The sequence below is a fragment of the Aethalodelphis obliquidens genome, unplaced genomic scaffold, assembly GCF_003676395.1.
Source record: "Aethalodelphis obliquidens isolate GAN/ISIS:26980383/991018 unplaced genomic scaffold, ASM367639v1 scaffold18, whole genome shotgun sequence".
NCBI classification, from domain to species: Eukaryota; Metazoa; Chordata; class Mammalia; order Artiodactyla; family Delphinidae; genus Aethalodelphis; species Aethalodelphis obliquidens.
Genome location: NW_020837962.1, coordinates 23,917,207 through 23,989,295, shown reverse-complemented (window position 1 = coordinate 23,989,295; position 72,089 = coordinate 23,917,207). Strand labels below are relative to the sequence as shown.

Sequence of the window (72,089 nt, the reverse complement as noted above, 5' to 3'; positions counted from 1 at the left end):
TGTGAGTTTTACCTCCTGGAGCTCTACCAGGTTCTCATAGTGAAGGTAGGAGAAAAATCCCTTCATGCTTCCAGCAGGGGGAGGGAAAAAGTAGCTATTTTGAAATATGCCAGAGCATTCTATTCTTAACAAAGCCTGCCCTCAGGGTAAACTATTTAACCACAGCCTAAACTATCGTGGTTTTACCAGAGTCTAACTGACCTGGAGAAAGGGAAATACCCAGCTCCAGTTCCCTCTAGCCATCCTGCCCCATCTAAGTGTGTGTGTGGGGGGGAACAAAGAGGCCCTTGTAAAGTCCATAGTCCAGAGGCACAGGCTCATTAAAAGACCAAGACCTATCACAGGACCATGGGACATTTCCTCTCCCCTACCCCTCACCACCACATTACAAAAGCCTGTTTACTACAGTTCCTTTTACCTAGTATATCATGTCCTGCTTTCAACAAAAATGACAAGGCATACTAAAGGCAAAAAAAAAGAGCAAGTATCAGAACCAGGGTCAGATATGGGAGGAATGTTGTAATAACCAGATTAGCAATTAAAAATAACTATGATTAACATACTAAGAGCTTTAATGGGAAAAGTGGACAACATGCAAGAACAGATGGGTAATATATGCAGGGAGATGGATATTCTAAGAAAGAATCAAAAAGAAATGCTAGAGACTAAAACACTGTAACAGAAATGAAGAATGTCTTTGATGGGCTAGTTAGTAGAATGGACATGGCTAAGGAAAGAATCTTTGAGCTTGAGGATATGTGAATAGAAACCAAAAAGTTGAGAGAAAAAAGACTGAAAATAAAAAAAACAGAACAGAATATCCAAGAAATGTGAGACAATTACAAAAGGTATAACATACCCACGATGGATACACCAGAAAGAGAAGAGAGAAAGGAACGGGATAAATATTTGAACAAATAAGGACTGAGAATTTCCCCAAATTTCAGACATCAGACCACAGAATTAGGAAGCTCAGAGAACAACAAACAGGAAAAGTGTGAACAAAACAAAACAAAAACCTACAGCTGGACACAGCATATTCAAACTGCAAACAATCAAAGAAAAGAAAAACATTTGAAAGAAGCCAGAGGAAAACACCTTATCTACAGAGGAGATAAGAATTACATGACTTCTCAGAAACCATTCAAGCAAGAAGAGAGTGCAGTGAAATATTTAAAGTGTTGAGAGGAAAACCCTACCAAGCTAGAATTCCTTACCCTGCAAAATTATCCTTTGAAAGTGAAGGAGAAATTTAAAATTTCTCAAACAAAAATTGAGGAAATTTGTTGCCTGTAGGACTGCCTTGCAAGAAATGTTAAAAGAAGTTCTTTAGAGAGAAGGAAAATGATATAGGTCAGAAACTCAGATCTACATAAAGAAAGGAAGAGCATTAGGGAAGGAATAAGTAAAGGTTAAAAAGGATAACAGATTAAAAGAGAAAAAAATATTAAAATAATCTCAATAGAGTTAGGAAGGATGTTTCATGAAATTAAGCTTACATTTATTATGTGTTTAAGAAAGACTTCTGAACAAATTAGGAATGGAAAGAAATTGTGTTAATTTGATAAACTGTATCTTAAGAGGAAAGAAGGAAGGACTGTGACAAGCATCTAATTTTATGTGAAAATTCTAATGTGTTTAAGAACAGGAAAAAGTAAAGACAAGAAAAAAGCCTGCTGTCACCACTTCTATTCGGTATTATCCAGTGAAATAAGGCAAGAACTATAAAACATAAGGATTGGAAGGAAAGAAATAAAGCTGTCATAATTCAGAGTTAATATGACTGTCTAGTAAAAAAAATTCCTCCAAAAAAGCTACAGGCATATTATTATAATGAATAAGAGAGTTTAGCAAGTTTGCTGGAACAAAATCAATATGGAGAATTTAAATTTACTTCTGTAAATCATCAACAGTAGAGAAATAATGATTAGCCAAAAACCGACTTAAAATAAAATTGAGTACTAGCTTGTGACTTTCCATAAAACCACTAGCTGAAATATTGATTGAATTTACTTTGAATCTATGCATCTATTTTGGTCAGAATCGACATCTTAACAATATTGAGTCCTCTGATCCTTAAAAATGGTATAGCTCTCCTTTCATTTGTCTTCTCTTTTTCCCTCAGCAATTTTGGAGATTTCATTGTACAGGTCTATCACATATTATTTTGTTCAGTTATCATTCATGCTATTGTAAGTGGTAGATTTTTTCCAAATGGTTGATCACTAAATTCACTTATTTCTAGTAGTTTTTACCCTATGGTTATCACAAAGATAACATTATAGTACATCAGCAAAGAGAGATCAATATTTTAACAACTGGTTATCCTTATGGAAAAAGAATGAAATTGGATCCTTTACTACACACACACACACACACACACACTCACAATTTCCACTGGATTAAAAACTTTAGTTTGAAAGGCCAAACTATAATATTCTCAGGAAATGGTCTGGACAATCATATTTATGATATTGGGATAAGGAAGAATTTCTTCAAGAAGATACAGAAAATTCAGTTGAGAAGAACAAGGTTAATGAATTTGCATATAGTAAAATTAGAATTTTCGGATTTTCAGTGCACAGAGAAGCAGCACTGAATAGGAGCTGGGATCTCACACTTGAGAGATTAATGCCCTGGGTTTGAATCCTGGCTCTGCCACTTACTACCATTGTGAACTTCGGCACATTACTTACATCCCCTGCCTCTCTTTTCTCAAAAGTAAGGTAAGGTTGATAATAGTTCCTACATCATAGAGTTGATTTGAGGATTAAGTGAGTTATAATAGGATAGTAAGTGTTATGTCATTATGTAAATGTCTGTAAGATAAAGTTTTAAGTAAGACATCAATGAGAGTTAAAAGTCAAGCTAAAAACTGGGAGAAGATATTTGCAGCACTTAATAACTGACCCAAAGTGTTAGGATATTTATCTGTTTATCTCCATCCATCCACCCATCCGTCCATCCATTCTCTTCCTACAACTCAAAATTAAAAGACATTGAGCAAGAGACATAACAGGCACTTCACACAGAAGGAAACAAAGACTTTGAGGAAAATTTGTCATTGTTTAGGAAAGCTAAAGATGCTCTGATCTTATGACCCAGCAACTTCACTCTTTAGAATATACCCTGAAGAAACCATTATTCTTGCATGTCAGGTGATTTATACAAGAATGCTTATGGCACTGCCAATACAACACTAAAACAAACAAACAAAAACAATGCAAATTCCCATCAACAGTAGATTGGGTAAATAAGTTGTGTAATTCAATTTTTAGAAAATGAACAGTTAAATCTATCAACCTGGATGAATCTCAAAAACACAATATTAAGCCCCAAAAAGCAAGTCACAGAAAAATTAATGCAGTTTGAGTCCATTGATATAAAGTTAAAAACAAGCAATATGAAAACAACATGTTGTTTAGGTTATAAACATAAGTGGTAAAACAAAAAAGAAAACCAGAAGAATGATACAACACAACATTCAAGCTAGTTACCTCTGAGGGAAATGGTAGGTATGGGAATAGCATAGGAAATGGGGCACTTCAATTCTAATAGAAACGTTCTGTTCCATCTATCAAATTGCATTACTGGTACTAGGGTGTTCATTGCATGATTATTCTTTATCTGCTCATATGCTTTATACCATATTTATTGTATCTACTCAATTTTTGATAAAACAATAGCAATCCATGCTAAAGTTATCACTAGTTGTGGAGAATTATGATGTAACTTTCAAGTGACCACAGAAGGAAAAAAGGAACAAACAGATTTTGATCATGTAGCAAAGGGCAGGAGAAAGAAAATAAAGAAATCCCCCAAAACCTGGGAGTTCTAAAGTCAAAACAGAAGGTGGCACAAATAAAATTGGCCAAAACAGTTATAACAACTAATGTTCATTAAACTTGCTTATCATAAGGCAATGGTTCTCAGATTGTTTCAAAAAACAAAATTCAGCTATATAAAGAAGTGTATTCCAGGAAAATACAAATGAACAGAACAAAACAAAGAATAGCAATATAAGCACTAGCCAAAATAAAGCTTTTGAGACAGAAAGTTTTAATTTGGGCAAAGGGGTTCATTTAATTTTCCAAAATTATAAAAACTTCATTGAAAAGAGTATAGTTATGAATCAGCCAATTAATAATCTCACAATATACAGCCGTTCCTTATTATTCACAGAGCCCATATTTGCGAATTTGCCTACTTGCAAAACTTTATTTATAACCCCCAAATCAATACTTGTGGCACTTTTGCAGTCATTCACAGACGTGTGCAGAGTGGCATAAAAACTGGGTCTCCCAATGTGCAGTTAACCGCTGAGGTCAAACAGGGTTTCACCTGTTTCAGCTCTCAGGCTGTAAACCAGTGTCCTTTCCATGGTCTATTTAGTGCCATGTTTTTCACATTTTTTTAATGCTTTTGTTGGTGATCTCCCCATTTAAAATTACTCTATAAACAAAGAGCCGAAGTGTGAGTAACATCCCTAAGTGCAAGAAGGCTGAATGTGCCTTATGGAGGAAACAGGGGTTAGACACGCTTCATTCAGATGTAAGTTATGGTACTGTGGGCCATGGGCTCAATGCTAATGAATCAAAAATGCATATTCAATAAGGTGTCTTTAAACAGAAACACACATAAAACAAGCTTATATATTGATTGATGGACAAAAATGTTGTGATCAGAGGCTTGCAGGAACCTAACTTAACATTCCCCTCGGAGCAATGACTTAGTATTTGCTAATTCAGTCTCCCGGGTACTTTTAGAACGTAACTACTGCAAATAATGAGAATCAACCATATAAAGCAAAAAATCATAATCCCAGCAGGAGGATTTAACAGGAATCTGAGACGTCAACAAATCAATTAGATTAAATTTATTTAAAATATAGAGAATCTAACAATAAAGTACAATAAACTGATTTTGGCCTCTAGCTTTCTTCTCTGCCCAAAGTCATACAATAACGTCCATAGAGATGAACTTTCCAACGCTCCAGACCCCTGGATCCTTACCCCTTCAACAACTATGTCCAACTCAGTCACCCCCTCCCCTGGTTACATTTTAGATAGTCATCACCAAAAACTGCACTGTCTCTAAAATCTTGAGTTTAAACACCCCACTCTCTGTCTGCCACCCTTGTTCTACCTACATCACTAAATCACAAACCCCCATGGCCCCCAATTCTTCAGCTCTTTGGAGGCTGCCAAAATACTGGCCCTGTAACTTTCTGATTGCTTATTTCTTCCTCCCTTCCCTGTCTAGCCCAAAGTCCATGACCTCTCATTGTAATCATTCCCTTGCAAGTACCGCCAGCTCCCTGGTTCTCTTCCAGTCTCTCTCCAGGGAAAGATCTCCCTCCAAGGCTTTATTTGGCCAGTAGCTTATGATCCTCTAGGACTTTGCTTGAGTGTAAGTTCTTCTGGTGGCCTTTCCTGACCACCCCATGCAGAGTGCAGTCTGCTATCTCTAGCTCAATTCCTTTTCCTTGCTTCTTTCATAGCACTCATAGCAACTTATATTTTATTTGAGGTGTACTCTTTTCTCCCTGTCTCTTGCACTAAAACATAAGTTCTATCAGGACAGGGACCCTGACTATCTTGTTCTCCCTACATTCCCAGTACCTACCGTGATTCCTTGCACATATTAGAAACTCAATAAGGAATGGTTGTACAAAGGAATGATTAGCAAATTTTCTAAGCCTATTAACAATGTACATTATTTCCAAGTGTCTGTCTGTGGAATGATTACAAAATTTGATAACATATAAGGACATAAATATACCTTAATTCAGTAATAGTATAAATTATACCATCCAATTCTTTCACCACAATGTAATAAAATCAAATATATAATAATTGACTCTAACCCACTGGAAATCTAAAAAACTCTATTTTCAGTAACTCTTGGGGAAGAAAAAGATAAAATGAAAGATTACAACTAAATGACAAACATTTTAGAAATTAAAGAACACTATATATCAAAATCAACTGCATGGATCCAAAACTATCTTCAGAAAAATGTATAGTCTTAAATGCTCTTGTTATTAAGCAAGAAAAATAATAAATTAACTATGTGTTCATGGGAAAAAAGCTGAGAAAAAAAAGCATTGAAATGAACAAAGATAAATGAGAGTTAAATTAATCAAGGTAAAAACAATATATTGGAGACAAAAGGGGAAAAAAGAAAATTATTTGAACATATTAATAAAATAGACAAACTTTTGTCAAGTGCACTCAAGGTAAAGGAGATAAAGCATAAACAAGGAGAGATAAAATTGGGCACAAATGCACAGGGAGAAAATTAATTTAAGAGTCTTCTTTTAGCTAAACCTTCTTTTTTTTGCTTTCTCTAGTTCTTTGCCTAGGAGCCAAGCTCGACTGGAGAGAGCTGTGCAACAGTCCACACAATGGTTTTTCATAAAGGCAAAGGTTCAGCTTCAAAAGGATCTCCCCAGTGCCCCCCCAAATGGAGTAAGTTTCTCTGTCCAGCCCTCGATGACAAGGTTTTTACACTTTCCGTTTGGGCCTCCCCAACTCCCTGCCAGCTTCCTTACAGCAATAGCCTGACCTTTACCTTCTCAGAAAAATTACAGCCACATTACCCTTTAACATGAAATAAAACCAAAAAGTATAATAAGGAAAAAGTAAGCAAAATTGACTCTAACTCCACAAGCTCTCTGTCTGTGTCATTCACTCAGGCATCTCAAGCACCTAAGACGGTGCTTGGCTCAAAGTTATTGCTCAAAATTCATTAGAGGAGCAAGTGGATACCAGGTATGCACGTCCCCACCCATTCAAACTCATTCTCTCACCACCCTCTTCTGATTCAGTGAAAGCAGTGGCCCTCTTCGCAACCAAGACCAAGTCTTCTCCCCATGCTTGAACTCCTGCCCCTCCCAGCTTCTCAGGGGTCTTACATTATCAGTTATCCTGTTTCTCTTATTCATAGTCTAAACCACACTCTTTCCAACAGCTTTTAAACATGCTTGAGAGTCTGTTCCACTGAAAACATAACTCTCCTTCAACCAACATCTCCCCTCCAGCTTGCATCCCTCTCCCTCCTGTGCGCTTCCTAGAATTCTTAAAGAACAGTTTCCATTTGCCACCATACGCTCTGGACTGTCTCCTTCTATCTGTTGTTCACATCAAAGCCTAATTGGGTTTTATAAGAGTGAAAAATAAGCACTACGTTTTTTCTTAATAATGTTTATTTTTGTATTATACAAATAATATGTATTAATTGTAGAAAAATTTAGAATACACATAAGGATGTATTTTTTTGAATAATATAAAACCATATACAAATGCAATAACTAGAGACAGCCACTCCTCCTTAATATCTTGCTGCAAGCTCTTCCTGGCTCTTTCTTTGTTTACGGTCCTTGATCTGCATGGCGTTGACATGCAAAACTTCCAGCTACCGTGGTTTAATTATAACCAACAACATGGTTCAAATTTCAGTTTTCTTGTTGTATTAACTGTAATTGCATAAAGGGCAAACTTTGCTTCTCGCTCTTGGGCCCAGCAACCACTTCACAAATAATAGATATGCATCATGATCAGTGGCCAAAGATATTATTTCCTTCAAAGTCTGTCAGTGGTGGGTCTCTGTGCATTTGTTATTCCATTCACACAGACAGCAAACTTTGTACCTGTGTTGCCTCCCTATCTCCCAGGGATAAAACCTTTGTTACTTTTTTCAAAAATGAATAACTGAAAGAGGAAATTGGCCCAAAACGTGAAACTTCAGCCAAAAAAAAAAAAACTTTTTAAGGGATGATGTTGGAAGTGAAATAAGGATAGAATGAATGTAACTGGATTATGAAAGAAATAGCGGACCACTGGAATGTTGACACTGCTGCCATTGAAGAGGAACTAAGTGAAGGTACATTTATAGACACAAATGTGGAATGTAGTTCTAATGAAAGGATGAAGATGTCCCAAAGGACGTGATGCCACCAAGTCTCTCCATTAAGGAAACTCTCAGACACATGTCATGACTTTGACGGTGCAAAGAATAAAATGCTGGAAGGTGACCCAGACTTTAAAAGGAGGATAACAATTCACCAAGACATAGAAAAGATGCTTGTTCCATATCATACGTTCTATGACAAGAAGGCAAGTGATATTCAAACTACTACTGATAATTTTTTAAAGAAATGAAACACTTTAATTCCCAGTGCTTCTAATGTTTTAAATTACAGTATACTAAATAGAGATTAATTTTACTATATTTTCATTTCTTTATACAATTAAAACAGGTTGTAGGGAACAGCTTGCATAATCCATTTTACAGGCTGCACTACCATGCAAAGCAAGGGCTGCCTGTTCTCTCATCCATTCTCTCTCTTCTCTTCTCTCTCTGTTTCTCTCTCATATCAGTACATGCACTGTAATAAAAATGGTACCATAATAGAAATGTTGTGAATCCTACTTTTTTGCTTCACATATATTATTTCCATGTCAACACCATTTGGCATTCAGTGAATGCAAAACATACCACTGGCTCTGGCATCATTCATACAGTGATTTATTAAGACAACATTTGAATTATTGCTTTTGCTTTATGATTATGAAAAGTGCTACAATACGCTGCCTAAAAGTAGAATTGCTAAATCAAAGGGTAGGTGTGTGTATTTTTTAATTAGATAACACAATACTGAACTGAGTTTCTGAGAGTTACACCAGTTTACACTTCCTCCTGGAGTGAAAGAGAACCACATCAAAAGTTGGTATTTGTAATCTTTCTAATATTTGCTAACCCAATCAGCGAAATATTTCTTTTCATTTTTTCAAATTGTTGGACTAAATTAAATTTGTGTTGGAGCAAAACACGACACCATGGCAAATTTCTATTTCACATTAGAAAGTATAAATGTTTAGGTCAGATAGTTTAGAGATACATATACTCGAAGAGGCCTTTTTGTAGTTCTCCAAAGACCTTAACTGTTGTATAGCAATCAGTGATACCTCTGTCTTCATGGACTAGAAAATAGAGGTTACACGGGAACAGAATACCAGTTTTGGATTCTGTTTATTGTTCTTTTCACTGGCCTGTTGGCTACAGATGTTTAGAAGTTCACAGTGGTCCATATGGGTATCTATGTATACTAAAGATGCTTCTAACATTGGAATCCCCAGAAAAGAGAGTAGGGATAAGTAGATATTGGTTAAGGGACTGGTTTTACATTTAAGACTCTAAACATAACACTGAGAATGCAAAGGGGTGAGAACAAAAGTAGGTGTAAGTTAAAACTAAGCAATAAATCAAATTTATTTCAATATCAAAAGGTTAATTATAAACTTTAAAATATAATAATAACTTCAAAGGTAAGCAATAACTTCATAGTTTATTCTGTTGTGAAATAATGTCCTTGCAATTTATGATATTTGGCTAGCAGAGTCGTTTTTTAATAATTGAAAAAAATTTAATATTAGAAGTGTTTAAATTTCCAATTATTCTTGAATCCTCAGAAGGTCTGATAACATGAGACCTCTCATTCCCACATGGCAACTGTAGACAGGGGCTGGAAATGTAGGTGCTTCCCTTACAAAGGGACAAGGTCCATAGTTTTTAGCTCACTTTCTTTATTCATTTATATTCCCTGCCTACCTTTTGCTCAAGAGAGTAAACCAATCTTGAATTTCCTTATGATTTATAATACTAGGGGAAAGAAATGAAAACTTATAATGAACTCTGATTAGTGTAGCCATTATACTTGAAAGGGGCAGCAAGTAAGTTTATCACTCTCTTTAGACATTTTATTTCAGGGAAATGATTTTTTTTCTTTAATATTTTTCCATTGAGTTCTTTCTGACTAGCTGCCCAATCAGATGACCTAACGCTTAAACACTGTGAGTTAACACAGTATCTAGGGGTTACATAGATTTCTACCAAATCTTCCATGGCCCTGATGCAAGCACTTATCAGACTTGATGCCAGTGTGATCTGCACTGTGGCTGAGAAACCTAGTCCTTTCATGTAGTATCCCCACTAATACTAGTCCACTTTTCCCTAAGAAAAGTGTATAATCTGCTTGAAGTCACTCTCAATACTTTGTGGGAAAGTTTCAACGTCCTCTGTGAAGGGTTAGGCTCTTCTACTCTAACTGTAAATGATTTGCTTCCGAATTGACTGGGCTATGACAAAATTCTCAAAATACATGTTTCAGATAAGTAAGTCAATTTACTTAGTTACTTACTGTATGTTCTTCAAAACAACCATCACCAAGCAAGACGGGCACTGTGCTGGCTCTGCCATTTCTATAAAAAGATTCTAGAAGAACTCTACATTCGAGTCTTATTCATTTTTCACACGTTAGAAAGAGAGAAAGGCATTTAGCTGGTTTTCCATGTGAGGAATAGAATCCATTAGGACAATTAATAAGAGATACGAACAATGCAAGCTTAGAATGAGACTTCCCAGCCCCCTAAAATAAAAACTAATTAATCAAGGTCATTCACCCCTTTCTGGATGATCTCATGGCACAAGGACTGTTCCTCAATAAAAGCTCTTTTTCTATTCTGTGACTTACTACAGCCACTCGTGTACTAATTGTCAGAGGCCTGTATCTTCAGCATCTTTAGATGCACCGCAGTAACTAGCTCCTTGGTCTGCCCAAAGCAAGCCTTCAGTAAATGCCAGCAATCCACTGACTGACTCACACAGTGCCTAACTGAATACTCTTTATGCTCCTGCTCTGGGCAGGTACATCTCTTTCCTCCATCAAGTTGATTCCTGTGTCCCATTAGCTCTAGTGACTTTCTGTCCGATATACCCTTCTCTCTTCATCCCTCCCTCCTTGGCCCAGGATCAGGGATGGGCTACCTCTCACTTGGACTCTTGCAATCTCATTCCTATTGTCCTCCCTGACACTGTCGTCCTTCTAATACTAAATTCTGAACATGACACTCCCTTTCCAACTCTTCAGTGCCCTCCCCTCCCTGCAAAATGAAAATTCTCGGGATAATATAAAAGGTCTGCCCACCTGTCCATCTGTCTAACTTACATTTCCCGTTAAACCAAGGATCCTACTGTAAATTCCGGTATAACCAAACAATGTTCCAACATGCCACCTCTCTGAGATCCTTTCTTTAGGTAGGCTGTTTCCTTGGCCTGGAATGTGCACCCCTACCTGTGGGCCTGGGCAACTGCCACTCATTCCTCTCTGCTCCAAACAGCCTCCTCTGAAACCTTCCCCTTACTTCCCTAACAAGACACAGTTGATCTCACTTCACCTGGAGCACACCTCCAATAGAGTACGCCTCACATTGTAATTGAATTTGTTTGGAAGTGTTTCTCACTCATAGACTGTGAATTCCTCCAGGGAAGCAGCTGTCTCTCTTCTTATTTGAATCCTTGGTACTTGTTACTAACAGGTTGAGAGAGCTCTAACCAGAGAAGGCACTCAATTCCAATTCATCTTGATTGAATGCAAGAAAGGACAAGGGTTGACTAGTCATTTCCTTGAAAACTTCATTCATCTATTCATTCATCTATTCATATTCTGTATTCATCCATTTATTGACTGCTTCCTAAAAATGGGTAGATTATTGTAATGGACACTCCTGAGAGGCTTAGTAAAAACGAGGCCACTTCACTTGTCAGGCCAGAGGCACTGAAAGCCAAGCTAACACACTTCAGAGTTTTGCTCAGGGACAATGTAGGCCAATTATTAGGGACAACACGTAAATATAAAGAGAATAATGCACATCACCACCATCATCATCATAATGGTATCTCACATGTGTACATCACTTCACAGTTTATAAAGAACTTAGATGTTTGCAACCCAGTTATCACAATTTAAATCACTAGAAATACTTGGGAGGGGGGTTCTGGGTTACGATCATCTCTAATTTACTAACATAAATGACACTTAGAAAGATTACATGGCTTGTCTAAGTTTACTTCGTGTGGTAGCCCAGTTCTTTACCCTTTCCTGTACACATACCTTTAGCTATCAAACTTTGCAGTTCTTCCACTTAGACTCTGGCTCTACCTACATAACTTACTTTGACTAATGGGATGTCAGCAAGCATAATACCAGCAGAGGTTTGAAAAGCTGATGCACACCTGGGCTTCCTTGCTCTTGCCCTCTGCCATCACCACGGGAAGCACCTGCCCGGGCTAGCCTGTTGGTCCCAGAGGAAGGTGGGAAAATACCCAGAGCAGAGACTAGTCACCTCAACCATCCAAACCATGACTATATAGACAGCTAAGAATCTAGACACGTGAGTGAACTGGGTCAAGGCTAGAAGAACTGCTCAGTTTGGCCCAGACTAAGTCATTACCCTCAGATTCATGAACTCACTATATGCTTATTATTTTAAGCCACTTAATTTGAAGGTGGTTATATATAAGGGATTATTATGACAATCTACCCAGTTAATAAAATTAAAACCAGGACTAGAGAAGATTCTTATTGCAGTCATTCTTTACAGAGATTGGCAAATCTGTAGACATTAGGTGCCTGGGTATTGAAGGTTGAACATATCCAATTTCAAGAGTCCAGGTGCCTCTCCATTTCCTGGGGACTATCGACCTTGTGTAGTCCTGTGACTCAGTGAGAGAGTGCAGATATACTTCTTTATATCATGGACAGCTCATAATTTTCTAACTTCCAAAGTATCCCTCCTCTCAGAAAAACAATGTTTTTATAGCGTAATATCCCAGGCTATGCTAAATTGTGATTTGGAGACCAGTTGGAGTTAGATGAAGGCACTCACTCATGGGAGGCAGTTCCTGGGTCAGAAATGGGAGGAAGGAAGAGACGGATGAAGAGGCCAGAAGGAGATGTTTTTTCCAAGCCCCTCTAGCAATCAAGTATAATTAACCCAGGGAGAGAGGAAGGTCATGACACAGGATCTGGAACATGGGATTTGGCCAGCTGGGTCAGGACAAGAGGATGCACGTGGAGGCAGAGATAATGCTTTGGGGCCCAGGTAACAAAGAATCTCTTATAGTGGAACTCAGAATATGACTCTCGTGAAGGGAGAACAGAATGCTCTTCAGTAGCCCTGGACCTTGGCAGCATTTGTTGTGCTGGGCAGAACCGCTCTTGGTGGAGACATGGTACACTTAGGGGCTCGGCATCCGTGGTTCTGAGTGAACCACGCCTCATGCCTCACCACATGTCTCGTGGGTACCAAACACTAGCGAGTGGTCAGGGACAAAATCCAGAAGCAGTGTCCTCCGGGCTAAATGGAAAATCAGAAATAACCAGGTGGCTCTGAAGTGGGTGTTAAGGCCCTGCATTTATGTAGGTGGGAACTAGGGACAACAAAGCCAATTTTAGTGTGAAAATCAGCGTTTAATCTAGAGGCTAGGGATGCCAAGAGGCTCAGCTTCCAACTACTAAAATTAAAATTGAGAGTGCCGAGAGGTAGCATGCAGAGTCAGAAGGCGCTGGCGGCGGGGTCAGCTTCCAGACCGTAGCAAGTATTTACTGAGCACCTGCCTAGTGCTTGGCAGTGAGGTTGATGCTGTGAGAAAGACAGGACGAACTGAACCTGAGCTTAGTCCTCAAGGAGTTGGACTGGCCCAGAGGAGAGAGAAATTCAACGGAAGTAACTCTACACCAGACTTGACCTTGCCAATGGACCTGGTTGGTTTTCGTTATGCAGCCCTGGTGGCATCCGTAAGCATTTTGGGATATAAGCAGAGAGGTGGTGTTCCATCTTTGATTGCTGGTCTTTTTGTTGGATTTTTGGCTGGTTATGGAGCTTACTGTGTCTCCAATGACAAGCAAGGTGTAAAACGATCACTGTTTACAGCTTTCTTCCTGGACACCACAATGGGGGTGAGGTTTAAGAGATCCAAGAAAATCATGCCAGCTGGGCTGGCTGCAGGTTTAAGCCTCATGATGCTTCTGAGACTTGTCTTATTGCTGCTCTTGTCTCACTCTGAGAATTTGGAGGAACTGAAACCTAAATTCGTGTCATTCTGATGTAACGGGCAGAGCCTATTCTTTGTATTGAAAACATAAATTTCAATATGGAAAGTTCAACATGGTCTTATTTTATGTTACAAACTATAAAAGACATACCGTCACCTCTAATATGGACAATAGTTTAAGGGTTTTTTTTAAACAAATGGTTTAACTGTTTTCTAATTATCACATACTGGTTTCATGAAAGATATTTAATAAATCGTGATACACTCTTTGATTTGCTGTCATGTTTTATAGATGTGGTATTTTTTTTGATAGTTCCAAATACTCATGTCTGAAATAAGTTTAAATTAAACTACAACTTATCAGATGATGGAATGCCCCTTAAGTGGGCTTCACAGAATGCTAATGTTATCTATTTGTCATTTGTGTTATATTTGAAATTATTTTTTTTCCATTTTAATTGTATTACTGCCTTTTTTTTTCCTTAAAAAACTTCAGCCTCAGCACACTCTGTACCAACAGAACGTATTCAGTATTCAAATAAAACACATTCTGTTTTAAAAAATTAAGTTAAATTAAAATCGAAATGTAGTATTTCCATGATGTAATACCACACCTAACGGAAGGAATCAGATGAAAAAAGACAGATAATATGAAGTGTTGGCAAGGATAAGAAACATGCACTGTCACACAATGCTGGTGGGAGTGTAAATCTGTACAACCGCTACTGTTGAGCAATGTCTACCAAGGCTGACTTATTCAAATCCTCTGACTCAGCAATCCTCCTTCTAGGTATAAGTCCAACAGAAATATGTCCCTCTGTCCACCAAAGACATGTATAAGAAAGTTCACAGCACCACTGTTTGAACAGGGAAAAACTGGAAAACAGCCACAATGCCCATCGATAATCACACTGGATGACTAAATTTTGAAACAGTCACACATGGGATACTATACAGCAATCAGAATGACCTACAACCACCCCCAATAATCTGAATGGAGCTCACAAACTTAATACGGAGCAAAGGATGACACAAAAGAGACATAGTGTATGATTCCATTTATAGAAAATTTGAAAACAGCCAAAATGAGTCAACGCTGTCAGAAATGAGGATGCTGTTATCCTGGGGAATTGGGTAGTGGTGTCCAAAAGGGGCATGAGGTGGGCTTTTGGATGATGGTCATGTCCTGTTTCTTGGTGAGAGTGCTGGTTACATGGATGCTTTTAGGTTGTGAAAATTAACTGAGTTGCACACTTATGCATAGTTTTCCATGTGCACGTTATACTTCGATAAAAATTTTAAAACCTGGAATTAAACATCAAGTCGAAGTAATATGATGTGATAAAAATTTGGTTGTCTTACAAACAGCTGACACTGTGTAGTGTTGATAGTGTCGGCTATTTGTAAGACAACCAAATTTTCTTTTTTTGGCTTGCAGGGTGCAGGATTGAACCTGCACACTCAGCAGTGAAAGTGTGGAGTCCTCACCACTGGACCACCAGGGAATTCCGACAACCAAATTTTTATTTCAGCAAATAATGCTCTCTGAATTTTAGCTTTCTCATTTTAAAAGTGGGGAAAATGATATCTGTTCTATTCATATGGTTGATTTGAAAATCAAGTGAGTTAATGGATATAAAAAAACTTCATAAGCTGTGAAAATGTATACACATGGAAGATATTCCTGTTGGAAAAAGGTAGGGGAGGTTTTGATTTTAATTTTTAAATGACTTTTCACTGTTAAGGAATAGCTCCCTTTGGCAAATGATAGTAATTGTAAATGTTTTGGATCAAATTTTAAAAAGCAGGTTTGTCAATTATATAATGGTCTTTAATGTACCCAGATTGTTGCTTTTGTTTCAGAAAACAGAAAATTACATGACAGCTTGTAAATGGCACATTCAATTTCACACACTGAGAATGCTTGAAAAGTAAAAGGTCCACGTATAATGCAGGAACTCAAATTTAATGGCATCAAATGATACATAATTTGATTCGTTCAGTCACGTTTCCAGAAATTAATCACTGAGTGCTAGTGTCTTTCTGTCCTTTGTGACTTGGTTTGTCAAGAGAAAACTGCCCTTTTTGCCATATCACTACTCATCAGCATTAGATGGTTCTCTGGATTTAGCATTTCAATCCAGTGCTCAGCATCTGGAAACATTTTAAAAGGTCAGACTGCTACTCCCTTATTCAATTTACTAAAGTTTCACAAACATAATGAGCTTCCCAAGATGCTTAGAAACACCTTTAGAAATCAATGGAAACTTTGTTAGAGCAAAAGTTGGGAGAAAACATTAGGAGAGGAAATCGGAATGAATGATATGTAGCTTCTTCCTTTCCCGCTGATGTTTCTTCTCTAGATCAGAGTGCCTGAACAGTACCACAATTGACCTTTTAGGATGGCTAATTCTTTGTGGGGTGGGAGCTGCTATCCTGTACATTATGTTTAGCAGCAGCCCTGACCTCTAACCACCTGATGCCAATAGTCCCCTCCCCCCACATTGTGACAACCAAAAAGGTCTCCAGCCATTGCCAAATATCTCCAGGAAGGGAGAAGGGGTTAAAATTTCCTCCAGGTGAGAACAACTGCTCTGAATGGAAATCTGCTAATGCCTTTGTCTTCAGATCTTCTCCAAGACGTTGACACCTTTGTACAATTTTCCCAAACTTTCTGGAAACAGTCTGGATGTAAGGTGCCCTGCTAAGGTGTGCAAGTAACCGGGTGGTTTGGCAAACCCATGTTGTTCTCTGGCACAGTAGGTCACTGCCTCCTGTGAACATCTTTAGAGCATACCTCCATTGACAGCATCACATTTTGAGAAGATCAGAGAGGACTAGAAATCAGAGGACAAGAGGCAATCACTGAGGGGAATGAAGATAATACTCAGGTCTGCCTGGGAAGGGACATGATGACGCCTCTCCGTGTCTGTGTTTACCTGGTGCATGTGGAGCTGCCCTGCTCACATCCCTTCACACTTACTGGTGCAAAACGCCTGTCTTCCAGATGCCAGCAACTGAGATTCTTTGCCTTTTTTCTGGCCACTGAACCACTTTCAGCTCATAAGCAAAGGTTGAATGGAAGTGCAGGGAAATCAGTTTCCCTGGGAGCAGAACCTCAGTCTTTGATGGACTGGATGAGAATTGATGGATAACAATCCCAGCTCCCTCCAGCCTCGACTGGGACATCCCTGGTGTGTGTTCCCCACTCGGTCCTCCCAGTCCCCCACAGGACTGAGCTCCAGCTGGTAACCTGGCTGCATCCCACTCATTGTTTCACTTCCCCGCTTCACCCTCAGTGTTTCCTTGGATCACCTCCAAACACACTACTTGCACTTGAATCCTGTTTGGAGGTTTGGTTCTGAGGAAAATCAAAGCTAAATGGTCTGGTGGGATATGACTTTTTGCTGTCACATTCTGGAATATTCCAAACCCACAAAGCTAACCTTGGGAGAATTAGACTCCACAGGGCTTCTCGGGGTCCAACTTATTTGATCAGAAAGAATACCTTCTCCAGCTTTATGGGGAGTTGCACAGTAATAACCCTTTTTAGAAGGGCAAACAGCACGATACAAGTAGGTGGTGTTTTATTCGTCTGATTTTTTGTCATTCACTCATGTAGGCACAGAATGTTGCATGGTAACTCACAGCTCTATGAACTGTAATTTACTCTTATAAGGTTATAATCCAGTAACAAACAATTTACAATGCCTGTTTAAAGGGAAAAAGAGAAAAGGTTTCTATAGGACTCTGAACCTCCACAGATGCCAAGTAAGCAAACCCAGAGAAGGAAATGTACTTGCTTATTTCTTAAAAACATAGCTCAGTCATATAATCAAGTGATAAAACACAAGGCCTCTTACTTTAATGTCTGGGTTTAAGAAAATCTCTCTATATAACTCTTTAGTATGTTTTCCTCAAAATTCAACCGGGAATGGTTTTACATGATGAATTGAGCCATCAATTACGAGGTGAAAAACACACGTGTGAACTACAAACGTTAAATGGATAACAGACAAGTAGGAAGTGTTTATCAACAACTGTATGCATATGAGAACTTGTTACTTAATCTTTTTGAAATCAGGTTTAGAATTCTGATGAAATACATAGCATTTAAAACCTTTTTAGAATTCAAGACTGCATAGTGTTTTAAACATACCTGTTTACTGATTGTTGGGTTAATCAAAGACTGTATTCATTTTTGTTATTTACCCATATAATCAATTTAAAAAAGGTTTTAAAAGTGTAAAAATGACTAAACCTCAAAGAAAAGTTCTACAAGACAGAAGGATACTGATAAAACTTGAGAGAGATCCCATTTACAATAGGGAGAGATAGTCAACACTGCAATTACTGAAGAGATTGAAAAAGAAACCTTGCAGAGTAAGAACAACTGGAAATGTATGGAATCAAATGTGATAGGACTAACCAAATAAGACCTAGGCATGGCAGATTAAATTAAGTAATGCCTGTATCCATTCTGGGCTTGCCAATGTGGCTTACTTTGGCTAAAGAAACAGTGTCAACTTGATGTAATCAGAGGCTTTAAAATGTGCTTGGGTATTTTCACAGTTTCTGGAGGGCCGCCACTGCTCTGAGAACACACCTGGGCTAGCCTACTGGAGACGAACAGACCACGAGGAGCAGTGCTGAGATATTCCAGTTGACCATCCTAGACCAACTAGTTCCAGGCACCCCACCTGGCCTAGAAGCAGAACTGCACAGCAGACCCAGAGATTCGATGGAAGCAATAAAGGTTGTCTTAAAGCCACTAATTCCTAGAGTGGTTTATTACTGAGAGGTATTAGATATACCTGATATGTTAGGTACAGATAATCAACAATGACTGGAGTAGAAAACAAGGTGGGAAATTTTTGTCATGAATGTGAGTTAGCTCTTATACTGGCAGTAGGATGTTGAGTGCAAGAGTTAAACATATTAAATAAATGTAGGCATCATAGAAAAGTTTTGTGATCCCATTGTCAGAGGTGTTTCTCTATTAGGAGATTTTCTAAACAATCATAAAGTAAAAATTCCACAGAACAAATACAGAAGTGCCAACACACAACAGTTCTCACCAAGCACTGAAGTAAATCTTTACCTGGAATTGTCCATGTTACATCAGAACTCATGGCCTGAATAATCAAAGCTTGGAATTTTATTAGCAATTGTTAATTTTATTAAGAAATACTAGCGATGCACATGTGCCACGTATGCTATATATGCTACACCGCTAGTATGTTTCAGCATGATTTTTAAATGCTATTGGTTTCAAGTAAAGAACAACTGACACTGGTCTCATAATATTTAAGTTTTGATAATGCCTTAAATAAAACTAGTGATTCTCAAACTTAGTTGCATATTAGAATCACCCGAATTTCTTTTTTCATCCCAATGCCCAGGTGATGCCCTAGAGCAAATACACTAGAATCATGGGACCATGACACAGGCATCAACATTTTTTCATCTTTTCTCAGGTGATTCCAATGTGCAGCCACTTTTGAGAACCAACAACCTAGTCCTAGATCTGTGCTGTCTAGCTCGATAGCAACTAGTCACATGTGGCTACTAATTATTTGAAATTGCAGTCTGAATTAGGATGAGCTGTAAGAGGAAAATACAAACCAGATTTTGAAGATGTAGTATGAAAGCAAATGTAAAATATTTCATTAATAATTTTTTATATTTATTACATGATGAAATGATAATATTTTGAATATCTGGATTAATGCATTATTGAAGTTAATTTCACCTGGTTTTACTTTTTAAAATGTTGCTAGAAAATTTTCAATTTCATATCTAGCTCAAATTTGTGGCTAACATTTCTTTCTTAGCACTGACCTAGACTGTCCCATTAAACTAGAATATAAGGGATATAAATAATTTTAATATTCATGTGACTTTACAAAACCTTGCTTAATGTAGTATGTGTTTACATTCTGGAAAACTGGATATAATTTTCTGTAGTGTAGGAGGTTCATTTTTAAAGAAACAACCCTCTATAACCCAGTACTGGGTTTGTCGCACAGTTTTTGTCGTTGCTTATGCAAAATAATTTACATGCATTTAATTTTTATGATTATACTCAATTTAATATTTTAAATGTCATATTGATGGAACATTTACTTAGGATTTAAAACTACAGGTATAATTAAAATGTGCAAAAGTCATCTTATTGAAAAGTTGTGTGTCAATGACATTTTGTCAGCGGCATAAAATATTAAAGGGAGGTAGAACTGGAAAAAATAATAGATATTGTGCCTGCTAGCCATTTTATTTTATATTTTTATTTTTCATGATCAAATATTCTTATAATAAGAAATATTTATATTGCCAATCTCTTTACTGAGTAGGCAACATTCTACTTGTGATACTCAACAGGTTGAATTCTTTTGAATAGTATTAATTTTAAAAAATCATGGAGAAAAAAAAATCATGGAGAGAGGATGCTGTGTATATCTGTAGTGCAGAGCTATGTATTAGTTCTAATTTTAAACCATTTAATGTGAGCACTTTGGTTAATTCTGCAAGGCACCATTCCAGAGTTGGTAATTTTAAAAAAAAATTTGGCCCAGGATTTATTTTAACTTATTTCACATCTCCTATTATCATCATTATTATTCATCAGATGATAATTAACATCCATGGCTGGAGGCTATTCCTTTCAATTTTATTAAAACTCTTCCTTTTCTAGTATAGAGTTTCCTTCAATCCCAGATTAATTTATTTCCCACTCACTGTGGCAAAGCTCCTGAAATGAATATATTCACAAATTCTTATAATAAAATAACATCCTGATTATTTAAAAATTACTAAAATGCTGTGTATTTCCCCGAAATCACTTGCTTTTGTCAGTCCTGCAGTTGGCTTACTCTCATCCACAGTGGAATATTTCATTCTCAGCCAAAAGGAAAACGGGGGTCACATCATGACAGCCCTGGCTACAGAACAAACATGATGGCCATCTCTGTCCACCTGGCTCATGGTTTCCAGCTCAATTATTCCTTGTCCTTATGAACTCCAATCCCCACTGTTTGTTATTGTCATGTTAGATTTTTATGTATTCTCCTCATAAATCTTCATGAGGTCAGGGGAATTTACCTAAGTATTTTTTTTTTAACTCTGAAGTTTAATTCTCCTTTAAACAAAACAACAGCCATGATGGAAAAAGAAAGAGGAAACGAGGAAAAGAGGAGTTTTTATCTCTGAATGGCTTGAAAAGGCCCCTCCTGCCTCGCCCTCTCTTATTATACCCTGTAAACCCTGAACTGAAGCAAGTGAGTCAGGGGAATGAGAATGTTATTTTATTTAACACTTACCAGCTTTGTTCAAACTTTTTTTAAAAGATGCTGCTCTACCCCATTGGCTTGTGCCAAACCAAACTGTGCAAAGTACAACTGGCTCAATCATTTATGCCCCTCCTAAGGCGCTTGCCACATTCTGCCTTACATTATAGCTATGGACTCATAGGCTCTTTGATCAATTCCCCGAGGGCAAGGAGGTTGCCTAGTACATAACAAATGGCAATATCTGTAGATTAAATGGAATATCTTATCCATTTTTGCATGCTCCCAATAGCTACAGGATTGCCCCAAAAGGGATTCAATAAACACACTGATTGAATGCTACATCATGCATCTACTCTGAGACTAAAAATTATTTCCAGTGTAAACTCTCCCTAGGTTGCTCCATCCTAGCAGCAAGTAGTTAATTGGCACTTAAATTGAAATAAAATGTTCAGACGTGAAATCACGTCACTGCTTTGCATGTCTGGTGTTTTAAGAGTACAACTAGAGTCTATCTTTAGGCTCATTAGGCATTTATTTGAAAATAATTAAAATATTCATACGTATCACCTTTTTGGTATATCATAGCTAGGGAGACCAAAATTGTGTTACCTCCTATATCAATTTTTAAAATTTAATAGTATTACCCAGTGAACTGAGAAAATCTCACAGTGCCAATATCCACACTCTCTCCTCTTTTGGTTTCTGCCTCTGGTATTCATTTACAAGTAATAGCAGTTGCCGTTTATTCAGACCCTAGCATGTGCTGGGTGCTTTACCCATTTTTATTTAATTTGTCATAACCTTATAAGTTAAAGATTATAATCCCCATTTTTCAGATTCAGATGATAATTAACTCATGTAATCTTCATAACCTTGCAAGGTATATTAGTCAGGGTTCTTCAACTAGAGAGAGAGAGAGAGAGAGAGAGAGAAAGACTTATTTTAAGGAATTCACTCACATGATTGTGGCGGCTGGCAAATCCATAATCTGCAGGGTGAACCAGCAGGCTGGAGGCCCAGGGAAGAGTTGCAGTTCAAGTCCAGAGGCAGTATGTTGGCAGAATTCCTTTTTTTTTTCAGGGGAGGTCAGTCTTTTTCTATTTGGGCCTTCAACTGATTGTATAAGGCCCACGCACATTATGGAAAGCAATCTGCTTCGCTCCAAAGTCCACTGACTTAAATGTTAATCTCACCTGAAAAAAAATACCTTCGCATAAACATCTAGACTATGTTTGACCAAATATCTGAGTACTGTGGTCTGGCCAAACTGACACATAAAATTAACCATCATACAAGGTAAATATTATGATTCCATGCTACTGTAGGGGAACAAAACTTGCCACCCCAAAATGTCTCTTTGGTATGCAGATTTTTTTTAGAACTGAAAACAATCAAGGCCCAAAAGACTCAGGAAGAAATTCTGACCTTCCCCCCCAATTGCCTAAAAATTTTAGATATAGGGCCTATTCCAGGAATAGAGCTATCACCAGAGATACCTGCAAAAAATATGGGCTAGGGATGGTAGGGGAATAGGGCTTAGAGATCAAAGTCCACTCTGTGTCCCATTGTCTCTGCCTGACCCAGCAAACAGTTATTTACCAAACATTTATATGAATTGCCTTCTCCCCCTTTCAAGTCCCAAACCACGACCCACAACATCTTCTTTTGCCTTTAAACTGAAGATAATATTTAAGATAAGGGTGTCAGTCATTTTGGTGAGTTACTCTGTTTTCCTGGCTCTCTGCCATGCACATGTTATTAAACTGTTGTTTGATTTTCTTCTGTTAATCTGTCTCAATTGAATTCTTACACCAGCCAGAAGAACCTAAAAGGGAAGAGGAAAATTTCTTCCTCCCTGACATTACACACGAACACAGTAAGGCTCACAGATATTGAGTAATTTGCATGACATCCGACAGTTTGTTTCAGAGCATCTGGACTTTATAAAAGGGGTTTTTGTTTTCCAAAGTCCATATATTTTTCACTACATATACTGTCTCTCAAATTAATGTTTTTTTAATTAAGTAGAAATGTATTCTCCCAGGACCAAACTCATGTTAAAAGAAGCATTTAGTGATTGTAGCTGTACATTTTAAAGGTCTAATTTATCCACTAATAAATATCTACCAAGGATGATGATCTAATCTAATGAAGTAGGTGTCTGTCATGAGAAACAATTCTTTACACCCAAACAGGCAGTGACAAAAACTAGGGAATCCTGTCCTTCACAATCTCACAATCTCTGAAAACGTTTCCATGTATTCTATTTCTGATGCCAACACTTGAATTCAGGACCCTTCTACTTCTACAGAATTTCACTGCTAGTCTTCACCTTATATTCCAAAATTCTGCATCTAATCAGACCGCCAGAAACACCAAACCCTTCTCCCTCACACCTTTAGTATTTATCAGTTATCCACTAAAAAAAGCTGAAAATTTGAAGTGAAGCATCAAAAATCTTTCCCAGACGAGCTTCAAGTACCCTTCCTGCCACCGTTTTTGCCCTTCACTATGAAAAACACATTCAGATTAAACTTGTCCCCAAGAAGGTTCATGAGCTCGTATATTACTTGATTTTTTTTTTTTTTTTTTTTGCAGTTTCTGCCTTTGTGTTGACCTTCCTCCCAGGTGAGCTTATCTTCTGACTCCATCTCTTACCCTTCCAGGCTTCTCAAAGTTTTCTCATCACCCCAGCCAGAGGCAACTCTCCTTCCCCAAACTGCTTAAAAGTGTAGTTAAGGTTTGCAGTTTCAGGTACTGGATGATCTCTATTTATGCACTTTTCTCATCTGTTCAAAGAGAGGGCTGGATTCAGTGCCCGAAAAGGAATCCCAAAGCCAAATGCAATCGGTTCACCATTACCTGAGGATGCCCTGTGTTCTGCACAAAGGCTCTGCCAAAGTAGGTGCTCAATAAATATTTAACACCTTAATTAACGAATGATACAGAGAAGAAGACTGCAACTTGTGGGACAAGAGCGAACTTGCTTCTCAGCGAAGGCTGACTTTTGGCCCTCTTCCACTTCCCTACGTTTCACAGGTTCGGGGTCACAGCCTACTACGCCACCAGACCCTAGGAAGGGAAAGGCACTACGCATGCCCGGTATCCAGGGGCGCCTCCGGGCGCGCAGCTCGCTCGGCCCCGCCCCTCCCGTCGCTCGGGTGCGCGCGTGCGCGGCCCCGCGGAGCGTGCCCTGCGTGCGGGTGCCCGCCGAGCCCGCCGGGCGCTGGTTCCCCGAGTGCCCAGGCCGGGGCCTGAGGAACGGGCACCGAGCCGGGGCAGCGAGCAGTAAGCAGAGCAGACGGCGGGCGCTGCCTGAGGCGACAAGGACAGCGAGCGGTGAGTGAGGGGACCGTGAGCGAGCGGACGGGCGCCTCCGCGCGTGCGCAGCGTCGGACCGCCGGGCCAGGGGCGCGCTCCCGGCCGCGGGCCGGAGGGGCAGAGCTTGGCTGGGCAGAGACGGGGCTGCCGGCCGGCGTCGGGACAGGGGTTGGGGGGGCGCCCGGATCCCCCGTCCCGGCTCGAGAGGCGCTGGCCGCGCGGGTGGGGTTCCGGAAGAGCTCCAGGCGGGATGGTGCTGGCCCCGCGCGGAGGTCCTGGCGTCCGGGCCCGAAGGCAGGGCTAGCTGCAGCTGAGGACGCCGGGGAGGGGCGAGGCGAACCCCCCGAGGCTCCTGCCGGCAGTACGGGCGCTCTTTGAGTGCGCGACCCCCGAAGGTGGCCGAGGTCCAAGGAGGGGGCGCGGCCGAGCAGCCTAGGCGTCGAGCAGGTGGCGGGGCCGCGCCCCTCTCCCGGGGAGGCGCGGGTTGGAAACGGGAGCAAAGTTCCCTGGAACAACTTTACTGGGGCGCAGCCTATGGGGCCCGACCGACACCCCGGCCTTCGCCCAGCCCCTGTGGCCGCAGGACCCCCGCGAATGCTGGTGGGCTTCTGCGGGTTCAGTTTCCTTCTGGTCCTGGAGCTCGTCCTCCAAGTTCTGAGCTGTATTCACTGCCAATTCGCTCTTAAAATAGATGTGTAAGTTTGGTGTTTCGGTAAGAAGGATATTTGCTCTCTTGGGAAGAAAGGGCTTATGTTGCCAGTTTTTTTTTTTTTTTTTTTAATCTCAAAGAAAGTATTGTTAGGGCATACCGGGGACTCCTATTTATCAAGAAACCTATTGTCCTGTGTGTGCTTGGAGAAAGCCAGCTAATTTCTATTATTAGCCGTAAAAAGACAAAGGGAGATAACTGTGCTTTCTTTTTTCCTTTCTTAGAATACTGTAGTTCCTAAAACTGGCTGCACAAAAGGATCATTGGAGACTTTTAAAACTCTGCTCAAAATTGCACCCCAGACCAATTAAAACACGGTGTGTAGTTTATAAAGTTCCCTCGGTGATTCCAATAGTGCAGCAGAGTTTGGGAAGCATAGGCTTAATTTAAGAAAGTCAAGCTTTTAGTTTTGCGAAGTAGCATTCAGTTTGTAACTGATGAGACGAAACTCTGGCTTCGTTTTCCATAGACAGGAACTCACAAAGAGTGGTTTGTTCCCGCCGGGGAGGGAGGGAGGGAAGCGCCTCTAATGGTTCAAACTTTAGCTGAACTGTATAATACGACTCCAGCGTCCAGACATTGTTCTAACTGGTGTTTTGAATTTCTTTTGGGCGTGTTGAATTTCCTAGTAGTAAGCCCACCTTCCTGGCCCCTGCCGCACCCAAGGGGTTTCATCTTCTTTTAACCCTCTTCCCTCCTCCCTCCCCCCTCCCCCGTTTCCCCTCTTAACCATCCCCCAGCCTCTGGGAGGATCCCCTCCCCCAGCATGTACCGACTCTGAGGGGTGACTGCAGGTTACCACAGCAACGGGTCTTCCAGGGGAAGTGGACGGGTCTACCTTTGGTTTTCTGAATAGGACTCTAACTTTTCTAAAGATTTTGAATGACCCTTTTCAGTTCTTGGCCTCAGCTCAGGTAAGGGTGAGTTCACGCAATTCCACTTTTTCTCACTAAGTAATTTCAGAATTATTTATTAATGCTGTTGTATGGAGTGATAATGCTAGCAGCTCTGCTGTTCTACCTTTACCAGTCTTTGCACTAAGAACTTGTGTAACAAAGTTCCAAAAGAGGTGGAAGCAACTTTTTTTATTTTTTCTTTGGGGCACACAAATCTATGAAGTATGTGCATCATTTTTCTAAACTCCGAAGACATATTTTAAGAAATTATAAAAGTGAAATATAATCCTATATCCATGCAAAAACCTTTGCTAATTTGTGGCCCAAAAATGTCATTGTCAGTTTGTAAATTGTTTTTTTCCTAGAAAGTGCTTTGCCATGATTCTTTGCAAAAAGTTAAACCACTTGTAACGTTATACTTTAAAATAACAAAGGAAAGGCACAGTTTGTCTCCAGATTCACCCACTCCTTCCCCAACACACACACATCCAAACGAAGATAATTTTTTAAAATGTTCATTCTTTTATGTTCAAAACAGATATTCCGCAGCCAACTAATTCCAGTTTACCTTGCAAGGAACGCTTAAAACTGTTCCACACAAAATAGTACAGACATATTTACGTGTCTTTAGGCTTTTTGTTTTTATGAAACCTTTCCAACTTTACTGTGTAAATAATAATCAGAATTCGATCAGTCAGTTCAAAATGCTTATGGTAGTATAGTGACTCCCAGTATCTATTGGGGATTGAAGAGGTTTTCTTTACTCTTGTGTTATGTGCTAGTTAACTTTCTGGTTATCAAGCAGATTCCGTAAGGCTAATTTTCCCCATTTCACTCTGAGAAGAAAATAATAGTGGAAAATCCTCTCTCGTTTGATGGACCTTGTAGTTCAGCAGTAATGCTGTGCAGCTAAGGCAGTAACTGCTCACCTAATCTTTTCATTCCGTGTTTAAAAATTGAGGCCTTTTAAGCATCTACAGTTGAGAATTTCTATTCTTTCTATGGTTTTTAAACATTTTAAAATGAAAAGCCATTGTCCTTGTTGTAGACATTTTGGGAATTACCAAAAAAAGTTAAAGAAATAAAAATCACAGGTACATCCAGAAATAATCACCTGTTCATGGGATGATAGGCTTCCATTTGTCCCGTTTTATTTGTCTGCGTATATATACTTTTAAGCAAAATTGGCACTTTAATTTCATTTGTATTTTTAAATGCTGCCTTTTCGCTTAATATATCACAGACATTTCCTATGCCCTTAAATCTTCTTTGAAAATAAGATTTTTAATGATGGGTATGCCAAAGTTTATTTAGCTAGTTTTCTCTTTTTTGACATATTTCCATTTTCAGTGTTTGGAGGTATGATATTAAATACTGCTTGCAAATCCTAGCTTGGCCACTTCCGATCTAAGTGACCTTAATTACCTAATTATTTGATTGTGCTTCCTTTATCCATAGAATGGGGGTAATAATTGTTCCGGCAACATAGAGTTTTGGAGCGATGGCATGAACCAGATAGAGGAAGGTCTTCAACAGAGTCTGGCAAAGGATGTAGGCTCAGAAAGTAGTAGCAGACACACAGGCAGAGCTGGGGTAAATGCCCATGTCTGAAAGTCTTACTGTCTCTCACTTGCTCAGGCTAGATTTATAGCAGAATTCCTGGGGCAGAGGTGAACTCTTTTATGACTCTTGAGGCCTGTTGCCAAATTGCTTATGCCAGAGCACATCGATGCCCTCACACACTGAACAGTCTTTCCATAGTATCAGCACTCCGGTGTTTAATCTTTCCTAATCTTCTATAAAAATGTGGTCTTATTTTAATTCATATTTTTTTGGTAACTAGTGAAATTAATAATTTGCTTTTTATTTGTTCATTTTGCCTTCTGAGAGTTGTCCAGGTACTTTGTCCATTTTATTGTTAAATGATTTTTAAAAATGAGTTAAAGTATCTTTTAATATAAAGAGATAATACATGTATAATTAAATATTCTGTATATATTATATAACATATGCTCGTAATATAAAGAGCATATAATATAAATATGCTCTTAATGTAAAGAGCATTGTGCCTTTATCATATTTGTAATTTTTTTTTCCTCCACAGCTCGTTATTTGTCTTTTAATTTACTTTATGGTGTTTTCCAAACAACAGGATATTTTTACTTTTATGTAGTCAGCTCTCTCCATCTTGTCCATTATGACTTTTCCTTGTAAATATTTACGTTTGAAAATATAAACAGACGTGAGGTAAATGAAACGAAAATTTTGGAAATATATTAGACTTGTACATTTAGTTCTATATTAGCACATGGATGTGAATTGTTTTACAGCACCTTCTCCTCCTGAGCCAGCCCATCTAGTCTACTAGCACCATCTGTTAAACAGTCCATCCTTTCCTCAATGGGTTGTGGTCTTCCCTTTACTATATTTTAAGATCTTGACTAGCTTTTGGGTCTGATTCTGTTTTAGGTCTTACTTATCTATCATTGATCTCTTATCTTAATCAATGTTAAATCTTTTTAAATGTACATTTAGAATATATAGAAGTATCTGCTAGAGGAAGTCACACTGTTCTTTTAAAAATCATAATTATAGTCATCTGTCCTTTCAAATAAAAATTGTGTTACTATCTTTATACTAATACATGCACATAATTTAAATCTAAGAATACTAAAATACTTATTGTAAAATAAGTGGTCCCCTATCTCTCATTGCCCTCCACCCATCCCCTTAGGCTCCTCAGTGTCAGTCTTTTGACTGTTACTGGTTTCTTTTTCACTGGGACCACATACGAGGTCTTTTCCTGTTGGGTTGGTCAGAGGGTGGTCATCAGGCAGCACCCTGCGCTGAGGAAAGGGTCCAGCTGCCAGTGTTGGGGAGACATCTGGCTGGAGTCTTAGCATCCTCTTCACTTTGGGGAAGGTTCTGGTGCTCTCACAGTCCAAATACTTACCTGTTTTATCTACTCTCCCAAGAATCAGTCTCCGGTCTTGCTGGGCTCAGGCAGGGACTGTGGGCCAGAGCTCCACAGCCAGGAGGTGGGAAGGGCATCTGGGAAGTAAGGCTGCTAACCTTATTTTAGCCCTCTACCCTTTCTCCAGTTTTGAAGCAAACTGGAGTGCTTCTCAGCTTTTCTCACTGGTGGTGGAGCATTTCACTCTTAGGGCTGCTGAGTTGCTACTTGTCCATCTGCTTTCCACTTTCATGATTTTGTTGTAATTTCCACTACAGTTCTTCAAATCCTTCCATCTTTGTCTTCTGGAAACAACTCTTTTTTATTATTATTATTTTTATTTGCGGTACGCGGGCCTCTCACTGTTGTGGCCTCTCCTGTTGCAGAGCACAGGCTCCGGACACGCAGGCTCAGCGGCCATGACTCACGGGCGCAGCCGCTCCGCGGCATGTGGGGTCTTCCCGGACCGGGGCACGAACCCGTGTCCCCTGCTTCGGCAGGCGGACTCTCAACCACTGCGCCACCAGGGAAGACCTGGAAAGAACTCTTTACTGCCTTTTTTGTGGAGTTTAGAGAGAGGATGTGCTTGAATGTTTTGTTAAACGTGCCATCTTAACCTGGAATGGTCTGCAGATGAATCCTTAGAACTGAGAAATATCCAGTTAGTTTGGTTCGTTGGCAAGGACTGTCATGTACATATAAAGTAGTCAGTGTTTCTCTGAAGGGATGTGAAAAGTTATACAGACCTTCTGTCTCTTAGCAGAGGTGTTTTGTTTGTTTGTTTACTCTTTATGTAAGTCCTAATATTTATTGTTAGGGTTCTTCTTAGGTATTTATGTTTTTGTTGCTGTTGTGATGGGTTCTTCAAATTGCCTATTGCTGACATAGACGGTTGTTGATTTTTGTAATTTTATTTTATAGCTGGTTCTTACTCTAAGAGCTTTGCAGTTTATTCTCTTGGGTTTCCTAGTTACGTAATGACACTTGTGTCTACTTCTTTCTAATAATTATACCTTTTATTTTGGTTTTATGGCAGGCTGCACTAGTGTTAGCATTCTGGAACATTATAAAATACATCTGGAACATTATCAAATAGTAATGGCAGTAATGTGCAAACTTTTGTTCTTTAATAGAAAAAACAGTAGTACAGTATTGGCTTTTGTTTTATCATAATTCCTCATCAGGACAGAGGAAATCTATCCTTTATTTCCAATTTACCTAGAGGTATTTTGATTATTATTTTTTAAGGGATAGGAATTGAATGGAATTCAATTAGCAGTAATCTGTTAATAGGAACTAGCAGATTACTGTTAGCAGCTACAGTTTATCACTGGTATTTCTTAACAGATCTACTGACTTGAGTCCCAAATATTAAACTGGAGTAAATCCTTCCTTCTGAATAATTCTTTAGAAAAATGAATTCAGTTTGTGACAAAATTAAAAGATAACATCACATTCAGTGGATATTCATGTCTTCTGTGGTGGGGGCTGTGTGGGATAGAGTCACCAGGGCTTTTTCAAAAGAAAATATTGTAAATTGCAGAATCCGACAATCAATTCTCCTCTTTACTCTTGGCAGCACTTGATATAATTGGTCATTCTCTCTTTTGATTTGATTTTTCTTCATTTGATTTTGAGGACACCACAGTCTCCTGCTTTTCCTTCTGTACCACTGGCTTTTCAGTCATTTTTTTTTAAAAAGTGTGTGGTTTTTTGTTTGTTTGTTTTCACACCAGCCTGTTAATTTGGAATACTTCAGGGCTCAGTTCTTGTGGGACTCTTGTCACAAACAATTGTAAGATTTTAATAAAGTACCATGTAGCTCCTTTAGACTCCCAATGTGTATTTCCAGTTGAAGTAGGTCTCTTAAACTCCTGATGCATATATCCAACTACTTTTTTGACTTCTTCACTTGAATACGTAAAATATACTTCAATTTTAAGGACTAAAACAGAATTTCCGATCTTCCTCTGTAAACCTGCTCTCCCTGTAGCCTGCCCTATTTTGGTGTCGGGGTAGCTCCATTTTTGGGGTTATTCAAGCCGAAACCTTGGAATCATCCTGACTCTTCTCTTTCTCTCCCACTTTACATCCAGGCTGTTAGCAGATCCTGCTGCTCTATCTTCCAGATGTATCCAGAATCCTGTCTTCCAAATAAATCCAGGAGTTCAACCCCTTTTCTCACGTCTACTGCAAGCACCTTCCTCCAAGTCTCCAGCACCTGTTGCCTGGATGGTATGCAGTGGCCTCTCCTTTCTTCTTCCCTGCCTTCCTTTAATATGTTATTGACATAACAACCATAGGTTGCATATGCTTAAAACCCTTCTCTGGCTCTCCATGTCACTCATAATGATTCACAAAGCCTGACACTTTCTGGTTACCAAGACCTCTGACCTCCTCCCCACTCCTCTCCCTGCAATGGAATGCTCTCCATTCCAGCCATCCTTACCTCCTTGCTGATCCTGGAACCCTCCAGGCACATTCCCACTTTTAGGTCTTTGTGCTGGGTTTTCCCTCTGCCTGTAGTATTTTCTCCCCAGATGCATTCATGGCCAGCTCTCTCACTGCCTTCAGGTCTTCACTAAGCTACCAACCACCTCGTCAGTGATGTCTATGCTGTTTACAGTTGCAAACTGTGTCTGGTATCCCTCTTGGAATGCTTTACATTTTCCTTTCTCCATAGCATCTACTAACTTCTAAATTACCGTATGACTTATTTATTTATTGTTTATTTTTGGTGAATTCTCTTTTCCTGTCCCTGCTAGACAGTAAGTTCCATGTGGCCAGGTATTTTATGTCTGTTCATTAATGTGTCCCAAGTGTGTGGTACATAGAAGATGGTCAGTAAATGTTTTTTGAATAAATGAACATAGTCTGCGTTCTCCATTTTTTTCCCAATGAATTTTTCATAAAGCAGTGTAGTCCTTTGGCATCTGTGGATCTAGCATTGGTGATTTAGCATCCCATCAGCAACGGGGAAGTTGAAGAACATGTATAATTTATAATGGTATAATAATACAGAGAGTGGTTATGAGGATTAAATAGGATACTGTCTGTAAAGTGCTAAACTGTGCCAGTGTGTAGGAACAGGTCACTTAACTGTCAGAAAGCCTTAGCCAACTGACTCGATTCACATCTGAATGATGTGAATTGAATTCTAGAACCTGCTCTCTTTGGATTTCAGTTTTTTAAGCAACGGTGGGCAGTGGGTTCACCTTGGGAACATTTCAAAATACAGGGAGCCGGAGCTCTCTGGTAAATATCAGTGATGTGCTCTTCCTTTGTTTATTCTTTAACCCATCTGTTAAAGTGGAATGCAACCACTTGTTGTCTCCTTTTGTGCTTTCTTGCTGTTCAGGACATCTCCCCATCTCTCAGTCTCCTTTAAGTCCTTTTATCCTCTGAGGTTCTAGCTGAAATAAATTCTTTTATAAGGTGATTTTGAAATCCTTCAGAGGCACAGAGAAGCACATACTTGAACATGATATTAAATCCACAAAGTCAAAAGCTCTCAGGCCTTTAGCTTCAGTTCCCCGGACAAGATGTGTTGTGACCATCCCTGCAGCAACCATCTTGCTTACAGAGTTTCTAGAGTCTCCTTTTGTGTCCTTTAAATCTGAGAATACCTCAGAAACATCAGGCTCCCTCTCCTCTTTTGATCGAGCAAGAAATATTTGTAGGCTTTTTACTGTGGCAATTACTGTGCAAATAAGGTGAGTCATGTGCCAGAAAAAGATGATTATTTTAGAGATTGTGAAGGCAGCCAAAGAATAGACAATAAACCAAAACCACGATGTATGTATCTCTAGAAATGTGTAAACCCAATGCCAGTAACCTGAACACAAAAATGTGAACATTTTCTTCAATTTCTAATTTTTTTCCTCAAAAACTATCTAATTACTTAGTTTTTTAAAAATCTACTTTATTTTTCTCTAATAGTATATGAGCAGGGGAGGTCCCCATGTTCAGAGAGTGTAAACATTTTAGCCTCAGTTACCATACGTATTACAAACAAAATTTCACAAGCACCACATTCTGAATGTATCACCTGATGAATTTGCCTTGTCTTTGAAGATGGGATCATTGTATTTATGCTTTGTTTTTGTTTTGTTTTACTTTTTTATACAGCAGGTTCCCATTAGTTATCCATTTTATACATATTAGTGTATATATGTCAATCCCAGTCTCCCAGTTCATCACACCAGCACTCTACTCCCCCGCCACTTTCCCCCTTTGGTGCCCATACGTTTGTTCTCTACATCTGTGTCTCAATTTCTGCCTTGCACCAGTTCATTTATACCATTTTTCTAGGTTCCACATACATGTGTTAATATACGATATTTGTTTTTCTCTTTCTGACTTACTTTGTATGATAGTCTGTAGATCCATCTACGTCTCTACAAATGACCCAATTTCATTACTTTTTAAGGCTGAGTAATATTCCATTGTATATATGTACCACATCTTCGTTATCCATTCGTCTGTCGATGGGCATTTAGGTTGCTTCCCTGTCCTGGCTATTGTAAATAGTGCTGTAGTGAACATTGGGGTGCATGTGTCTTTTTGAATTATGGTTTTCTCTGGGTATATGCCCAGGAGTGGGATTGCTGGGTCATATGCTAATTCCATTTTTAGTTTTTTAAGGAACCTCCATACTATTCTCCATAGTGGCTGTGTCACTTTACATTCCCACCAACAGTGCAAAGAGTTCCCTTTTCTCCACACCTTCTCCAGCGTTTGTTGTTTGTATATTTTCTAATGCCCATTCTAACTGGTGTGAGGTGATACCTCATTGTAGTTTTAATTTGCATTTCTCTAACAGTTAGTGATATTGAGCAGCTTTTCATGTGCTTCTTGGCCATCTGTATTGTCTTCTTTGGAGAAATGTATATTTAGGTTTTCTGCCCATTTTTGGACTGGGTTGTTTGTTTTTGTAACATTAAGCTGCATGAGCTGTTTATATATTTTGGAGATTAATCCTTTGTCCGTTGATTCGTTTGCAAATATTTTCTCCCGTTCTGAGGGTTGTCTTTTCGTCTTGTTTGTAATTTCCTTTGCTGTGCAAGAGCTTTTAAGTTTCATTGGGTCCCATTTGTTTATTTTTGTTTTTATTTCCATTACTCTAGGAGGTGGATCAAAAAAGATCTTGCTGTGATTTATGTCAGAGTGTTCTTCCTATGTTTTCCTCTAAGAGTTTTATAGTGCCCAGTCTTATATTTAGGTCTCGAATCCATTTTGAATTTATTTTTGTGTATGGTATTAGGGAATGTTCTAATTTCATTCTTTTACATGTAGCTATCCAGTTTTCCCAGCACCACTTATTGAAGAGACTGTCTTTTCTCCATTGTATATCCTTGCCTCCTTTGTCATAGATTAGTTGACCATAGGTGTGTGGGTTTATCTCTGGGCTTTCTATCCTGTTCTATTGATCTGTATTTCTGTTTTTGTGCCAGTACCATATTGTCTTGATTACTGTAGCTTTGTAGTATAGTCTGAAGTCAGGGAGTCTGATTGCTCCAGCTCCGTTTTTTTCCCTCAATACCACATTGGCTTTTCGGGGTCCTTTTTGTCTCCATTCAAATTTTAAGATTTTTTGTTCTAGTTCTGTGAAAAATGCCATTGGTAATTTGATAGGAATTGCATTGAATCTGTAGATTGCTTTGGGTAGTATAGTCATTTTCACAATATTGATTCTTCCGATCCAAGAACATGGTATATCTCTCCATCTGTTTGTATCATCTTTAATTTCTTTCATCAGTGTCTTATAGGTTTCTGCATACAGATCTTTTGTCTCCCTAGGTAGGTTTATTCCTAGGTATTTTATTCTTTTTGTTGCAGTTTTGAATGGGATTGTTTCCTTAATTTCTCTTTCATATTTTTCATCATTAGTGTATAGGAATGCAAGAGATTTCTGTGCATTAATTTTGTATCCTGCAACTTTACCAAATTCATTGATTAGCTCTAGTAGTTTTCTGGTGGCATCTTTAGGATTCTCTATGTATATAGTATTATGTCACTTGCAAACAGTGACAGTTTCTTCTTTTCCAATTTGTATTCCTTTTCTTTCTTTTTCTTCTCTGATTGCCATGGCTAGGACTTCCAAAACTACGTTGAATAATAGTAGTGCGAGTGGACATCCTTGTCTTGTTCTTGATCTTAGAGAAAATGCTTTCAGTTTTTCACCATTGAGAATGATGTTTGCTGTGGGTTTGTCATATATGGCCTTTATTATGTTGAGGTAGGGTCCCTCTTTGACCACTTTCTGGAGCATTTTTAGCATAAATGGGTGTTGAATTTTGTCAAAAGCTATTTCTGCATCTATTGAGATGATCATGTGGTTTTTCTTCAGTTTGTTAATATGGTGTATCATATTGATTGATTTGTGTATATTGAAGAATCCTTGCATCCCTGGGATAAATTCCACTTGATCATGCTGTATAATCCTTTTGATGTGTTTTTGGATTCTGTTTGCTAGTATTTTGTTGAGGATTTTTGCATGTGTATTCATGAGTGATATTGGTCTGTAATTTTCTTTTTTTGTAGTATCTTTGTCTGGTTTTGTTATCAGGGTGATGGTGGGCTCATAGAATGAGTTTGGGAGTGTTCCTTCCTCTGCAACTTTTTGAAAGAGTTTGAGAAGGATTGGTGTTAGTTCTTCTCTAATTGATAGACTTCACCTGTGAAGCCATCTGGTCCTGGACTTCTGTATGTTGAAAGATTTTTAATCACAGTTTCAATTTCATTACTTGTGATTGGTCTGTTCATGTTTTTTATTTCTTCCTGCTTCAGTCTTGTAAGGTTATACCTTTGTAAGAATTTGTCCATTTCTTCCAGCTTGTCCATTTTATTGGCATAAAGTTACTTGTAGTAGGCTTCTTAGGATGCTTTGTATTTCTGCAGTGTCTGTTGTAACTTCTCCTTTTTCATTTCTAATTTTATTGATTTGAGTCCTCTCCTTCCTTTTCTTGATGGGTCTGGCTAATAATGGTTTATCAATTTTGTTTATCTTCTCATAGAACCAGCTTTTAGTTTTATTGATCTTTGCTATTGGTTTCTTTGTTTCTATTTCTGCTCTTATCTTTATTGTTTCTTTCCTTCTGCTAACTTCAGGTTTTGTTTGTTCTTCTTCCTCTAGTTCCTTTAGGTATAAGGTTAGATTGTTTGAGATGTTTGTTGATTCTTGAGGTAGGATTGTATTGCTATAAACTTCCCTCTTAGAACTGCTTTTGCTGAATCCCATAGGTTTTGGGTCGTCGTGTTCTCATTGTCATTTGTCTCTAGGTATTTTTTGATTTCCTCTTTGATTTCTTCAGTGATCTCTTGGTTTTTTAGTAACATGTTGTTTAGCCTCCATGTGGTTTTTTTTACATTTTTTTCCCTGTAATTCATTTCTAATCTCATAGTGTTGTGGTCAGAAAAGATGCTTGATATGATTTCAATTTTCTTAAATTTACTGAGGCTTGATTTGTGAACCATGACGTGATCTATCCTGGAGAATGTTCTGTGCGCACTTGAGAAGGAAGTGTAATCTGCTCTTTTTGGATGGAATGTTCTATAAATATCAATTAAATCTATCTGGTCTGTTGTGTCATATAAAGCTGGTGTTTCCTTATTAATTTTCTGTTTGGATGATCTGTCCATTGGTGTAAGTGAGGTGTTAAAGTCCCCCACTATTATTGTGTTACTGTTGATTTCCTCTTTTCTAGCTGTTAGCAGTTGCCTTATGTATTGAGGTGCTCTTATGTTGGGTGTGTATATATTTATAATTGTTATATCTTCTTCTTGGGTTGATCCCTTGATCATTATGTAGTGTCCTTCCTTGTCTCTTGTAACATTTTTTATTTTAAAGTCAATTTTGTCTGATATGAGTATTGCTACCCCAGTTTTCTTTTGATTTCCATTTGCATGGAATATCTTTTTTATATCCCCTAACTTTCAGTCTGTATGTATTCCTAGGTCTGAAGTGGGTCTCTTGTAGACAGCATATATATGAGTCTTGTTTTTGTATCCATTCAGCAAGCCGGTGTCTTTCGGTTGGAGTGTTTAATCCATTCATGTTTAAGGTAATTATCGATGTGTATGTTCCTTTACCATTTTGTTAATTGTTTTGGGTTTGTTTTTGTAGGTCCTTTCCTTCTCTTGTGTTTCCCACTTAGAGAAGTTCCTTTAGCATTTGTTGTACAGCTGGTTTGGTGGTGCTGAATTCTCTTAGCTTTTGCTTGTCTGTAAAACTTTTGATTTCTCCATCGAATCTCAATGAGATCCTTGCCCGGTAGAGTAATCTTGTTTGTAGGTTCTTCCCTTTCATCACTTTAAAGATGTCATGCCACTCCCTTCTGGCTTGTAGAGTTTCTGCTGAGAAATCAGCTGTTAACCTTATGGGAGTTCCCTTGTATGTTATTTGTCATTTTTCCCTTGCTTTCAATAATTTTTCTTTGTCTTTAATTTTTGCCATTTTGATTACTATGTGCCTCGGCATGTTTCTCCTTGGGTTTATCCTGTATGGGACTCTGCGCTTCCTGGACTTGGGTGGCTATTTCCTTTCCCATGTTAGGGAAGTTTTTGACTATAATCTCTTCAGATATTTTCCTGGGTCCTTGCTCTCTCTCTTCTCCTTCTGGGACCCCTATAATGTGAATGTTGTTGCGTTTCATGTTGGCCCAGAGGTCTCTTAGGCTGTCTTCATTTCTTTTCATTCTTTTTTCTTTATTCTGTTCCACAGCAGTGAATTCGACCATTCTGTCTTCCAGGTCACTTATCCGTTCTTCTGCCTCAGTTATTCTGCTATTGATTCCTTCTAGTGTAGTTTTCATTTCAGTTATTGTATTGTTCATCTCTGTTTGTTTGTTCTTTAATTCTTCTAGGTCTTTGTTAAACATTTCTTGCATCTTCTCAGTCTTTGCCTCCATTCTTTTTCCGAGGTCCTGGATCATCTTCACTGTCATTATTCTGAATTCTTTTTCTGGAAGGTTGCCTATCTCTACTTCATTTAGTTGTTTTTCTGGGGTTTTATCTTGTTCCTTCATCTGGTACATAGCCCTCTGCCTTTTCATCTTGTCTATCTTTCTGTGAATGTGGTTTGTGTTCCATAGGCTGTGGGATTGTAGTTCTTCTTGTTTCTGCTTTCTGCCCTTTCTGTATTTCTGCTTTGTTAGTGTGACAATTCATTCTTTAAGACTTAACCACTGCTACAGTTTATTTTATTTTGAACTGGAAACAGTCAGTACTGTTGGCCAAGACTGAATGGAAAGCATTGACCTGCCTCTCTGCTGCTGAATTGCACAATATCCCTTAGTTTAGGTTGTTAATGGATAGCCCAGTTGGAAAACACACCTTGTTTTTTATAGTTCTACAGCTGGGCTGAGGACCTGTGTAAGTATTTGTTTTCATTGTGAAGTTTTTTTTTTTTTAATTGCCACCTTTTCTTGTATTATCCAGTTTTTCGGAAGTGGTGATCTTGCCTACTCAGCACCAGCAAACACACGTACTCTGTAGTGAGGGACTGAGTTTGGCCTTCAGGCATTACACTGTAGGTCTCTGGAAAGACAGGGCTCACATCTAGACCGCCACCTATTTTCATACCTTTGTTCATGGGACGTGTAGTGGCAAGTCAAGTGTAATAGTCAAACTGCATTTAGATGTGTTTTGGGGGGCTTACTGGGGAATCACTTACATTCCTAGGAAGTCTAGAAAATGATAAAATTCTTAACTAGAGTTCAGCAGGCCTCTCTTCTTAAAATAATCTTACTGTCCACATTAAAAATATGAGAAGGGGCCCAGAAGCACCTCCCGCTCCAGATGCAGGTTCAGATGCCAAACCCGCTGTTCTAGCTGTTGCTTCCTCTTTTGCATAGCCCTTCCCCCCACCCCCATGTAAGACACCCACCCAGGCAGGGGTGCATCCCAGAGTGCTCCCTCCCTGTTCCTGGTTTCTTCCCTCATCCCTCCTGTAGCCTCAGGAGATGAGGTGAGTAGGAGCTAGAAGCTGGCCCGGCTGCTGGAACAGGAAGGGCAGTCACTCCCACTCCCTACCAGTCTCTCTGCAGACTCCCCACCCCTCCCCCGAAGGATTTCAGCACATATTTCAGTAAATGCTGTAGAATATCTTTACAGGAATTAATAGATTTTCTAGTTAATTTAACACTGTTCAACAAGTATTTCTTTGGGACTTACGGGATCAGCCCATGCTTACCTGACATTCTGGGTTACTTTATTATCTCCTTTCTCCTGTCACTGCCATGAAAGACTCCTCAAAATGCCAAAATCAATCCTGAACTCTGGGCTAGTATACAGCTCCCGACACATTCTCAAAATCGTCACCAGCCAGTGTTGTGCTCAACCAGGTGGGTGTTTGTTAGGGATGTCGATACCTAATGGTGTTTGGGTTGGGTTATATGAAAATCAGATGCTTGAGGTCAGATCAACCAGTATTTTGATTTTACAGTCTTTCTATAATAATATATAATTACTGAATGTAAGGTAACTAGGAGGATCACAATCCTACTAACATGCACAACCTCTAAAATCGTTTCAAGAATGAAGCTGAGGAAGTGTTTGAACACCAGCTTTTTAAGAAAAGGCAATTTTTAGGGCTTCCCTGGTGGTGCAGTGGTTAAGAATCCACCTGCCAATGCAGGGGACACAGATTTGAGCCCTGGTCCGGGAAGATCCCACATGCCGCGGAGCAGCTAAGCCCTTGTGCCACAACTGCTGAGCCTGTGCTCTAGAACCTGCAAGCCACAAGTGCTAAGCCCACGTGCCCCAACTACTGAAGCCCATGTGCCTAGAGCCCATGCTCTGCAACAAGAGAATCTACCAAAATGAGAAGCCTGCACACTGCAACGAAGAGGAGGCCCCACTGGCCGCAACTAGAGAAAGCCCGGAGGCAACAACAGAGACCCAACACAGCCAAAAATAAATAAATAAATAAATAAATAAATAAATAAATATATATATATATTTTAAGCAATTTTTAAATGAAAAGTCACTGCTGTATTTCCTTTGTCTGGACTTCTTCAAAGTCCTAACCTAAACTTTATTTCCAACACACTGTTTTCAATTACTTATTATAGAAGAATATTTTGATATTACATAATATCAAATACTGTACTATATAGAAATAGTATATAGGAAGATATTAAAATGGTGTGTTGGAGGGGGAGGCAGTTTCTGTCTAATGTGTGTCTCTAAATGAAGGAAAAAAGTGAATAACAAATTCTCTTAAATGTTGGCAGCTGTGCTTACCTTGCAGCAGTTGCTACTTCTCATTTTCCTATAGCAGAGAGCAAACTATCAGAGAGAGAAACTTGCTTCTTTCTTGCTAGTTTATATGAAGCTAGAGACAGTTGTCTACTCAAAGTTCATTTAAATTTTTCTCTTAAGATCTTCAAAGAAGGTGTCAATTGATATATCTTGTACCTTGTATTTGAATTTTCTGAGGTTGGGGTAAAGGTAAGGTGCCAAACAATGTAATAGAACAAATACAATATTAGCTCCTTGACTGCTGTTAATTTTTTTTAAGTATTTTTTAAAATTAATTAATTAATTTGTTTATTTTTGGTTGTGTCGGGTCTTTGTTGCTGTGTGCGGGCTTTCTCTGGTTGCAGCGAGCGGGGGCTACTCTTCATTGCAGTGCACGGGCTTCTCATTGCAGTGGCTTCTCCTGTTGCAGAGCATGGGCTCTAGGCATACGGGCTTCAGTAGTTGTGGCACATGGGCTCAGTAGTTGTGGCGCACAGGCTCTAGAGCGCAGGCTCAGTAGTTGTGGCACACGGGCTTAGTTGCTCCACGGCACGTGGGATCTTCCTGGACCAGGGCTCGAACCTGCGTGGCCCTGCATTAGCCAGTGGATTCGTAACCACTTGTGCCACCAGGGAAGCCCCAACTGCTGTTAATTTTTTTGTGTCAGAGATTGTCATTTTCTCATGTCCTCCATTCTGTCTACCTAATGTGCAAAAAAATGGTTGAGAATTATGCTCTGAGAATTACTATTTTCTAGTAGAGTAGAACCAAAAAGCAGGTATGTGTAAAAACCTGGCCCTGATCACTTACAGTTTTTTTTTTTTTTTAAAGGATCTTCTTTGAAAACGTTTAGTAGCTTACCACAATCATACTTACAATAAAATCCAAACTCCTTATGATGCCAGGTGAGGCATCAGTGGTTCCTATACTTTTTGACCTCAGGACTCTTATACTCTTGAATATTTTAAGAAACCCAAAGAGCTTTTGTTTATAGGGGTTATCTCTATTAATATTTACTGGAATAGAAGTGAAAACAGAAAAAAATTTAATATTCACTTACTTGTTTAAAAAATAAATGTTTTGATTGAAGCTTATGAAGAAAATCTGGCCTCACACATATAGCTGGAAAAGGAAGGAGTATTTTAATAGTCTTTTCAGATAATGGTGGATATTCTATGATAACTTCAGCAAAACTTGAATGGTAATTTCTTAAAGGTTGATTGCTATGTGGAATCTAAAACCATCAGTGAACTTTTTGCATTCTTTTTATACTAAAATCCATTGATCTGTCTTGTACTTTGAATGGACCTTTTACCAACATGCATGATTCTGTAATGTAATAGCATTGTTATTAGAAAACATTGGTTCACTGAGTTATGCAGATCTTTAAAATGTTGACATGTATTATTATACAATATAAAAAATTACATTTACCTGATGTCACCTGTGTTAATCAGAAACAGTCTTTAAGAAGTCTTGATAGCTTGGGAAGCTGTCAAGCTCATGGTGGCAATAATCAAGATTTCTAAAATTCTAACTTTTGCTTTTTCATTGGCAATAAATAGTCACTTTTCCTTGAAGTGACAGGCTCATTTCATTCATTTTTGAGAAAATGTCTGCTAAATACCTAAGTGTGAATAAGCATACTTTGCATATTTTCTCAAGTGCAGTGGTGTTCCATGAAAAAAATGGCTGGTTCAGCTCTCACACAGACATTTGCACAAGTATTTTTTTTCTCAAGGCAACCATTCTATTTCAGTTTCACCAGAAATGCTTTAAGCATACTTCCCATTTCATCACATAGAATATTAAGAAAATGTATACTCAAGGGCTGAGATTTAATAAAATCAACAGTTTTTACTACTGCATCTCATAGAGATTCCCCAATGAAATAATATATGGATTATGGCAAAGGAATGCACAGTAGCTGATCTATTCACACAAGCTGTTTCATCACTGTTCCTAAATCCCCCAGCCCCCCACCCCCGACCCCAGGTGTGGGTGGGGAGGCATAGGGAAGGCAAGGCCACTTGACAGGTCCTTCAGTGCTGTTCACTTTGGCTGCTTAGGGTCCACTGGAGTGACTGTCCAGGCATAGGAACCAGCAGCTTCAGTTGTGAAAAGGCAAGAGTCACAGAGCCTGACTGTGGACCAGTCCTTATCTGTTTAAGCCTCCCTTTTCTGTTGGGAGCAGATGGCTCCTCCTGTGATGGCTTTTGGTGATGTATCGCCACTGCCAGATGTCACAGAGAGGTTTCAGAGGGCCTCAGCCACTGCATCTACTTCAAGTACCTTCTGAACCAGTGCAGTTCAGAATTGCTTAAAATACTTAACACAGTAAGACACACACTTTAACCAACAGGCGCAAAACAGTGTGTTTACTTCATCCCACCTTCCAAAAAATGTGCTTTTATAACCAGTTGAATACGTTATTTAGAAATTCAAGCTATATTTTTTGCCAACACACAATTCAAGCCACTACATTTTAACAATTTGTTTACATTATCAACCCTACTAATGATTTTAAAAATCATTGCTGCTGGTAAGTTTCCTTTCATAAACACACCAACCCAGCAAGAGACTTTGCAGCCATGGCTAGGGTATTCAGCTCCTCCACTATTGATATGACCATTTCCATTTATGCTTACTCCAGTAATGTAAGATGATATATAGACCGAAGTTGAAAATTCTTTATTTTGGGGGAAGAAAAATAAAACATGTGATTACTTAACACTCCAGTTTTTCTTAGTAAAGTGTTTCACCGAGACAGACACGTGTTAAGAAGTGCATTTTTCTGCTTGTGCTTGTGCCCTGCAGTAATCTGAAATGTGACGTTGCCCATCTCTAGCAGTGTGGTTTGTTTGCAGGGTAGGGGTGAGTTTCTAGACTATTCATATACTCAGTCCTGAACACACAGGCCTGTTTTATTACTTTGTTTGAAGATTGGGTGTGTCTAATGTAGTAGAAATTCTTGCATTCAGCGTTAAGTACAGACGAAACACGTTTCAAAGCCACATATAAAAGTCTTCTTAATTATCCATTTTTTAAGATTATTCATATGACTGCTTTCCTCCTTTCAAGTGAATTGCTGAGATTTATTATCCTTTCTAGTTCATTAAATCACTAAAATTCTCTACTGGTGCTATAAATAAATACGCCAGGCCATGAATTGAGACCAGTTGATAAAGGCAGCTTTGTCCTGGGTAACTGAGTCTTGCTCCTCATTAGCCCATACTTCTCTCTGACTATGCGAATATCTATTAAATTTTAGACTCTAATGAAGCGAAGCCTTGCTCTGAGCACCTATGGGGACTTGCTTTAAGTCATGCTTTAGTATTTTCAGTTGGACTAGATGCTAGATGGATGCAATGTTATAAAACCACATTTGTGCTTAGACATGTTCGGGAAGCCTCAGGACACAGTTCACAGATGTCTCAGTTCTTTACCACTGTACCTCGTGTAAACCTGCATCTCGGACAGCTGGAAACTTGACAGCCCTTGGTTTCAGACCATGTTAGCCCAGGACCGGTTGCACTCCACAATGCAATCTAAGGTTCTAGATGGACTTATAAGTGCTGGACTTGATTGTTCCTGTTACAGAATGATTGTAAGCCAGGTGTGAGTGTGGTGCTTTTATCTCTTGTTGGGAGGCATGGAGGTGAGGCCCTTGGAGAACTCACCTAGTCAGACTGCCTAAGGCAGGATGAAATGTGGGAAAGTGCAGCGTGGAGAGGCTGGGAAACCTTCCTTGTAGAGGTGTCTGTGGACTGCATTGTGAAGGATGGGTAGGCTTCTGACAGGTGGGCTGTAAGGAAGAGAGGGCAGGGAGGATGGCGGGAGGCAGTGGGCTCATTTCAGTTCAGGAATAGTCTTGTTTGCAAAGTGAGTGAATGAGGAGTACAAGTCACAGGGCTTGGAGTCAGGTCATGGAGATCCAGAATGCACTGCAAACTGTGTGGCTTCCTCTCGCTGAGAAAGATGAGACAGAATTTCTTCTTTTTTTTCCTAGATAGATGCTTGGTCTGCACTCCTAGCATGCTGAAGCAACAGGTGAGACCATCCTCCTTTCACATGGTAACCTCTTTAGGAAGAGCAGCACAGAGTAGTTGGTTAAGACTTGGCCACATGCTGGGACTCGCCTGGTGGTACAGTCGTTAAGAATCTGCCTGCCAATGCAGGAGACACGAGTACGAGCCCTGGCCTGGGAAGATCCCACATGTCTTGGAGCAACTAAGCCCGTGTGCCACAACTACTGAGCCTGCGCTCTAGAGCGCGAGCCACAACTACTGAAAGCCGCACTCCTAGAGCCCGTGCTCCACAACAAGAGAAGCCACCAAAATGAGAAGCCCATGCACTGCAACGAAGAGTAGCCCCCGCTCGCCACAACTAGAGAAAGCCCGCGTGCAGCAATGAAGACCTGACGCAGCCAAAAATAAATGAATTAATTAATTTTAAAAACTTGGCCACATGCCACTTAATAAATACCCCTTTTCATTTCCTTTTTATGCCATATTTTAAATTTTATGAGAGAGTATTACATTAAACAAATACTGACATCAACCAGGTCTCCTGTACTGAACTCTCAGTGGATCATGGCATCCCTACAGCTGGCTAGTAAAATGCTTATGCAGAGACCTGACTCCTTTAATTTTGATCACCCTTTTCAGAGACTGTCAACTCTTCATTGGTTTGGTTCCAGTCATCATCAATACCATGGATCTTGTATGAGTCTAGGCAGTTCTTGACTGTGGTAAAACCGTTGCTTCTCTGAGTGTTACTTAAAAAATTTGGAGCACTAATAGTTGAGTGGCCACTTTTCGAAGATATATTTTTGACTCGAATGCTTTTAATCTACTCATTTTACTTAGGTACACATGTAAATACTGTCTACCTATTGTCGTGTGATGCAGAGATTGGGGAAACCCAAATTTGAGAACATATTTTCACAAATAGTCTTGACTTTCTAAATGAAACTTACTTGAGCATTATTTTATGAGCAACTAAACTTTATACTATACCTCCGGGCAGTTGTACTGACCTACTTCTATAGTAGCTCTTAATTAAAAAAACAAACAAAAAGAAAACTTGCTAAATATATTATTAGAATTGAATTTTTGTTTAAAGTACCTCATTTTCTTAGTTCTGACACATGCAATGAAACTCTGTATAGAAACCCCTCAACTTTTATTCTGGTTAGAACAGCATGAGAGATAGAAGCAACAAGGGGTACTTTATTGGTGCCAAATAATTATTTCCTGCAGCAAATGGTGGTCGTCTCTGAATGTTACTTGGTGTTGATATAGTTAAGGTTATGCCAGCGTTTACAGTACAGTGTGCCTTTATATTGTGTCCTTCACAACAGTCATGGGGAATTGTAGACTTTAAAGCTAATTAAAAGTAGCGTAAAACATATTTTTTTATTTGGACTTAAAACAGATTTTACTTTGAGTTTTTGCCAGAAGCTGGTTTCTATAATAACCCTCCATCACGGGCTTCTAATTCTACGTGGATTTTTTGTTAGAACATGTTTTTGTGACTCAGTTTAGAAATGTATGTGCTTTTTTCATTTTCATTTGGTGGTCTCTACTCTAGAAAGGATATATTAAAAATTGGGTTTGAAGATGCCTGATAATTTCAGATGTGTTTGTGTTTTCCTGTAGCACAATTTCTCTCAGTATAGCAGATCTCTTATTTTTAGATCTTGTATTGTTTGCTTAAAATAACTATATTTCATTCTAGTCACATACATTGTAAAAATGAAGGAAGGCGTTTCATTAAATAGTAATTAACTAAGGCTCTTGTGGATACGTGTATGGTGATAGTCAAAACACAAAATTGGTAACTTGTCTTTTCTATGTGACTTTGATAAAATAGGAAATTAAAGCTTTTTGGTTTTTGTTTTTCTCTCGCCTTGCCTTTAACAAAACTATCCTACTGATTTTACAGTGATAAAATTTTTTAGTGTAAGATAATGTATATCATTCCCTCAAGTGTTTTGGGGGGCTGTACTATGTTGAGGGAGAGGAGAGCAGTGCTCATTTCTAAGTGCCCCTGAGTGACTGAGGGCAAACGCACAGTGAAGTGACTTATGTTTGGGAATCTTGTTTTATCTTGCAGAGCTTTTTCACTAAGTTGTAGATGTTGGGGAAATTGGTTTGTTACATCTACCCTGTTAATAAACAGGACTGATATAGAATGGTGTGAAGGTTGGTTTGAAGGTGGTCAGGATTTTTTCTTCCTGTTCCATGTGCTCATTGGAAAAGTGTGGCTTTATCAAATAAAGCCAGACATTCTTTGGTTAAGTACGTAAGTGAAGAGGGCCTTTGGATTTCAGTGATCTGAGTGTAGAGATGAGTTTGGTTATTATCTTCCTAATATCAGAAAAAAATATACTAGGCAAAGTAAAAAATATCTATGAAAAATATTTTTTATTTGACTAAAACATATTTTCCTCCTCTGTCAACTAAAGCCAACAGCCGACCTGGAAAAAGCCGCAGCTGTGGTCAGGCAGAGTCCTTCTTTCCAGAATTTCCAATAGGTTTAATGTCCCCTGTTGGGTCAGAACAGCCCCCCTTCGGGCCTTCTCAGAAGAGACCTCCTGAGGCCTGGTTTTACTTTTCTTTGGATAAATTGTTTTCAAGTACCTAGGAGAAAGTCATACATATAATGGGATCATTGTAATATGATAATAATATTTCTCCCTCTTAAAACTAATATTTTAATATTGATTCTATTTGTTTGAAAATTATTAATAATTTCAAAGGAGTCATTTAGCTCCAGGTTTAACCTATGTATCACATTGTTGTAGGTTAATAAATCTTTGATTGATTGATTGATAAAATATCTTTAGCAAATATTACCCAGTTAATAGGCTTCTATTAAGGAGTTTTAAGTACATGTATAGTTGTGTGCCATGAGAATTTAGGAGAAATACATTGTATTAATGCTGAAACTCTTACCAGTCCTGGCAATGGAAATTCTCATTTTGGAATTTCCATGTAGACTTTTTACCATATCATCGGTTGTCATAGTAGCAGTCTCAATTGAGAATTGTGATTATATACTTTATCAAATGACTGGTTGATGAAAGCTCAATTATTCTAATGTAGTTCAGCCAGAATTCTGAGCCGGCATCTTGCCTGGTTAGGGGAATAATTAGCCAACCTAAAGAAGAGAGCCCTTTTTTTCTGTTGAATTATATATATTTTACCTTATTTCACTGATTGTAAGGTGCCATCAATTGTAAGGTATGCCTTTATTTTATGTACCAGTGAGAAAGGGGAGGAGCCTGAAGTTATACTCATAAAATGCCGTCAATTGTAAGATTCAGCCCAATTTCAGAGATGTTAAAATGTTGCAGTGGGGGGGAAAAAGGAATCTTATAACCAATTAAATGTGGCACATGTCTATATATACATACATAGAGTTTTAGTTGGGTTTTGGTTATAATCATAATATTAAGATATAAAGAAAATTATATTAAATAAATCATTATTTCTAACAAACATTATACAGATTCTTTAATTCTAGAAATCTAGAATTGGAAACGATAAGAGATATTGTGTAGTCAACAACTTTCACACACAAGGAAACTTAACATGAGATCACTCAGAGTATATAAAAATTAGCAATTGATTATCTTGTTTACTAAAGGATCTTAAACTTTACAAAAGAATTTATAGTATTTTTTTAAATACCTATCATTAGAGTATCTCATATGATATATTTTATATGTTCCTCTCAAGATCACCTCATTTAACACATGATAGAGAATGATACGGCATTTAGCTGAGTTGTTTAATAGTCCAAACAAGGTACCCATAGACATAGCTATAATCATCAAATATCATGTTAACTGCTACATGAAATTTTAAAAGAATCGTTGTTCCTGCCTTCAAAGAATTGTCACATTCTACCTTTGGGCATTTTTTCCAAATTTAATGTACAATTTTAAGGTTAACTGGAACTTTGTGTGGTGAATAGGAAATGACTTAGTGAAACAGCCCATGAGCCTCATCCCTCCAGCCACACAGAGGCATGCCTTGCCCAAGTGTTTGTCTTAGTTATCATCACGCTTGGTGCTAGAATTCAAATTGGGTCATTGTTGAGAGGCCAAATTGAGTTGCTCATGTAGACGTTGCTGGGTGGCTCTGGACTAATTGCCACTTTGGGCTCTCTCAGGAGGTGGGTACAGCTGGGTATCCACCAACAGGTGGCCTTGAAGTCCAGTGGACACCCAGCCTGGAGTGTGGGTTCCAGGTGCACACCTGGCATTGTGTGGGACCTGATCACAATGCACAACAGAGATCTTGATTATTGAACCTCACCTGCAAAATCTGAACAAGAGCCCCAGCAAACCGGAGCCTGCTTGGTGGGGCTGGAGCAAGCCTGCAGATGGATGAAATGTCAGTAGCTGTAAGCCAGGAAGATTAGGAGGGCAGGGAGCCAGATGAATCTTTGGGTTTTTGTGTTTTGGAAAATTGTATCACAAATATTTCCTGCTTTGGGTACAATTGTTGCTAATAGTGGAAGTTTACCTTTGCAGAGCGTTTTCAACTTCTATCAAAGTGCTTTCACAAACATGTAATCTTGCCTTCAGGAGAAACCTGAAAGGGATGAGCTAGGTAGAATCACCCCATTTGGCAGATGAGTAGAATGAGGTTTACAGATTCTAAGTAACTAACCCTAGGTTCGCTAGTTATTGGCTCTTTTTTTCCCACTATACGGTGCTGCCAGCGCTTGACTGTATTTGTTTCCAAATTTAACATGCATATAGTCTGTTTTCCAGCAACTGTTGCTATCTTTAGGGATTGCCACCATTTTGTCACTTATGTTTTATACCTCCCAGATCAAAACATAACTTTCGCTCAGTACTGAAGAGAAAGATAAGCAAAACCAAAACACTCTTCCGTCATAATTTATCAGGTTATATTACTCTCCTCTGTTAGGTTCTGGAGGTGTCCACCCTGTAGCTGTTTAGGTGTCTTGTAGTAAACCAAATACAAGTCCAGACAAGGAGTGCAAGGTTGGAGCAAGTTAAACAAGAGTTGCCAGCATTGTTAGTTGTTGACATCGCATTTGTTGGTATTAACCATGAATGGCTGGCTTTCTAATTTTCATTTTACTGGAGAGCCTCTTCTGGTTTTGAGTGGCTTCCTCATGGCTGCTGCGCTCCTGTGTTCCTTCCTGTTACAGTTCCTCTCCGTTTCTTCCCAGAAAGTGTCCTCCCATTCTTCTAGCAGTTGCTTCCTGCAGGGTACAGAGTATATATATGTTCATGGTTTTCATATCTGTAAATTCGGACGTGTGTTTTTCTTTTGAAGTAGATTAGAAATGTGAAGATAAAGCATTACATAAGATTGTGGGGTAATTACTGTGGGTGAAAACTAGAGCGAGTGGAACAGACACAATTAAGCAAGCAGTCAGGAAATCTGCACTCTAGTCTGGACATTGCCCCACAACCTAACTGTGGACTTTTCACAAATCCCGTAATCTTCTGGACCCCTAGTTACCTTATCTGTGGGACAGAGTTGCATTAAATGATTTCTATAGTCCCTTTTAGTTCCAAACCTTACTCAAGTCCCCAAACTGAATAAACAAGATTCTGTAATACCAAATAAAGACCGGATGTCTGGCAAACCTTCCAGTGGTGAAGAGGATGATTTGATCTAAGTGAGCTTAATTTTGTTCATAATTTTATTATTATGGGGAATTGAATGGGAAGAGATAAAGGTGATTGAACTTTCCGGCAGTTATAAAATTATCTGAAATCCACTGCTATTCGCTAACCTTTTAAGCTTGGTTCCCAATCTTGCTCACCATTGCATGCCCGACACCTAATACACCGCATGATCAGCATGTTTGTATTTTGAGAATACTTTCATAAAAGATTGATGGGCTTCTTGACTTCACCTAGTTATTTACTTTAATAGGGCAAATTAACCATGTCTCATAACAGCTTTAAAATTCAGGACGTGTAGGAACAAGTGGTATGCTAGCCAGAAAGAAATTTTAGACGTGAAATTTGACAGTAGATACCAGACCGGTATTCTTTATTCTTCAACCCAGTGGGTGATGTTTATGGGTTACAGATTCAATAGATGGGATTTTAACTATTTATATTTAATTTCAAGGGGGGGAAAGAAGCCATAATTTGTGTTTAATGAGATAGACTATAGAAATGAAAGCAGAAAATAAAATGATACAATGAATATTTTGACTATTCAAATTAATGTGCGATTTCCATAACATTTTATTATGTTCTGCATCATGAATTACTCTGAAAGACAGATATGGCTTCTCTTTCCAGAAAAATAAACGCAGACTCCCAATTTTGCATGTGATTTGAGGGGTTTGTTTCATGGGCTCCATTAAGTTGATGCAGCCTTGCCTTCTTCCTTGTCTAGTGGCCCCTAGTCCAAATTCCTGATAGGAAAGAACCCTAGGATGTTAAGCCTTAAAAGTCCTTGGAAATAATCTAGACCAGTGTTACTTAAACTGTGGTCATGAAATCAATGGACTGTATCAAAACCAACATTAAAAGAAAAGAATAAAACAGAAAATACCAGAGTGTTTCATAACATGCTAAGCATAAGTTTTGTTTTGTGACCTTCTTTCCATCTGTATATAGATATATGTGTTTGTGGGTGTTAGTACCGGGTCTGAATACAAAATGGATTTCTTACTGTGGATTGAGGGTAAAGTTTGAGAAACACTCATCAATTCTGGATGAACCTTTTCATTGTGTAGGCGCTTTAAAGGCTAAATGATGTGTTGCGACACTCTCCCTCCCTCCCCCTCCCAACACACACACACACAGCTCTTTAACTTTTAGTGGCTGAGCCAGGACTGAACTAGACTATTTGATCGCTAATTGTGCTGTACCACAGTGCTAATTTTTTGAAATAGAATTTGAAGTAGATTATTTTAAAATATTAGGTGGTTCATCTGTTTCACACTTGGCATTTTTTAATCCTTTATTTTTCCCCCTAATTGTCTCTGTCACTGCCCTTTAAAATAATTTGGGCTTGAGCTTCTTTTCCTGAAAATTGAAAAATATTTGGGGACCTCTCAGTTGGCTGTCTACACATCTGAATCATAGAATTTGACACTTAGGGGCTGATCAGAATTTCAGAACAAGACATGAAGGTTCAAAATTAAATTATTTTTAATTATTTGTCCATTCACTTGAATGTGAAACGCGGCTCCAGATGTTGATACCGGAACATTGGGAAGACCTTGTAACATTCCCTTAGTCATGTGTATGAGGTTTTCTCAAACTTGAATGTAATATAGATTACTTGGAGAGTTTTGTTAAAATACAGATCCTGATGCAGAGTCTGGCTGAGGCCATGGGTTCTAACAGGCTCCCAGGAGGTGCTGCTGCTGCTCCTTCGACCACACATGCAGTAGCAGGGACCTTATATTAACTGTCTTATTATCGTGGGAAGAAACGGTGGCTCTCAGTAAGCTTTTCATTGTCTTGATTTTATTCACATTTTCATGCCTTTCCAAATTGGCTACAAAAATTAAAATATCTTTCTTGTTTTTTAAAAAACTGGATTATTTTTTGTACTTAAAAACATGTCTTTAGGGCTTCCCTGGTGGCGCAGTGATTGGGAGTCCGCCTGCCGATGCGGGGCACACGGGTTCGTGCCCCGGTCCGGGAGGATCCCACGTGCCGCGGAGCGGCTGGGCCCGTGAGCCATGGCCGCTGAGCCTGCGCGTTCGGAGCCTGTGCTCCGCAACGGGAGAGGCCACAACAGTGAGAGGCACGCGTACCGCAAAAAAAAAAAAAAAAAAGTCTTTAAAACAGCTGTGCTCATCGGTCCTCACATCCATGAATAAGGACAAGGCCCCTCTCTGCAGCACTGTTCTAGGTGATTCCAGTTTAATAAATATTTCCAAGCTTCTCCACAAAACTTAATTTTCTAAATAACTGAAACTTAATTTTACAAAGAACATTTTCTAAAATATTATATAATTTTCTTTCTTAAACTATTACGTGCACTTTTTCCTTTATTTAGTGGTATAAGAGCAGTGTTTTTTGGAGGCTTCTGGTAAAGGGTGTTGAACTATATGCAAAATGAATAAAAACCACAAAACTTCTAAGTTATTGTGTCTGTCTTTAATGCTTTTTGTCTGTTTTGGCTTTCCAGCTGCTGGTAAGTCTGTCTCAAAACCCTTCATTTCCCTTCCATTCTAATTGATTACTTCTGACCTGAAGGAGCCAGCTACTAGGTTTGTTAGAAGTACACAGGGAATTAATCCCAGTCAAAAGGAGCTCCCTGTCCTGGGGACTTTCCTAGGATGGTGATGGTCAGGAAGTTCAGTAGCACTTGAGCAGGAGAGAAATCCTTTGCTTTTAATCATATTCTGAAAAGTTAGCTCTAATAGGAACTCACTTGTTTCTTCTTTGTGCCTTTCTCCATGTGTTTCTTTCTCTCTGTTTCTCACACACACACACACACACACACATTGTGTGGTGAAGTGTGTCTGCAGGCAATTGGAAGTGTGTGTGTGTGTGTGTGTGTGTGTTAGCCCTATGACTGGGAATACGGTACTTGTAGTAAATACATGGCACTTCAGAGTTTGTACGAAATGGGGGTGAACAACCTGTGCTAAAGACCATGGTTCTCTTTGCACACAGTCTGTCCTGCAGTGGCTTTGTAAACAGGTTTAAGAATAATAATGATGACAATAAAGAGGATATTCCTTGGTTCAGTTTAGTGATTCCAGGTCCCAGGGATTTAAAGTCTGATTTTAGTTGTGTTATCTTTAGTAGATTGTCGGTTATAACAGCAACCAAAGCTCCCATTTGTTGGGCCCTCGCTCTCAGGAACTCATTATTCCGATGGATGTGGTGCAGCAAGCAGGGCTGTGGTCATGAAGGTGCATCAGGTGGGGGCAGCACGTGGCTGCCGCCCTTCAAGCCAGCAGGAGTGATAGTGCTTCATTCTCCTCATTAGGCCCCCCTAGAAATGTATGTGCATGTGTGGAACCTGCAGCAGGTGTTTTGGTTTTTCCTTACTCAGCAAAGCTAGAAACGTTGGAGGATTCACATCTGTAAAAACCACGTAGTAGTTAGTACTGTTCTGATTCAAAGCCGAAAGAACCTGTTTGCATCTTAACTGTGCAGCATGTATCATTTTGGGTAGCCTTATTATTGGTTTTGTGTTAGAATTTGTGAATTACATTCTTTAAAACTGTGATGAGGCTAAATGTAACCATAACATTTAGGTTGAATTTTTTTGAAGTCCTGAACAGGGCCCCATTTCACATATTTTTAGTGAATTACAGCCTTTAAACACTGATTACCAGATTTGTCTCATTTGAATCTTATTTTTACATCCAGAATGTGTCTTATGTTTCAGTGCAGCTAAACCTACTGGTATCATTTTAGTCTAATTAACAGTATTTTGTGATCTGGGACTCCTGTCAAAGATCATTATAGGAGTTAGAAAACACTGGGGGGTAAAATGAACACATGACCTCATCTCTTATTTGTACTAGACTATAACTTGCATTCAAAGAGACTAAAAAAGGAAAAAGAAAAATTTCATTCCTTCCCATTAAGCTGTAATAAATGTGTTTAATATGGTTTTGCTATTAATAATCCCTTTTAGCTGGTAGAATGGAAGATTTTGTTTGAAGTACTAGAATGCTGCCGGGATAAAGATTTTACTAGAAACAGTAGATATCAGTCCCTGCTTGTTTAACTGGGGGAATAAAAATGCACATCTACTGAAGAAAAATCTGTGGACATAAACTCTTCTCTTCCTGTTTTCAAATATATCTCATAGGTTGTTTATCTTATTTAAATGTACAATAATATAGTAGCCAAGAGAATGCAACTGCTGTTCCTTTAATATCAGAACTATGCACACTACAATAGGTGTCACTGTTTTGCTTGGTCCAATCATGACTGGTGACTTCAGCTATTGGCTCCGAGCACTGGCTGTCTGACTCCATCTGCAGGGCTGTAATACCTACTCTCCTCCGATCCATTCACCACACAACTTCAGCCGGCCGAACAGACTCACGCGGCTCCAGCACATCTTGCTAACCTAATTCAGAAAACAAGTGCTACGGCTCTCTGCCTGTCACCTTCGCGCAGTGTAGCATTTTCAGGTGATCTAGGAAACTGGGTTATTTTTATGAGCAAATAAGAGAAACAGGAATCATGATGGGGATGTATTTAACAGACCCAGTACTGGATAAAACTTAAAGCCAGTTTCTAATTCAACATAGTAAAAAGGTCACCTTGCCCGGCTGAGAAAAGAAGCAAAATATCAGCTTGCTGGTCTCTGCTCTCATCTTAGCTCGTGCTAGCCTCTTTTCCTTGATGCTCACACCGATTTGGAATATCTGGCTATAAAGAGAGACCTACTGTACTCATGGTAGATGACAAGGAAAAGAACATGAAATGTCTCACCTTCTTCTTGATGCTTCCAGAGACGGTAAAGAACAGGTCCAAGAAAAGCTCGAAGAAAACAAATCCCAGCAGTAGCAGCAGCAGCAGTAGCAGCAGCAGCAGCAGCAAGTTGCCTCCAGTTTGTTATGAAATAATTACCTTGAAGACTAAAAAGAAGAAGAAGATGGCTGCTGATATATTCCCCCGAAAAAAACCAGCCAACTCCAGCAGCACCACTGTCCAGCAGTACCACCAGCAGAATCTCAGTAACAACAACCTTATTCCGGCCCCGAATTGGCAGGGTCTTTATCCCACCATTAGAGAGAGGTAAGTGCCGGGCCAGCATATTTACTTTAAAAGTTTTCCTGTGTTGAAGTTTCTGCTTTTGCACAACGTGTAATGTATTTTAACATAAATCTGTGTTTCCTCTTTTCCCAGAAGCTTTATTGGTAATGGAAAACTGCCTTGTATCTTTTCCAGAATAGTACAGCTGTTTTCCTCTTAGATAAAAATGTTTTTGTAAGCTGTAACATTTAGGTGACAGGGTTGTGTCTGTGGGTTATAGAAGATAGAAACCTTTTATTTGTCCTTAAGTCTAAAGAAAAGTTTGGATAACTTTTTTTTTTTAAAACTTCAGTTACTTCCATGTGTTTGCAGTGATTACAGACGCAGTTGTATAGTTGGAACCTTTATTTGTAGCTTTACCCTGAAGTTATTAAACTGTTGTTTAGCTTGTGAATCTTTTGTGGGTTTTGTATGTTGGGGAGGGGGTGTTAAAACGCTGTGAATTAATGAATTGCCTCTGTTTACAGAAATGCAGTGATGTTCAATAATGATTTGATGGCAGATGTACATTTTGTGGTTGGGCCACCAGGTGGGACTCAGCGGTTGCCAGGACACAAAGTAAGCAACAGATGCATTACTCGTTTAGTACTGAGATTTACAAAGAGGGACCCTCTCCGTGAGCCTGGAACTTGGGGTGGGCAGCTTGCCAATGGCAGGCAGTGCGTGTTTCACCCGATCACAGAGAAAGTGCAGCGTCTCCAGAGGGCCTTGGCCACGCTTAATTTTTTTTCTTTGTTTCCTTTTACCCTGCTTTATGTCTCACACAAAAACATGCCCTCTTAACTCTACAGTCATGGGAAGTTGTTGTGATAGGTTAGGAAAGTCATATGTTTACCCTTCTCCGAGAAATCTGTTAGATAAGCTTTTATTTTATTTATTTTATAATGAGGGAACTTGAGCATCAGTCTGTTAAAGCCTTGATAATTAGCAGCATAGAGACTGGTTTGCGTGAACTTCTGTCTTTTGCTTTCATGGCCAGATCCACTGTACCTTGGCTTTGTCAGTAGAGCAGGTGTTAGGTGCTCTGTGTCCACTAAAGCTGATTGCTTAGAGTTGTTTTTCTGGATTGATTTGCTGAAAATGTTTTCAATTTAGTGCATGAAATAAGATTTCCCTTTCTCCACAGTATGTTTTAGCTGTTGGGAGCTCTGTTTTCCATGCAATGTTTTACGGAGAACTTGCCGAGGACAAAGATGAAATCCGTATACCAGATGTCGACCCTGCTGCTTTTCTCGCTATGCTGAAGTAAGCATCTTGCGTATGTTTGGAAAGAGCTTGTTTATGCTGTTTTTGTGCTCTTATGGCTTCACAGTTAAGTATAACTTCCAGGTAATAGAAAAGAGAGACTGATGAAGAAAGTGGGTGCTGCTTACCTTGTAAGTGTTTTTGATGAAAACTCCTGTGCATCTTTCATGGGGAGCATGTGGAATGAAGCAGGCATTTACAATCACACCTTGACATGGAATTTGGGGGCAAGTGGCACGTATAGTGATTTCATTTTTAATGACTTATAATTAAAGAAAAAGAACTTTCTGGTGTGTTATCTAATAGAGCATGTTCTCTGTGAAAGTATTGTGTGTGAAGAAGTCTTTAAAAAGACATAAATTATATTTTTGCTTCACAATTCCAGAAATTATATACATTATTTAAATACTACCAGTTAGGAGGTTTTTAAGTTTTCTAGGAGTTATTGTCTCCTATCAGCAATTATAAAACTTATTATCTGTTGAAATTGTCTGATCTTGATGCACACATACGTACACATGCTGTCACATGAAGTCAGATGCTATTTCTCAAGGATAAGAGACATTTGCATTTTGTAGTAGAGGAGAAATTTTTGAAAGATGAATAATTTTCTATAGATGTATACGGATATGTTCAGAAAACCTTAAATTGGTCATACAGAAATGTAAAGTTATAAGATATAAATTTATTTAAAAAATAGTTTTCTCTCTCCTGGGTCTTTTGCAGAATCCAGTCAATGTTGACCAGATAACTCGAATCCACTTCTGTGACCTGTGTTGGTGCTGGACAGTGAGACAGTCTACTGTGTGTTTAGGGTCCAGCGATTATTCTAAGTGATGTTTAGGTGATTGTTCTTGATTCTTATTCTGGCACACCAAAGTGTACCAGAGTTCAAGGTTACCTGCTGCTGTGGGGATTTTGAGTCACTGGAATAAATTACAATGTTTGTTGAAAAAAATTATTCATTGGCTCAACAAGTTGGACAGTAATCCCACAAACATTTAAAATGCTGATATATATTGTCTTCTGCCTACTGAAAAATAAGTATTATAGTTAGTTCCAGAACTTTAAAGTGTTTAATTCTTTATGTGTAGTATAGTTTTGAAATCCATTTGTTGCTCTCTAGAACTTTCATAGTGGGAGATAGGGAAATTAAAGGCAAGTGAGCACGTGAAGTACCAAAACATAAACTAATCCGCTACTTTTAACGAACAGACACTTTGTGACCTTGGTAATGTTTTAGAGATATACATACAGAACTCAGTTTTACCTGTAGCGATTTTTGTGTGTTGTTTTTTTCCCCAGTGAAGTTAGCTTTGTATATTTGACATTATTTCTGTTGCAGAGGAGAATGCTGACACTAGTTCGGCATTTTGTCATCACTGTAGTCAAGTAGACTGTTGTGTTGCCGCAGATATATGTACATAATTAGGAAACCCGAGTACGAGTCAGAAAATTCCGTTTCACCTAAGCCATTTGATTCATCATTTGACAGGCATCTTTTCTTATAAATGTGTTGCCTAGAATATATCTTGATACAGCTTTTTAAAATTATATGAGCAGTCCACGTAAAGTGGTAAGAATCAGAAATGTAGCAGGTGCCATTTACTGTCATGCTGGGCTTGATCAGCACAGTGTAGTTGCCTGGGATAGTGGAGGCCAGGTTTTTCTCACCCCTGCATTGTGGGTGAGTAGCCAGTACTACTGGAAAGGGGGCTGTCAAGAAAAAGGGAAGACTGCTCATTTGCCAGTTCTAGGGTAAGAGCTACAAAGTGCTGACCGTGCTGCAGAATCCTCCCCATGGTCCTGGTGCTGCAGGTATTTAGTCGAGCAGTCTTGCCATCTTGCCAGTGGCTGGCTTAGTCTATCAGAAAAGAGTAAGGGCTTCCTGGGAGAAAAAATTCAGGTTCCATTCATGATTGTGGTCATTTTTCTCATTGCCATCCTTATATTTTTGTACTTTGTTACAGAAGCTATTGCTTATTTCCTGTTATATGTGTTTCAGTAAGGAAAATGTCACAGCAAGTAGCTAGAAACATTTTTTAATTATGTTATTAGTATGTATTTTTTACTCATGTGCAGTTATTACTATCTCTTAGTCAGCCACAGCATCTAAAAGAAGCAAATGATTTCTATCTTTACATAGCATCTTGGGAGACTGACACTGTCCCCCAAAACAATAAGAAGTGTCTTATCTCCTGAAATGGGGACACTTCACAGAAGCACACAAATAGTGCATACTTAGACTTTCTTAACTTTGTTTTTTAATTAAGTGTATCTGGAAATAATGTATTCTTTAATTCTGAAGGTGGAAGGAATGTGTGGGGGAGAAGAAAGAATTTAGAGTTTAAAAAAAAAAGCCAGATACAAAGCCTGCGTTGGATTCTATGTAAAGTTAACCGGAAGATAGCATTGGAGCCCATATTTAAAAATCTATTGAACTTGGAACTACTTGAAAAATATCTTAAGATCAGGTTTTGTTTTGTGTTTAAGGAAAATCCAAGTCATTCTTATATAAAAGCGTCAAGATGCAATCATTGCTAACATTACAGTATTGATATTAAAGATACTTGTTTCCATCTGAATTTGCAGAAAAATTTTTAAGTAAGTCTACATACATATATTTCTCCTAAAACATATAGGGGTTATTTTTCACTAAATATAGTATAGTATATATAATAGAATTTTGCTATATTTTTTCCTCATATTCACTATTTTTGATTTCAGCCCTTTCTTGAATGTTCTAGTATCTTCTATATTTTGTAGCTTTAAAATAGAGGCTAGAATGGTTACATGAAGTTAATGTCTTTAATTATACAAACTTTCTACTAAGTTGAAATATTAATAACTTATGAATGTATTTCAGATGTTGTTTTAATGTCTAATCATGTTTGTAATAACTGTTACATAAGATTTTCTTGGAACTAACTTGAAAGTAGTTACATCTTTTCTCACTGGACACGCTCATTTTTGTGAAAATTCCGTTTACATGCAGCGCTGTTTCTTGCAGATACATCTATTGTGATGAAATTGACTTGGCTGCTGACACAGTCTTGGCCACTCTTTATGCTGCCAAAAAGTACATCGTCCCTCACCTCGCCCGGGCCTGCGTCAATTTCCTGGAGACCAGCCTGAGCGCCAAGAACGCCTGTGTCCTCCTGTCCCAGAGCTGCCTGTTTGAGGAACCGGACCTGACCCAGCGGTGCTGGGAGGTGATCGACGCCCAGGCCGAGCTCGCTCTCAAGTCTGAGGGGTTCTGTGATATTGACTTCCAGACACTAGAAAGTATCCTCCGCAGGGAAACTCTGAATGCCAAAGAAATTGTGGTTTTCGAGGCAGCTCTCAACTGGGCTGAAGTGGAATGCCAGCGACAAGATCTGGCTTTGAGCATTGAAAACAAGCGCAAGGTCCTCGGGAAGGCGCTTTACTTGATCCGCATCCCGACCATGGCCCTGGACGATTTTGCAAACGGTGCTGCACAGTCTGGAGTCTTAACTCTGAACGAGACGAACGACATCTTCCTTTGGTACACCGCGGCCAAGAAGCCCGAGCTGCAGTTCGTGAGCAAAGCCCGCAAGGGCCTCGTCCCGCAGCGCTGCCACCGTTTCCAGTCGTGCGCCTACCGGAGCAACCAGTGGCGCTACCGGGGCCGCTGCGACAGCATCCAGTTCGCCGTCGACAAGAGGGTGTTCATCGCGGGCTTCGGGCTGTACGGCTCCAGCTGCGGCTCAGCCGAGTACAGTGCCAAGATCGAACTCAAGCGGCAGGGTGTCGTCCTGGGGCAGAACTTGAGCAAGTACTTCTCAGACGGCTCCAGCAACACCTTCCCCGTGTGGTTCGAGTACCCGGTGCAGATTGAGCCAGACACCTTCTACACGGCCAGCGTGATCCTGGACGGCAATGAGCTCAGCTACTTTGGACAGGAAGGCATGACAGAAGTTCAGTGTGGCAAAGTCACTGTCCAGTTCCAGTGCTCGTCGGACAGCACCAACGGCACTGGGGTGCAGGGGGGTCAGATCCCCGAACTTATATTCTACGCTTGAGCACGCTTCCCGGAGCAGTGCGGGCTCTGAGGTGCACACCACACTCCTGCTTGCTTGATGCTTAGCTCAGCTGCAGATATGCAGTCAGCGCAGGTAGTTTGTAATGAACGGAGCTGTAGGCAGGTTCTGATTTCTTTCAACCTTTTAATTATGTACAGGCAAAAATGCAGCATTCAGCTTTTAACTCTATGCCTAAAAAAGCCAAGTTCTCATCAAGGCTTGTGGTTCTTAGAGTTGGATCTATACATCTGGGGAGATTTTGAGTTCTTTTCCAACTGCCCCACTGACCTCCCAGTTTTGTCCCTCTTAGGACAATTTTCAGATCACCTCAAATTCCCTTTTGGGCTTTATTTTAAATAGGAATAAATAGTCTAAAATAACAATAACAAGAATTATTTTTAAACAGAACCCTTCACTTCCCAAAAAACAGATAAACCTCAGTGTACAATTTTGAAAGACGTTTTGCTTGGTAATTAATAATTAAGAAAGTAGACAGTAGTCACTTTACCTTCTTATTTTATTTCCTTTTAAATATTTTACTTTTGGGCATTGCTTTTTCTTAAATCCTAAATTCATAAGATTGTTAAGTTTTAAACTGCAAAGTGTCAATGTAAAGTAAGAAATTGGAAGTTTTAGGTCATGACTTTTGCTACAGACAGATTTATATTCTTTTAGTTTAGAAGACAGAATATTGCAGTACAGAGACTTCTTTTAGAAGTAACTAAATTATAAAATTTTATTGTCATTAGGAAAAAGTTGCAGGCCTATTAATTTAAACTAAAATGGTTTTAAAAGGAAGCCTAAAAAAGTCCCATACGACAGATAGTTTAATTGATGGCAAATTATAATACAGAGTTTGAAAAAGTCAGACCCTTTTCCCTGCTTAGCTTCTGATCCCTGCCATTTGCTGGTTTTCAAAAGTTGTACTGTATAGAATTCCTATTCCCTTTTTCCCATGAAAAGAGGACCAAACAATTCTTTAGATGAATGGAATAACAATTAGTTTTGTAGCACCACATGTTAATGTAATGAGATATTTTATTCATTGATTTTTTTTTTCTTAATCTGTAATGTATTTCACCGGATCTACTTTGACCACATTGTATCTTCTTAGTTAATTATAATTCTGTCCTGTTCCTGGACTGCTAGAATCTGGCCTCTGGCCATCTTAAAGTGCCAATATATGCCTGCAGGGTTTTTAGAAAATGGTCTAGAGCGATAGACTTGGTGATACCTAATATTCACTGCCTCAGCATCACATCCAGCTCTCTTATTTGTCCACGGATAATGTAAACAAAGGAGGGAAAAGCTCATCAAAACATTCTCCTTCAGCGAAGGCTTGTGCTGGCTTAGTGCCTGTGACCCTGGTGGTGTCCACTGTGTTCACTCCCAGTTGAAGTATCCATGTGTTTCTGGGCAGCTTTTCTGCCCAGCGTGATCCTGAGATGGCTTCCCCGCCACCCAGAGTGTGGTCACTGGCCGCCTCCTTCTTCTGCTCTGTGAGCCCGAAGCTGGCTCTGGAGCAGGGGTTAGTCCTGGGGTGGGTGTGTGCGTGGGTGCCCATGCGCGTTCAGGTGCGTGCCAGCTCAGGAACTGTCTCCTCCCTGCCTGGTCAGTGAGGGCTGGGACAGAAATGGTCCCCCTGCTGGCCCCAGCCGGGCCCCAGTGAGTGACTGCCTGTGCTTCTGGGCCACTTCTCCCCCTGTAGACATGGGCTTGTCGCTTCGGCTGGCTTCCCTGATGGAGGAGAACACTGGATTATGGGAAATGTTTTAATCACCTTTACCATCACCTATGTCTGTTAGCGTAGATGATCAAAAGCTATTACGGTGATTATAGATGAGTATTCCCAGGACAACTTTCCAAAATTATCTAACAATTATTTCTTATTAGCAAGATGACAGTAGTTTTGGCAAACTATGAAATAAAGGTACGTTTTCAATTTAAAAAATACTTCTACAGAGGGTTTTATTTATAAATTATGGTTAAACATTTCGGTAACTCATAGTTACCTTGCAAATTGGTAGACTATATACCTAATTGGAAGGCACTAATTTTTAAGCCAGAGGAGAAGAAACTTTATTTAGCACTAATTTCATCATATCAGGTTGTTGGCGATGGGTGTGATAACCTTAGAGTGAAGAATGTTCATTCAGTAACACCCATGGTCAGTGCTCCTGTTAGTAGCTGCCCTCCAGAGGCTGGGGAACCGCTGGGTGAGAGCCACGTGAGATCCTGTACACTAGGTGTGGAAGAACTTAATTTTATATTAATTGCTATCACCTGAAAAAGAAAAAAAACAAAACCCATCCATCATCTGATTGGCTGGTGCCAAGATCTGTGGGTTAAATTTGAAAGTTGTATTTAAAACAAGAAAATTTTATCTTTTAAATCCTATTCTCCCTTCTGCATTTTCAGTGACATGGAATTAAGGCTAATGTGCTTGCTTTATTTTCTTTGGTAATCTCAAATTTTGTAGCTTTTAAAACTAGAAACCATTGTTCTGACAAGGCGGGCAACTGTAGTGTATAAATGCAACTTTATTGAACAATGCCCTATAGATGCTTTTCCCAATGTACCTGGCAGTCTTTGTCATTGTTTATATCCTGGGGATAAGGGGAGCTAGGCTAGCAGTTCTAATGTAACATTCTTTAAGCATATCTTAATATAGTATTTAAGTAAATGGTCTAATTTCTACATAACTGTTGCACTGAACCGTCTTTTTTTTAAGGTGTTTAAATAAGCTCGCTAATTCAAGACACTAGCCACTTGTGCATCAGAGTGCTTGAATTCAGTAGCTTACAGCATTATTTATGAAGGAAAAATATATAAATATGAAGTACCTCATGTTGAATGTTATTGTACTGTATTTTTAATGTAACAGTGCAGACCTTGTTAGACACATGAATGTATATAATCATGTTAAGTGAAAATAAAATAAAACTGGTTCATAGATTTGTTTTCCTTAGCATTTTTGTAGGTCCCTTGAAATAGTAAAAAAAAAAAAAAAAAACTCATTCTGGCACTTTTGGTTCCACTTATATTTTACAGAGATGGTTTTTTCAGGAGCATTTGTTTGCTAAGTTATTCACATATCCTTGATCCCTAAAGAAGTAAAAATCTGAGGCAAAAGCATAAAAGAACAATGAATATGTTAATCAGTTACATTGTGGAAAGCCTGACTGTTAAGTTGATGAGAGGGAGTGAATGAAGTTGATGAGAGGGAGTGAATGGATACATTTATATTCCAGGAATGGAGTTTGTGGTTGGCTGGCATTCTGGGTAGAGTTGCTCAAATGTCTAGTAGATCTCCCTGTACTCTGGGCTATTGATACCAGATCACATCTAGCTTTAGATGTGACCAGTGCTGCTGCTTATTCCTGCTTTGTTATAATTGCTTACGTCTAGGAATAAAAAAGATAAATGTCATATGACAATCGTGAATATAATTTTTAAGTCCTCAACTGTTTTCCATTATATTTCCCTATATCAAGTACATATACACACACACACACACACGTATAATTACACACACACGTACATATGTTTTTTGCTTTACTACAGCTTTCTGTTACTTTTATATTAGAGTTTATTGTGAAACCCTGTGTATTTGCTTAACTACTTCATCTACTCATAGTTCAGTTTCTATAGCATACCTACTCAAAGGATTTTTGGAATTATTCCAAAGAGTAAGAGAACTGGAAATACCCATTCTCATCAGCGTAATTACAGATACAACCTGGATTGCAAAGATCCTTAATCCAGGAAAGTCTTAGCCATTATCTCTTCTGGTGCTCTTTAAACTTAATCCACATGTGTTTGTTTTCAGTATCCCAAGACAATTGGAAATGATCCTCTTCTGTCGGCACTCAGGATCAAAATGTCATTGAAATTACACTTTCTTCCCAGTTGACTCTTTGGCTTGCCTACAAAAGCCATGGACTTAAACTTGGGAAAAAACAGGAAGGAGAAAAGCATTCCTGAGGAACTAAATAGCATGAAACTTAGAGGCCGAAACAAGCAAGTGGCCCTGAAAACCGGGGGTACCTTAAGTGTTTGTTAGAGAGGGCTGCGCGTGCCTTTGAGATGCTGCAGTAGATGACTACGCTTTTGATTTCTATCAATAATTAATAGATTTCAGCATTTTTTTCTGAGCCATTTACATTTATTGACCAACTACTTCCTTTGCTCAAAACTTCACGTTATCCTCCACTTTTTAGAATAGATCATCTAACAAAACTAAAACCGGGGGAACATTTCAACAACAGAACCTCTTCGTTTATTTCCATAAACAACCTAAGCACTGGTGAGAAAAGTTTCTCAACCAAGATATGGTCAGGTAGGTGAGACGAAAATACTTTTGAGGAAGAGAGGAAGACAGTGGTTCACCTTGTCACACACCAAGCAGTGTAAGACACTAGCATCTGTAGATCAGTCACTGAGGAATCGTTGGGTACCTTTTCCCAACTTGGGCATCTCCCCTCTGTTTCTTCTTCTGAGCCTTTTTTGAGTGAGGGCGGTGGGGAAGGTGCAATTCCTATTTATGCAGATCTTAAATGTCCTCATAATGGTAGTTTTCTATTTGCCTGTTTACTTAAATGTCCATTGGACAGCAGTTTTGCCAGCAGATGCTACTATTTTATACTTGAGCTTCTAACAAGTTCCTCACTTCAAGATACATAGTTAAACAAAACACCCACCCTTTACTTTGTCAAATATGTACTTTGTCTGTGTACAGGACATAATTAAAGTTGCCTATTAGACTGCTACCACTGAAATGTTAGTTTGCTCCTACTGATTCCTCTTTAAGCTGTTCTTGGTAGTAACGAAGCTAAGTGCTGTGAAGAGAGGCTGTGCTTTAGAATTTAAGGATGAGTTTTTCACTTAATGCAACAGCAGTACAGAAAATTATTTCAAAATTAAGGTGTATTTTTTGTTTTTATGACTTAGGTGAACAGTTTAATAGACTATCTCTTTTACATCAGTTTGTTTTAGAGGAATGAAATTGTACCTGGAAAACTAAAAATAAGTCATCCTAGTGGCCTTGTTAATTTAATTTTTTAAAAATTTATTTTATTGAAGTATAGTTGATTTACAATGTTGTGTTAGTTTCTGCTGTACAGCAGCGTGACTCAGTTATATATATTCTCTTTCATATTCTTTTCCATTATGGTTTATTATAAAATATTGAATATAGTTCCCTGTGCTCTACAGTAGGACCTTGTTGTTTATCCATATAGTAGTTTGCATCTGCTAATCTCAAACTCCCAATCCGTCACTCCCCCACCCCCTCCGCCTTGGCAACCACAAGTCTGTCTCTATGTCTGTGAGTCTGTTTCTGTTTCTTGGATAAGTTCATTTATGTCATATTTTAGATTCCACATATAAGTGATACCATATGGTGTTCTGTTTCAGACTTACATGATTTAGTATGGTAATCTCTAGGTCCATCCATGTTGCTGCAAATGGCATTATTTCATCCTTTCTTATGGCTGAGTACTATTCTACTGTATATATACCACATCTTTATCCACTCATCTGTTGGTGGACATTTAGGTTGCTTCCATGTCTTTGCTATTGTAAATAGTGCTGCTATGAACATAGGGGTGCATGTATCTTTTCCAATTAAAGTTTTGTCCGGATATATTCCCAGGAGTGGGATTGCTGGATCATATGGCAACTCTATTTTTAGTATTTTGAGGAATCTCCATACTGTTTTCCATAGTGGCTGCATCAATTTACATTCCCACCAGAAGTGTAGGAGGGTCCCCTTTTCTCTACACTCTCTTCAGCATTTGTTACTTTTAGACTTCTTGATGATGGGGTTTCTGACTGGTGTGAGGTGTTACCTCATTGTAGGCCTTGTTAATTTTAATAAGAAGTGCTGCAATAAACCTTCGTGACCAGCATACAGCATAAAGACTGTTTTGTGAGAATCTGGAAAAGTCTGTGAAATATGATATATAGCAGTCTTTACTGTGGCTGTACAATTTGCATTTTCATTCCTAAACTATTATGTTCAAAAAATAATCAAAGGGGAGATAATGACTATTTAAGGAAGCTTCAAACAATCTTTCAACGCTTGAAATGGAGGTTACTGCCTTCTGCTCTATAGTAGAATACATAAAAATGTACTTTTTGAGAGACATTCTGTGCATCTTATGGAATTTTCACTTTTGTGCATGCCTTAGCCAGCCCTAAACTTAAAAGTTATTTCAGCATCTCTTCAAATAGTGCTGAAACAAACCCTCAGAACTCCTGAGCCTTATCCAATTCAAAGTTCAAGAAAAATTTCAACTCTAAGAATATTTGGAGGCATAAGTGGACTAAAGAGTTTTTAGTATTTAGTGTTTCTTGGATAATGTAGCTCCCCAGGAAAGACATATCAGGTTTAATGAATCATTCAGAGGATTAACTCAACGTTCATTCATTCATTGATCATTCGTGGATTCTTGGCTCCATCCCAGGCAGTAAGAGGTGCTATGAGACAAGGTGAGTGCTTTCAGAAGCTTCTGGTCCGGTGCAGTGTTGCTGTGCTGTTGGCACAGAGGATTGTGCGTTGCTGGCCTCTGCCCTCTGATTTGGTTGGTCTTGGGTGGGGCCTGAGAAATTGCCTCTCCAAGGAATGTCCACATGATGCTGACCGACACTGTTGTCTGCAGATCATACTTTGAGTAGCACCCATCTAAGTGAGTGGTATGTCAGGGAGGGGCCAGTACAGAAATAAACCAGTAGGATTAAGGGGCAGTAGAGAAATGCCTTGGCTACTGTGGAACCGATGGAAAGGGTCATCTAGATCACCCTTGGGTGGAAGAAAAAGGGATGCTTGAGCTGGGTTTTGAAGGATGCATTAGAATTATCTAGTGCAGAATTATCTAGTGGAGACTGATGACGCAAATTAGAGGGAGGGGATAGGGATGAAGGGAATTCCAGGAGAGAAACAGCAGGGGGATAGGATTGGGAACAGCTGGATGTGGCTCAGGTAAAGGGTACCTGTGGGAGAACGAGGCCGTCTGCTGTGTGCCAGCCTTGGGGCAGGATGATAAACTGGGCAGGAACGTGGAGCACTTCACATATTGGGCTGAATTTGCTTTTATCCACAGAAAAAAGCAGTGACGTTGAAGAGGTTTGAGATGAGACAGCAGTTTCGTGATTTAAAAACGTCTTTCTGAACTTAGGGAAGGGTAGACTGGATTAGACTGGAGGCAGGAGGAGAGGGTAGGGCTGTGAGTAATGCAAGCAAAGATCAAAGGGGGGCAGGAAGTGGAGAGAAGGATGAAGATTCTAGAAACATTGAGGAGAGACAACCAGGGTGCAGTGGCTGTGACATCCAGTCAAAAGGGGGCTTGTGAAGTTGGAATGAAGCCTCTTGCTTCATATTTAGCCTTATGGAAAGGGAAAGAAAACAGTTTTTACTCTACCATCCTCTGTAGATGGTTTATAGGTACCCACCCTTGATTCTAAGATTCTTTTAGGAAGAAGGAAAAGCAAAGAGAGTCAACTTAGGGTGCTGGCTTATAACTTAGATGCAGGAAGACTGCCTGCATTTGAAGCTGTAGCTGCATGTGAATTCAGGCAAGTTACTTAACCTCTCTGAGCCTCAGTTTCCTCAAGAAAGATGGCAGTAATAATAGTGCTTCCTCATAGGATTATTATGATGATTAACTAAGATTTCTAAAGCACTTGTGACAGTACCTGGCAAACAGGAAGTATCATAAAAGTTAAGTGAAACAAAATATAAAAGGCCACAAATTAAACCCATGCATTTCCCTCATATGTGCCTTTATGAGAACCAGTTTTAGTTTATACACACTTTTTAAAAGTTGTCAACGCAGACAATTAAAAAGGGTCATTTTGTTGCTGTTCTTTTAAATAAACTATGGCCAATAGGTAGGGAGTATATAAAGTTACAAAGAGCTATATTGTTGAAGAATTCTCATATTTTAGCCGTATTTCTAGTAAGCATTTAAGTTCTGTCGTGTTAATGAGAGACTGAGGTAGGTGGATTCTAGCATGTCAGACGCCTTCAAAGCTAGGAAGTTATCTAGGATTCAGAAAATTACTCTGTAAAAGAGTACACAGCGGGTTTTCGAAAGACCTTTTGAAGACATCTTCCAGGAGGAGTCTATTTTGCAGGTGAAAGAATGTCCCCTTTGCGAGTTCTGCTAGAGTCAAAATAAGCTCTTTTTTCTTGGCTTACAGACTCAGACCGTTTTGGATATAACCCCTTCTCCAAGTTATTTGGGGATTAAAATCAGTTTTAACTTTGACATTATTTGCTGTGTGTTGAAAGCAGGTTTGACCTTCATTATGAGTGATGTGAATATTACAGGGAATATTTGAAGGGCTAATTGTTTTTATTCAGGTAAACACAGGTGTGTCAGAAGCCCCGGCAGCTCCGAGTCCGTGTCCCCCAACTGTGGGTGGCTCTCCACCTGCCCTCCCCACGATGTCCTCCATCTGTAGGCTTACCTAGTCCTGAGCCAGTGCTGGGCCCTGGTTTCCTGGAAGTTAGTTCCTGGTCCCTTGTTCTGGGTTCTCTGTTTTGCAGAATAAGCCCTCAGGAGCCTTACCCCCCAGAGATTCTCATTCAGGGGCCAGTCGCGTTTATGTGAAGCTGAGAGCAGGTATGAAGGACTCTGATGCCCATGAAAGGTTGAGAACCCCTGGTGTAGAAAATGTGCTGGAAAAAATACACCCACATGGACTTTTAGCTTCAGCACCCTGTTCGCTGCTGGGGGCTCTGGCACCACGCACACACCCTGAAATCAGTCTGAAGCTTATGTTCCGAACCCATGGACCCTGAAGCTCACCCCCAGACGACCCCAGTCTGCGTCAGTGGATGAAATAAACTAGGGGTTTCGGAAGGCCCAGCCTCTGACTCCCTGACTGCTTGACCCTGAACTCTGTTGAGCTCACTCTTGTCAATCTCTCTGTACCCCCCAGCCCTCCACCTGCACCCCTGAGTTCATAGCCCCAGCCCTTTCATCAGTGTCTGGTCCCAATTCTGGCCCACTGGACCATGCCACCTGCTTAAGTTCTGATCACCATTAACTGGTCTCAGTGCCTGCCCATGCTGGGGACTCCAGTTCTGAGCCCTGTCTCTCTAACATTCCACTTGCTTCAAGTACGTGCTGGCCACTTGGCCTGCAGGATCTCCTCTCCCAGCCTCCAAACCCAGGCTGATATTCCCGCCCCCACTGGTCCTGGTGGAGCCCCTGCCCAGCCTGTTCTGTAGCCCCCACTCCCTGTTCTCTTCTTCTTACCTCCAACCTGACCCCCAGAATGACATACTTAAAATACATTTGTTAAAGTACAAATACATATAATGCAAATACAAATAATGTGTAGCAGACACACACAAGCTCAGTGTAGCACTGCAATGCATTTATGCTCCCATGTTCGGAACAGCTGCGGGCTGTCTTGGCAGCTCTGCTGACTTGGCCTCACGTGTGAGGGTTAGCTGGGGTGGCTTTTCTCCGATAGCCTCTCATCCTCCAGAAAGCTAGCCCAGGCGTGGTCCCATGGCGACGGCCGAGGCACATGAAAGTCACCTGCATCTGGAGGAGACGTGCAAGGCCTCTTGAGGCTTGGGCTCCGAACTTGCATGTCATCACTTATGCTGTGTTCTGTCGGCCAGAACAAGTCAGAAGGCCTCCCAGATGCAAGGGGTGGGGAATTAGACTCTACCTCTTTATTGAAAAAGGCAGCAAAGTCATGTGGTGAAGGCTGTGGATAAGGACGGGGTGTGGCTGATGGAGTCATTTATGCCATCAGGCGTCCACAGCATTTCACCTGAATGTTGGAGGGGCCCACGGGAACACACTGTGCTCCTTCGAACTTGGACCCCAGACTCAGTTCCTGCTGAAGTTGCCCACGGAGAATCCACTTGAGCAAAAAGCATTAGTGAACATGACTGTTTTATAGGGGAGAGGAGAAGGAATCCCTTTCTCGTACTCACAGCATGAACTGCCCAAACATTCACTTAGCAGGTCTCCTCCCCAGGTAACTAGTTGGTTCTGTTAACAAGAGGTGTTTCTTGTCCCGAATCCTCCAGGCACAGCTGTAGCTTCTCCTCAGACCACATCTTGCCCCCCTATCATCTCCCCCTCCTCAAACTGGAGCCTTTACCTGGAGTTAGTACACACCTCAGTGCAAGATTGTCTTGTCACTTACAGCATCACTTCCACTCTTGTTTACATCCCCCTTAGCACTGCTGTACAGTTGTACTCAGAAGCCAGGCCCTAGTAAAACAAGTAAAGGTTGTGGAGGTGGATGGTAAGGGGCCTTTCCCGCTATGTGTCTTCATCATCATTAGCAGCAACACCCCAGGAGACCTAAGATGGCCCAAGGGCTTCTTCTTCCAGGTACAGGAGGATGGGGAGTGTTGGCCCTCAGAGGGTCAGGAAGGGGAGAGGGAGTTGGACTTTGATATAAGAGCTCAGCCAACACTTGGGGGGTAGACATAGACGGTTGGCTGGAGCAGGGAGAAAGGATGGGGTCTCTCAGGTGAGCAGGAAATCTCACACAGCTTCTCTACTGGGAGCTTCTCATTTTCTCATCTCCTCGGGAATCCCTGACCTGGAACCCACTCAGGAGATGCTCAGCAGGTGGAAAAGTTTAGGGAGAGCCCACCCGCTGGTGGCCTGGGCACATCACCTGAACTCCTACGGTTTGGCGAGCACTTGCTTAATCGGCTCTGTCTTTTGTGACCGTATCACCGAACAAGTGTCGCACCTGGGCTTTGTCACCTCACATGTGCATTTGTCAGTCAGCTCTTTACTCTCCGGTCTTTGGGGAAATGTGGCAATGCCCTTGATTCTGCTTCCGTACCTTTCTTCTCTGAGGAACCCCTCCCTTGTCAGAGCCCCTGCTTTCTCTGTTCCTCTCCCGCAGTACAGAAAGTTTTAACTGGTGGAGTATCCCAGATCCTGCATTCCCCACGGAGGAACTGTACTTGGTTACTATTAGTAACCAGCCAGAGCCTCGATTGCTGAAAGAGTTGCTAAATTTGGGGAAGAATTGCATTCCTTCCTCGAATTTCAAATTTCAAATTTTCAAATGCCACATGGATTTATCAGAAATCAAGAGAGAAGCAGCTCATGCCTTAGAAAAATCAGGCTTCCCCTTAGAAAAATCCCATGACTGTAGGTACAGTTGGGTTGGAGATAACATCCAGTGTGAATGGGAGCCTTGGGACGCGGTGGCTTCCCAGAGACTGGCTGTCATCCACCCAATCAGAAACCCGGGCTGAATTTGAGCATCTCCCAGGCCAAACCTCTTCCCAGCTAGACAATGTTTAAGGTTCTCCTCCCCCTTCCCTACCCGCTTCCACTCCACTCAGGAGAAAGGCACGTCCCTCTTCAGACAGCTCCCGAGAAAGCTTAATCAAGCAGAGCGAAGACTGCAGTCATTTCCAGTAAGATTCCCATGTCCTGACCGACCAAATGTGCAAGAAAACTCCTGTTTGGGGTGGATTTTGGATGTTTGTGGTGGGTTTTACTGCCGTTCTTTAGTGTTTCATTTATTCAGACCGAGTTCAGAAGTCAGGAAAGAAATGAACTAAGCTCTTCCCTGTAACTGCAGAGAAACTTGCACCTTTTCCAGGTAAACAGTTATTAGATTGAGAAAACCAAACCTTCCACATACACAGATCACCTTGACCTCCAACTCATGACAGCTTCAGAAATGAGCACGGATGTGACTAGAAGCAGGATGGTGCCAGCAAAATAAGTCGG

At 39.6% G+C, this 72,089-nt stretch overlaps 1 protein-coding gene and 1 pseudogene across 5 annotated transcripts; both read left to right on the top strand.

Annotated features, from left to right (window-relative positions):
* Positions 1-13,597: 13,597 nt before the first annotated feature.
* LOC113626625 (transmembrane protein 14A pseudogene) lies at positions 13,598-13,948 on the top strand (annotated as a pseudogene).
* A 10,443-nt stretch (positions 13,949-24,391) lies between these two features.
* Positions 24,392-63,306, top strand: BTBD3 (BTB domain containing 3). Of its 5 annotated transcripts, XM_027118177.1 has the most exons (6): positions 24,417-24,524; positions 44,315-44,355; positions 54,760-55,045; positions 55,531-55,621; positions 56,190-56,308; positions 59,319-63,306. In XM_027118177.1, the coding sequence occupies exons 3-6, from the start codon at positions 54,903-54,905 to the stop codon at positions 60,349-60,351; spliced, it is 1,386 nt and encodes a 461-aa protein (XP_026973978.1). In that variant the 5' UTR covers positions 24,417-24,524; positions 44,315-44,355; positions 54,760-54,902; the 3' UTR covers positions 60,352-63,306. The 5 variants fall into 5 exon arrangements, with proteins under 5 accessions (XP_026973981.1, XP_026973978.1, XP_026973979.1 ...); XM_027118180.1 differs by lacking the exon at positions 44,315-44,355 and having other exon boundaries at positions 24,392-24,524; XM_027118178.1 differs by lacking the exon at positions 54,760-55,045.
* The last annotated feature ends 8,783 nt before the right edge of the window (positions 63,307-72,089 follow it).

What these genes read in the sequence shown, in the direction of transcription:
- BTBD3 (XM_027118176.1), top strand. Translation starts at nt 54,702, where the DNA reads ATGGTAGATGACAAGGAAAAGAACATGAAATGTCTCACCTTCTTCTTG. An exon ending in AGCGGTTGCCAGGACACAAA is followed by an intron (nt 55,622 to 56,189) that starts GTAAGCAACAGA and finishes CTTTCTCCACAG; the next exon opens with TATGTTTTAGCTGTTGGGAG. An exon ending in GCTTTTCTCGCTATGCTGAA is followed by an intron (nt 56,309 to 59,318) that starts GTAAGCATCTTG and finishes TGTTTCTTGCAG; the next exon opens with ATACATCTATTGTGATGAAA.